Source organism: Centruroides vittatus, unplaced genomic scaffold (assembly GCF_030686945.1).
Source record: "Centruroides vittatus isolate TY-2023 unplaced genomic scaffold, ASM3068694v2 contig_918, whole genome shotgun sequence".
Taxonomy (NCBI): domain Eukaryota; kingdom Metazoa; phylum Arthropoda; class Arachnida; order Scorpiones; family Buthidae; genus Centruroides; species Centruroides vittatus.
Genome location: NW_027122605.1, coordinates 1460431 through 1532519, shown reverse-complemented (window position 1 = coordinate 1532519; position 72089 = coordinate 1460431). Strand labels below are relative to the sequence as shown.

Below are 72089 nucleotides of genomic sequence, written 5' to 3'. Positions count from 1 at the left end.
ATCTGTTCTTCTAGTTAAAATACTGTATAAGTGTAAATTACATTATATTACAATACAATTTTTTAAAGAACCATTAAATAGTAAAGGGTAAAATTACTTACAATTAATATTCTATATGTATATAGATATACATATCACAATAATTTTTCACAAAGTACAGCACATTATTCGAGTTTTCACAAATGCAACATATGGTTTTATGTATATTTATGGAAAACAGGGATGTGAAAGTGGAAAACTTTATGTTATTTCTCTATGAAACATGTAAGTCTTTGTTTGTAAAAAAATTTTTTATACAATATATAAGTAATGTCGGGTTCCTAATTGTACTGTTGTTTTTTAACAGCACTGAGGCGGTTTTGTAAATTTACAACCCGAAATGCATTTATATAGCACCCGTTCAATTTGTGCAATAAAGTCTTAATTTTCTAATATATAAATAACAATCATTGTATTATTTCCTTCATTAAACTAGTTACGAACGATAATTATTAAATTAATGATATTTTACGTGTATTTTTTTCTAATGTTTCGATAAAGAATTCATAAAATTTTTATGTAGATGAAGAAATATTTTGTTATATCAAATAAAATAATACGTAACACAGTATTTAGTACATCTACAAAAATTGCGAATTATCTAACTAAATTGCTCAATATCTTCTTTCAAAAGTAATAAAATCAAAGTATACTCTCAAATAAAATTATAAATAATATAATCATTGATAGCCTTTCAGTTAAAAACGAACAAAATTAATTAAATAAATAATTGTGGAAGGATGCAGAATCGAATCCAGGCGAGTATCTTTCCGGAATTTTTTTTGGACGGGCTCACCCGAATATGTCAATCCCCATTGTGTCCTTGCAGAATTCGTATTGGATATGGTAAAAAAGCTCTTGGTTCCCATAGGACAAAAAGTACAAAAGAAAAAAGCTGGCAACAGATTTTTAATATATATAAAAAAATTAATTAATATGTTGAAATATTTAAAGTCGAAACTAGTTTCAGAAAAGTGTTTAATAAATTTATTTACAAAATATAATTCGCGTCACGTATATATATAGGCCTATATATATATATACGTGACGCAAATTATATAAAGATGCAAAACAAGTTTATATAAACTTATTTTGCATCCTACCTGGAAGCAAACCTACCTGGAAGGACCTCAATTCAAATTCTGATGGAAACCCAAGGAATTATATAATGATGCAAAACAAGTTTATATAAACTTATTTTGCATCATTATATAATTCCTTGGGTTTCCATCAGAATTTGAATTGAGGTCCTTCCAGGTAGGCTGTTAGGCTGGTAGGCCGTTTATCGCCTCACTATCCGGCCTTCGAAGATGCAAAATAAGTTTATATAAACTTATTTTGCATCTTTAAACAACGAAAACGCCCTTGAAATATTTAAGGAAAAATTTTAAAATAATTGCAGATGATTAAATGAGAAAAAAGATGGAAGATTTAAAAAATAATATTACAATGATAATTTGTAAGAAATCAACAGATAATGATGATCTACAGACTCTTGTGTATGAGTGTTATTGAGACTGCACATCACAATGCAAGGTTATTATTTCTTGTTTAAATTCCAACTTGTCAGTTACGCAACAGAAATATTTTTTGATGTTACTTTTTCTATCCAATAATCAGTCTTTTAATTTACAACTAATATTGAAAACCTCGTATAAAAAAGGTTTTCGTACAAAAATATATTACTACTTTCTACGATTATGGCTTTATAATAAATGTAAGTATTGCATATATTTTATCTAAATTTTAAATTTTACTTCGTTCTTACATTGTACATAAATACCAGGGATAGCTTTGCCCCCCGAGTGTCTTCGTAGATTCAACCCGCATTTCCCGGCTGCACGTAACGCTCTCCGCGCTTTATATATAATTTAAAATAATTTTTTTCTGCCCAGTTTAATACAGTTTTATTACTAGTATACTACTTCGTCCACTTGTTTAAAAATTTCGAGACATCTCATTGATTCTCGGCGACGCCGTTTCTATTTTATTTAATTTATTTTCTCTTTACGTGAAGGAAAAAGTATTTTATATCAAGTAGATTTACAACTATTTTCTGCTAATTCATTTGACATCTTTCAATTTATTATATTATTTTTTAAGGCGAAGTCAGCCTACAATTCGAAATAGCATAATACTGTGAAGCTTAGACAATATATACATCTGTTAAACGTAAGATATAAATTTTTATTTATAATGAGAGTTTAAAGTTTAACATATATTCCTTACAAGATGTATAGGAATGCTTTATAAATCAGTAGAAAAATAAATATAAATCAGAGTATTTAGGAAAAAATTTTTCGAGTTTAATATTTAATTCATTCCTTTATTGTTTTTCACTTTGTTGTCTGTTGCTTTCCATCGAAATTTTATATTTTAATCTGTTTTCTTTATTTTAAGCATATATTAAATATTAAATAATTATAATAAGCATATATAATTATTTTTTTTTTTTGTTTTTCTTTGCGAATGCTTAGATTCCAGGCAACATTTGGGGTGTCATCTGGTATTTCATTGGAAAACATTTTATATTTTTAAGTATTATAAAATGGGGAAAAACTTAATTTTGAGGGTAAGAATAAGTTTTATGAAAAATTGTAAATGCTAAAATCGTCATTTAGTCAGACACTGCTCGAGATATCACACGAAACCCCTTTATCTCCTCACTCCTTCATCTTTAATTATGAAAATTTAATCCCCCTAATAAACAAGACTTCCTGCAAAATTTCAGAAATTTTCGACAGAAAGCACAGGAGTTATTAAGCTTCAAACAGGGTGAACAAAATCATGCACATTAACACGTAGTTTAGAATCATGTTTTACTTGACGCTTTTATAATAATTCAAGAAAATGAATTCAGGTATTAGATAATTGGGCTGCAATTAGAAAAAAAATTGTAGACCTATAAATTCCCACTGTCGTCCGTCCGTCCGTCCGTCGTTAATCTCGAGAACGGAGTTAGATACATAAAAATGAAGACAAAAAGGGGCAGGAGATCCTAATTAACTATATATGAACCGATACAAACTGGTGGAAGCGTAAATCACGTTATTTCAATTCAAAACTTTTTCCCAGAAAGGTGTTAGATAGATAACCGGCACGACTCCATTGCTAATGGAAAAGTATGATTTGCAAGAGCAAGACACTACTAATTTGAGGTGGAGAGCATATATTTTAAATTAAATAAATTAAAAATATGATTAAAAATTGCATTGTGACGATATCACAATAAATAATTGCTCGTTTGTTCTTTAGTTCTTCGTTGAATGGAGTTATAATTTTCAGATGAATTCGAAAAACATTCAGATATCCAGAAAAGTGTTTTATGATTATATAAATATTGATTTACATCAACATGTCTATTCATAATCTAAAATCAATATTATTTCATAGTATTCAAAAATTAAATTTTTTCTATAATTCTAAAAATATTTTCGTATTTTAGAATTATAAACAACTACAGTATTTAAAAGCAACATCGTGACAATACCGGGTTGCAATTTTCAATAATATTTTTAATTTATTTCATTTAAAATATGTGCTCTCCATCTCAAATTAGTAGTGGCTCGCTCCTGTACATCATACTTTTTTTTAACAATATTCTCGAGATTAAAGAAAGATAGTAGGAATTTATAGGTCTACAATTTATTTTTCAAATTGCAGCTTTAAAAGCGTTAGTGATAAATGACAATATCCTAATAAAAATCCTAAATGATGATTTTGAGCAAATAAATTCTTTGATGGAACAGGTTATATAATTTGTCACTTTTCGTCTCAGCTTATCAAAGTTTTGTGGGTAAAGTTTTCTAGGATATGAATAATTAGAACATCACGTAAAGTGTATATTACAGGCCTTAGTGCATTTTACGTTATTATGCGTGCTAATCCGATTAGACGTACCAATTGATAAGATCGCAATACAGCGAATTGTGCTGTATATTATTATAATATTTAACGTTGCATATCTTAACTCATAATGTGTAAATAGGCTAATGATGAAATATTCAGTTTATGATTAAAGTGCATACGTTAGATCCCAGTCGAGATAGTGTAGACGATAACTGTTTGTGCAGGTAAATGTAAATGAAAAACAGCAGACTGACTCCCACGGGGAGCAGGGCCGGATTTTAGGCGATTGGAGCGATTGGTACCAATCGGGTCCCGCGCTTGAAGGGGCCCCGCATCACGTCAAAATTTATATATTTAAAAATAGTACATGTTACAAAAATAAATATCTAGGTATATTATTATTAAAAATAAAACAACATATTTCAATATGTAAATTAACAGTTAATTAATTTTGTTATTTAAAGTTTGAGGGGCCCCGCAAAAAAAAAAAAAAAAAAAAAAAAAAAAAAAATTCAATCGGGCCTCGCACCTATTGGATCCGGCGCTGACGGGGAGAATGATTATTTAGATTGACTTGGAGAGTCAAGTTTTTGATTCGTAATTGGAAGGATTCGTTTGATCAGTCCCGTTCATCGATTCAAGGACAGAACGAAATAAAAATCGTCGGACATTGAGTATTGCAGAGTTATGGTCAATACTGTCAGAGAGAACCGGTTTAGTGGCGGGTGTGGGACTCGAAAGGTTATCCAGGAAAACGTGAGGAAATCAGCAATTTATTTGAAGTCGCCTTCGGACGATTCGTCAATTTCCTTCGAACCCACAACAAAAGTCTCCCAATCACCAAACGCCGGACGTCCCTTCGTTGAGAAGTATAAATTGTAATTCTCTTTGACAACGTTCTTAATTACTTAGTTGTATCGAGACGAATCGAATCTTTATGAGATTGTTGTAGCGTATCATTTTGTGCCATTTTACGTCGCTTAATAAAAAGGTTTGTCGATGTCACCGTTCGTCCGGAACCACGTGACGCATATCTTCCTCCAAGGAGCGTCGTAAATTAAAGTGAGCTCGGTCTATAAGCCACCGCTCGGGCCAAGGTCAGTAGTCACTTGATGCCATCAGAGAAACAAAAGCGGTCAGATCTCACGTATTTTGCTTACAAAGTGAAAGGTAATGTAAATCTAAACAAGTAATTTAGTATACAATAATTATTTGATTGATGTGACTAATGCAAAAAATGATTTATCGCTTTGATCAAATTAGATTTTAATCTTCATGCTTTTAGTCTACATGCCGCGTGTTTGAAATAACAAGGAGTGAATAATTAATAAAGTACAGCAATTTCTTTTGTTTTAACATTATTTGTTACTAAATGTTTTAATTATAATTTACAGTTATTTTATCGATATAAAGATTGTTATGATTTGTAACAAAGAATATGGAGAGTGTTGCAAAGCGACCAAACCTCGACGTTTTAGTCGCTTTGCCTAATTTACAGCATCTCTTCATTATGAAATAAACATTTCGTATAATTTAAAAAGAAATAATGGCAAATATCAACGATATAATTTCTTTCTAAATAGGTTTAAAATTTTGTTTGGTTTTTCGTGTGAGACTCGTACAGATATTACCGTATTTTACGGAATATAAGACGCAACTTTCACCCTTTCCCACCTAAAATGTATAACGTAATACACTTTAATAAGAATTTCTCGCGGACAGGCGTATCTATGCACTTCAATTCATAAATTTTATTGCATTATGGCCGCTTTTAACATGAATAATGCGTATTTCAGGCATTTTAACGTGCACGTCCCAGAAAATCTATATAATTCGCGAGGAAATCTCGTACATATTGTATATCTGGAATTTTTATCTGCGTGTTTATGCGCTTATATTGCGATTTTTAAACACATATAAATCCGACCCTAAATTAATAGTTACTTTAAAATCAATGATTTTTATAAATATTTTTTTTTATGTCATTCGATGAATCAATAAGTAGGCTATTATATATGCAGATTGTTCGTTTCGTAATGTTAACAGACACATTTCCTGACATTTTTTATATTATAATTCAAGGTAAACTTCAATTTATTTTTAAATAATTAATATTATACTTACACAACAAAAATGGTGAATTCATAATTACAATTTTAAAAATAATTATATAATTATTAAAATTAAAATATTTTAAAAGAAAGAAAAACAATTAAGTTTTCATTAGCTTAGCGTAACTAATACTGTGCCTAATACAGAATAATAAGTTACGATTAAATCTATATAAATAAAAATAAAATGTTCGTTTGTTCCTAATCTCAAATCTCCGAAAGTTCTTCACCGATTGTTTTGAAATTTTGACACAACGTTGCTTTCGAATACTTGCGTGTTTTTATATAATATAGCTGTCGAAATTCCCCACTCCCCGCGGGGAGAGGGACAAAATTAAAGCTTACCGTGAAGAACTCGGCTTTTATTACACTATTTTAGATGCGGTTTTTTCCGTTTTTGATTGCATTTTAATAGAGTAGTCAAGACAATGTGCACTAAGGAGGGATTTTTCGAAATTCCCCCGCGGGGGAAGTGTTATACATTTATAATAGATAAATTTTGAGCCACAGCAACTTGTGGTTGGGTCTGCTAGTATAAAATGAATTTAAATAAAAATATTTAAAAAAAATTAATCTATAAAATATAATTTTATATTAAATAATATAAAATAATACAAGTATAAAAAGGTAATTATTTTCTTAATTTTTGAATTTCATAAAGGAAATAATTATAATCTAATTCATAAAGCAGATACTAGCTCAGCCAATAATTAGTCTAATTCACAAAATAACACCTTTTACTTATAGCTGAGATAATTTTATTGAAAAAACTAACGTTTTCGGCTTACTCAATAAGCCATCTTCAGGTTTTAACTTTCGAAAAAAGGAACATTATCGTTCCATTAAAAGAATACAATTGTTTGAAAAAATTCAAATCATTAGTAACGGACAAAAAATAAAAACAAAAAGAAAGAACATGGTAATATAAATAAATAAATATACAATAAAATCGTTATAGTGGGAATAAGAAGTAAAAAATGAAAAATAAAAAATGAAAATAAAAGTGATTCCACTGGTGATACTTTTTTAAAAAGAATGGCAGATTATCGAGAAATGATGCCAAAACAAGCTAAGACAAGCCTATTTATACTTTATGGAAATAATTATATTTTACGATGCAAAATAACGTAGACTGTGTTTTTTATTATAACAATAATAACAAATTTACTTAATTAAAATTCGTTTACTGTTTATGAACTCGCTTAGAAATTAATTATCTTAAATAATTTCAAAAGTATCAGAAATTCATATTTATATTTACAGGGTTTTTGACTTAAAGATAAAACAATAACCAAATGAAAGTGCATTTATAAAAAAAGTTTGCTATGTTTGGACGAGTCAAACCAAACTTACAGCCGAAAAAAAAAATGTCTAGACTCAAAGGATTTAATTATGAAACATTTATTTATGTTCTATTGTAATTGCAATTATGTGTATTGCAAATTATTTTTTATTATATTTTATTGTAATAAATGTAGTCTATTTTATAAACTATTTTTAAGAAATACATCGTTTTAATTAAAAGATATTTTATTTAAGGTGTAAAAGTTGTTCGTAAAAATTAACGAAATGTTTTTTTCCTTAATATGTATCTATAAGTAGCAGTTGCTAATAATATACAATACTTTTATTTCTTGTTATCGTTTCAACGGCTTATTCCCCGAAAGCCAGACAGTTCTTTATCCTTGACTTATTCATTCAACTTGAAATGTTTCAACTTGAACTACAAAAGATATAAATGTGTCATGAACCTAAATGAACAAAGAAACCTGAATATAGAATAGATAGAGGATGTTGTCTCCGTACGAACGATTTCACTCAGAAATTTGAATGCTGCTCATGTGAACGTCTAAATCACGCAGATTACAGCCAATCAATAACAAGTAAATCATCAGATGGTGTGACATCATTTTGTGTCTTTCCAATTTAAAGATTCATCAAATTTATAATTTTCTCGGTTCTCATCTGAAATCTCAGAAAACTGAATTTAAGAAAATAATAATAATAAATACTACACCGTATTAAAGGTTTTTATTAAGTTCACAACTTTAATTAGTACTTAAATAATTCAATGTCGTTGCGCAGTACTGCCACCAATGTTGATGGAATACTAAACACTTTTCTTCTTAACAAGCATTACATACCCGAATTATGCAATCCAAAAAAAGAAAGAAAATCCCATAAAGATAAGATTTTCGCTAAATGATTGCGTTGTTGTCATCCATCTTTCATTTCTTCTTTCTGTCGGATGGCGTATGAATGAAACAGTGGATATCAGCGATGTGATTCACTGTCCCGTGATTATATGCCGGCTCGGCGTGGTGAAATTGCCCATATATCATATAAACACCCGGCTTTAAAAGCGTTTAATACAACCGTCATTGTTCTAACAATAACTAATTCCAATTATAAAATATGATAATGACTAAGATAAGAAGAAAAACCGAGTATTTTCTACAGAAAAATTTCGATTACAATATTAATAAATATATATATATGAATAATTTAAATAGTTTATCATTTATATATTTTAGATCCTATGGATAAGTTACACCCACAGAAATAATTATTATAATGTTTAGTAGTACTAATTCCATCGAACTTGATTCATTCGAATTATTGGCTAAATCGAATCAATTATTGTTCCTCTTAAAATTCGAATTTAAATTACTGCAAAAATATAGTTAATTTTAAGTTTTTAAAGTATAAATTTGGATAAAATTCGGAGCTAGTGAATGTGGTATTTCGGGAAAAAACGTCGAAAAGAGAAATAAAACTAAGTTAATTTTCTGTTGGCTATTAACATAGTCATCCAAACAAGAAGAAAATTATAATACTAAAAATACAACTATATTGTTTATGGAATAGATTGGGTGCGTTTCGAGATTTCCCGAAATGTACGTGTTATGTAAATTACTGGAATGTGGTGAAATTGGCGCCTTTCACAATGTTAATTAACGATATTTGCTTCTAGATCAGTAATTCTCAAACTCTTTATGCCAAATCTTCCAAAATCTAATTTAAAACGTTTCACGGCCCCTGAATTTATATTTGTAAGTAATTTATTGTATAATCTTTTATTCATATAAAGTATTTTAGAATTAATTAGCATTTATAGTTTTAACAAACAGTTTATAAGAAAGATGTTTATAGTCTCATACCTGTACATATTTTATTAACACAAATATGTGAATCGAATCTACGAACACAAATACTTTAATATCTATTGATGATCGAAATGACCGATAGACTACTTTCGTATGATTAATGGCTAATAAAAGTTAGTAAAATATTGTTTATTAATGCTTCTTCATTTTATGTATTATAAAGTATTATTTGGACTGCAATTTTCAAATTGTAGACATTCCCACTGCCGTCTGTCTGTTTGTCTGTCCTTCATTAATCTCGAGAACGGAGTTAGGTAGATGAAAATCGAGACCAGATACGGAAAGTTATTTTTAAATTAAAAAATATGATTAAAAATTGCAACCCGGCATTGTGACGATATCATAATAAGTAATTGCTCGTTGCTTTTAGAATCGAATACATTAACTTCATAGATTTTAAGTGAAATGCCATGAAAACAAAATTAATGCCATTCAAGTAACAGTAATGAGTTTCGTAAATTCAATACGGATAAAGTAATAGGTGTAGAAATTCTAAGAAGCAGCAAAATGTGAGTTAGGGCTGTTCACACTATGACCGACTGGGCCGACCGGTCCGACTCCTAGTCGTATTGCCATGGCAACAGCAGTCGGTCGACCGACTGGTCGTTCCAGTCGGACAGATTTAAAAAGTTAAATATTTGTAGTCGCGTCGGAGCAGTCGGTGAGCTACAGCCAATGAGAGCTTCGAAGCTATAACCAATCAGAGTTTAGATTTATCCGAAGTTAGAAAATGGCGGTAGGTAAAGTTTCTCGGAAGCTTTAATAAACGAAGTCAGAAAATATCCATGGCTTTATGATATTCGGCGAGCCGATTATAAAGGCGACATTGAAAAAAATAATTGGTTAGAGTAAAGCGAAAGGTATCCAGCTAAAAAATAGTCTTAAACTTCATATTAACGAATAGACGTAGACATATCTAAATGTAATTTGATACGCTGAATCGATTGGTATTAAAAAAATATTACTTATGATCAACCGTTTAAAAGTTACGAACGATTTTTTATTTCCGTCTATTTGCTTCGTTTAAGAACAACTTTATTAAGAAATACGCAGGCACTTATCGATATTAACAAAACGAATTACTTTAATTCACCATAATACATTTCATTTACAAGAGAAAGCGACATTAAAAATGCTAAAATGGTGTCGTTAGCCCGCGAACACACGACAACCTTTCAAAGACTGCCATGTTTTCTGTTTAAATTGAAAAACTTACCACGATTGGCTAGTGTTCTGATCTGTAAGACGCGTTCCGATTGGTCCTTACGAGTCGGCCACCGACATAATCGTACTCAGTGTGAATTCTTTTACTACTAGTCGGTCCGATTATAGGCTCGGTCGGGTCGGACCGGTCGGACCAGTCGGTAACAGTGTGAAACAGCCCTTAAACATCAAAACTCTGTGATTGTTACAGAATATATGATGCTCTACCAAGTGTGTAATGATGTTGATATTATTATTATTTCTTATATAAACTTTTGCAATAATTAGCTTATTTAAAATAAAGAATAGATATTAAAATTGCAGTCAAATCGATTTATTGTTCAATAAAATAGTATCTTCAATGAAAAGTTACACAATAGAAAAAACATGTTTAAATATTCATATTTAAACGTATTTGTTTAAATATGAATATTTATACATGTTTTTCCTGTTGTGTAACGTAGTAAAATATTAAAACATCAAGAGACTGCATTCAATCAAGATAATTCTAATCACAATCAATCATTCAATCATTATCATTGTTAACAGGTTGTTTTTTTTATTCAATAAGTATATTCAACTCAATTTTTATAATTCTCATCAATCACAATCTTTTTACAATTCATTGTCTTTCTTCCAAGTTATCTAACAACTTTATTAAACTTTAAGCATATCTAACATAAGCTGTAATAGGCATAAGCACGCCATTTTTATAAAAACTAGTTCTATGTAATGATTTTTTTTAATAATAAGTAAATTAAAGAGAGGTCAAATTAACATTAAAAAGTTTTATATACTTTGATAATGATTTATTTATATCAAATGTAAATTATATGCATTTCAATGAAAGAAAAAATAAAAATAAAGTAGAGCAAGTTGAAATATGACGATAAACGTTTATATATAAAATGTAACAATCATTCAAAAAGATATTAAGACAAATTAATTACAGTAACATTATATAAATCAGTTCGGCTCATATACAGATACAGCTAGCGATATAATCCCTTTCATATTAAAAAGTAAAATGAAACGTCATTGTGAAGAAAAGAGAAAACAGTTATCACTTGCCTCAGGAAAATAAGAACTTCCATTTTAGATAAGTCAGTTGTTTCAAAAGTATTAAGAATATTAAAGCATAATAACGGAAAAGCCAATGAGGTTCTTAGTTATTTATTTTTTATTGCATTTTAATTTCACTTACTGATTTAACAACTTTTGACTTTTAATTATTGTATAATGAGTAATACAATTTTAAACATTTAACTTTAGATTACATATAAACATGTAACTTTATTTGTGATATATAATTCAAAGATTCTATTTAATTAATAAATTGTTTTACAGTTTTTTTTTTTTTTTGCAAAACTGTGCGTTAATTCATTTATGAGACCTAAAATATATAAATATGGAATTGTAACATTCCCAAAAATATTTTTCATCACATAAATAGTGAAAATTCTTGAGTTGGCTAAACACAAAAATGTTTAACAGATAAATATTTATGAAAATTTAGTACTTGTAAGTCGTATAACAACATAAAAATTTCAAGAAGGTTTTTTTTATTTTGTAAAATACATATATTATATATTAAAATAACATTTTAGTTCATTTATTTTTTAGAATTTCTTTTGAATGTAGAGGTTGGAAAACTTTAGTAGATATGCTTGGTAACAGACGTCTCAATGTCATTTATTCGCACCATATCAACTTGTTATACATATACAGTTGAATTTGTTTAGCTCGAAAATGTGTTTATTTCGATGGATTGATATCAATTACAAATTTAATGCTCTGCGAATACATTTTGATAGCATAAGCTATAGTTGAGAAACATTTCTTGCAACTTGAAAAACATAGTTGCAATTAATGCTGATTGGCTACCAGTTTGGCTTGCGTTTTATTAGTTGAAGAAAGTCAGGCAACAGAAACTATTGACAAAATATTACTGTTAAGGTATGTGCAAAATGTTTTATTTATTATACCTAATACAGGTATGTATTAAACTGGCTGTTGCATTAATAAAATATCACAATTTCTATCAAACTTATTACTGTTTACTGTGTAGGAACCTCTTATCCTGAAACATGTCTATCTCGAAATTTTTTCTCGTTTCCGTGAGATTCGAGATATAAAAGTTTAATTGTATATACATTACATTTTTTCATATTTTTAGTCAAATTGAATTATATAAAATAAGATAAAAATTATTTACATTAGATTAGATTAGACTAGATTAGAAGTATCAGATTACAAGTACTGATATAATAATTACTTTAATATAAATTATAAATGAAATTTTATGCCATTTTATTTAATTTATATCTGATAGTTTAATTCATATTTATCTTTCAGAACAGTTTTTTAAGGATGTAAAATTTAAAAATATGACGATGGCTGATTTAAAAAATGAACGAGAAATTTTTGGCTTCGCTTCAAGGCCAAAACAAAAAATAAAATTTGTATGTTTTAAAACTAACAATTAAATAAGAACTATTCTTATCAGTCAACATGGCTTGCGCTTGTGTACATCTCTGGTTATCTTCTGCTTACGGAAAACTTGGTCGACAGATCGCTCGACATCCTATTTTATTTATTATAGTGCCATTCCTATTGACTGGTTTAATTTCTTTGGCCATGTTGAAATTATATATCCTCAAGGATTTAGAATTTCTAATAACTCCTATAAATGGTAGATCTAAAAGTGAAAGAGAAGCCGTCGAATCTATTTTCCCTCCTGATGCAGAAGAAGTGGATATATTGAGGTTAACCCGATTTCCTAGATATGGATGGGTGATAATGAAAGCTAAAGATGGAGGCTCCATGCTACGTGAATCCATCATGAATGATATCTTTCTTCTTGACGAGAAGATAAGAAATATTACTGTACAATATGAAAATCGTTCTTTAAGATATTCGGATATTTGCCAAAGATCTTATGAAGGAGAATGTTTTTTTAATCCTGCTTTGAATCTTCGTGGTAAAATATCAGAACTGAAAAAAGGAACGTTTAATATCAGGTGAGTTTTACAAAATTAAAATTTAATATTAGGCAATTTCTGCATTTTCTGAAGTATTTAATAATTTTAAGGTATCCAATCCATGTGGATGATCTTACTTTTTATGCTACTGTATATGCATATAATTTGGGCGGTGTGACCGTGGATGAAGCAGGTTACGTAAAATATGTCAAGGCTCTCAGATTGTTTTATAATTTAGAAAGTTATACTCCAGAGAAGATGAAAATAGCTAAAAAATGGGAAAGTGTGTTTTTAGATAAAATATCCGGAGATGATTTTGGGAATATTTGGGTCTATAAACTTATAAGCGAGTCATGGAATGAAGAAACTAGTAGAGTGACAGAAGCTGTATTACCCATGCTAATATTAGCAACTTTAATCATGCTGATTTTTGGTGCTGTTTCTTGCATGACTTTAGATTGGAAAACTAGTAAACCGATAATTGGAATTTGTGGAGCTCTGTCATCTGGATTAGGAATCTTGTTCGCTTTTTCTTTTTTACAATTGTGTGGTGCAACTTGTGCTGACCTTACTGTAGGAGTTCCCTTTCTGATTTTAGGTACGTAATCCATATGTAGAAAATTTAATTATATAATATTTTAATAGAAATTTTGTCGTTGTATTAGGTGTAGGAATGGATGATGCTTTCGTACTTTTAGCAGCATGGAGAACAACAGATCCAAAGAAGTGTGTAGAGAAAAGGATGGAAGAAACTTATTCCGAAGCTGCTATTTCTGTAACAATAACTTCCTTAACAAACTTTTTAGCCAGCTGCATAGGATTATCCACACCCTACAAAGTGATACGTATTTATTGTCTTCATATGGCCCTAGCAGTATTATTTGTTTATGTGATACAAATCACATTTTATGGTGGATGTCTTTCTATCAGTGGCTATATGGAAAATAACAGTTTTCGTGAGGTATTATGTTATCATCTCAGTTTCCAGAAAAAAGGTAGAGTTTATTTTATTTTATTTGTAATGTTGGTTAATAAAATTAGTAATAATTAACATTGCAATTTATTTTTCAGAATACCAGAAAAATTCCATATATTCAACAGGGTTTCAAAATACCCATCAGATGAATGTTTTAATTAATACAGTTTTTGAAAAACTAGGCAAGGTACTCACTTACAATGCTACAAAACTATCACTATTGATCGTTTACATATTATATATAACCATGTCTATTTATTATGCAACTTATTTACATGCAACATTCAAGTATGATTCATCCCTACCTTATTACTCTTATGCCGCGTCGTTTTTAGATGCTCAATATAAATATTTCAGGGAATATCCATTAAGTGTTCAAGTGGTCATAAATAAAACACTTGATTATTCAGATCCTCAGGTGCAAATGGATGTCAATCATATCCTGAACAAAATAGCAAATGTCCCTAATATGGCAGGAATATCTCTAATAGATTCATGGCTCCATCAGTATTTACGATTTGCCAAGGAACCTATATCGAGATTTACTTTAGGTGGATATAATTTGAGTCATTCGGGAGATTTTATACAAGGTTTCAAAATTTTTGTGAAACTCAGATCTGCAAAACGGTATAAAGGAGATGTTATATTTAATGAAAATGGTACACGTATAGTAGCGTCCAGGTTTATCTTGCAATGCACAAATTTGTCCAATTCTTTCGTGGAGAACCAGCTGATAAATAATTTATGGAGGACAGCCGATTCTGCTAAATATCCCGTATATATTCACAATATGTACTTCTTTTTATATGACATAAATAGCGAATTGTATTCAACTACAATACAGTGTTTATATATATCAGCTGTGGTGATTGTGGTCGTGTATCTTATCTTTGTACCAAACATCGTATGTGCTTTCTGTATATCTATTACCATTATCTCAGTGGAAATTGGTCTGCTAGGTTTTATGGCAATTTGGAACGTGCCATTGAATATCGTATCCATGGTATGTTTAGTATTGTCTGTAGGATTCTGTGTCGATTATTCTGCTCACGTCTGTTATGTTTATGTAAATAATTCCGAGAAAGATAGAAATGTCAAATTACAAAACGCACTTAGAAATGTTGGCTTTTCGGTTTTTCAAGGATGTATATCAACAGTCCTTGGTGTGATAGTTCTATCACGTGCTCCATCCGACGTATTCACTATTTTTTTTAAAATAATATTTTTAGTTATGATATTCTCATTCATCCACGGCGTCATTTTCTTACCTTTGGTATTGAATATGTGGGATAAACTTTTTGATTTTTTTAAATTAGACAAAAAGAATTTATATAACAATAGCAATAATATTACAAATAATAACAATAATGTAATCTTTACTAGTGTGCCGCAAATTATTAATAATACTGATTAATGGACTTTTTAAAAGTTATTTTTAAATTATTTTGTTACGTTTTTAAATGTTTATTATCTATAAGGAATGTTTTATTTTATATACACGATTGTTTAATAAAAAATTTGTAAAATGTTGTTTGTCTGCGTAATATCTTATTTAATAATTTCAGAGAAAAGTTAAAATTATTTTTTTACAGATAAAAATTTATGATGAATATATGAAAACGCTTCATTATGTTAAAGTAAAGATGATGCCACAGCAAAGTATTATCTTCTGTTCAAAGTCTCACAACCAGGATTATCTTTAGGGATAATTAAAAACCAAACCACAATTAAACATAAACTAAACTGCTAAAAATTTAATATCGCATATAATATCGATAGCTTTAAAATCTGCAGTCGTCACAAAATACTACATTTTCCTCTTTATAATGAAAATTTCCTTTCTTGACGGAATTTAACTGTTGGGTTTCCAGGAGTGCAGAATCCGGTCAACCTTTCTGACTGTTGTTTACGATTTCTTGATAATTGGATTTGAGGGAATTACGCTCGTCTGCACGAATTAATCGGATATAAACCTGATTGTTTATATGCTATTGATGAGGAAATATTTAGGAAAAAGATCTGATTATTGAAGATATTTCTTTTCTTTTTATTAAATTTAAACTTTTTAATCTAATGTTAATTTAAAAAGTTCATTTTTTAAAATTGAAATTAAGCATTATAAATAGGATAAACCAATTAATTGAACGGTTCAGTACATAAAACAAATTTGGAGTAGGTTTAATAGTTTCACAAATAATTATTATTTAGGTTTTGAAATTTATTAAAAATTAAAATTTATTAAAAAATGTTATTTATCAAGTGTAATATAAATTATGATGCACGCTAGGTAAGCTAGTTTTAAACTACAAAAACTACAAAAAAAAAAAAATGCTCTTAAATTAATAAGCAGAAAAATATAGTTACTAAAAATATTGTATAACTTGAAAACTTTGACATTTCAAAAAATTAAATTATTGAATACCGATATGTTTAGGTTAATTGTTTAACTAGAAGTTCAAAATGTAGGTCAGATTATACCAATTATACAGATAACATTTTCCAATTAAAAAAGGTGTTGAAGTTAAAACTAAATTTATTAAACTTTAAGTTTATCAATTTAAATTTGATTTTTTAAAAGTTGAATAGATTATAAAGTTTTTATAAATTTAAAAAAAAAAAAACAGTATTAGTTTGAAGCGCTTTTTAGTTTAAAATGTTAAAATAAATAATGCTTTAGTACATTAAAATTTATGACTTCATTATATGGAACGTATAGGACAATGACAAAATTTTATATTTTATTTTTAAATTACTTAATTACTATGAATTTGATAATAAATATTATAGTATATATGATTAATTATTCTCTATACATGAGAAATAGTCATAAACAATTTGTATGAGCAGATTTGGCTTGCATTTTATTGAAAAAAAAAACAATTTTTGGCAAATAAGACACACTGAAATTCAAATTCATCTAGATTTTTCCAATGATATTTTTAATTTATATGCTATATTATTATTCAATTCAATAGTTAAGTTCGAGTGTAGCTGTTTTTTAAATTTACTTGAATAAGTAAATCTAAAAAATTTAGATATACACTACCTAAATAATATCATAAACATAATACAGTAATTTTATGGAATAATTCGTCTATATATAACCTTCATCACTATAGACATCGCGCGACTTTTTCGTGTCGCAATAAAATTGAGGCAGAGAAGTAGAAAGAAAGATGCGATACTTGCGCCTGCTAGGCACTGAAGAGGCAATCCTTACATTTACTGGACACGGACAGGCGATCCTTGCACTTGCCATACGGAAAAAGCGATCCTTATAACTGATGGTGGCGGAAAGGCGATCCTTGCACTGGCCGGGCACAAATTAACGGTCATTGCATCTGGCAGCGCGGAGGAGGAGAGATCCTTACACTTCCGATCTTACATTGCTTTGTTATTGAATCCGAGAGCCGATTCAAGAACAAAGCAATTGACGTCTTTTGATTTTGGTGCCCATTTTCTTTTAAGCTCGCGCAATGCTTTTTTGTCCCCTAAATTCCGCTAGGCGCACACAATCGTGTCAGAGAGCATGGATACTGTTACTTTGACCTCACCGTATCTCAGAAACGAAGTCATTGATCCCCATTTTTATTACATTTTTGAAATCCTCAGTGCAATTAATGGAAAATTGCAAAGTTTAATCAAAATCGACCGATAACATTTTGAAAAAGAACACAATTCTAAAATCCACATAGAAGACGCTCCGTCTCAAACATTTTTTCCAATTACCGAAATAGTAAATATTGCCATAAATTTAAATAATATTATTAATTAATATATTGTATTTTACGCGTTTCTGTGATATGATTACCGTTTCTAGTTGTTTTTCCAAATATAATAAGTATAAACAGTGGCATCTACTAATCTAGAGGGCTCGTAGTCAGAGGATAAGACGATCAAGCAATAATCTCGACCATCGCCAAACAAAAGCAAGAGATGACTACTTCCACAAACCCACTAAAAACAAGCAAACAAAAAATAACTAAACAATTATAAATAATAATATAACTTTTTTATATTATATAACAGACATTCTTAAAAGTTATAGAACATTTTTATCTAGAGATTTTATATCTGTGTTATTAAAAATAGCTCTAAACAGGAAGGACGAATTGGCATATTTAATCCGAGAATAGAAGTAGAATACGTTTAAAAACTTAAAAAAATAAAATTCTGTCGAATTAAATTCTTTAAAAAAAATTAAAGAAACTAACCCTTACTCTAGCGACATTGTCGGAATTAGAAAGAGAGAAATTGCTTAATAAAAAAAGTTTAAAAGGAGAAATTTTGTTGAATTATAATAAAAATGTGTATTTAAAAAAGTAAATTATATATAAGATTAAAAAACACTATAACACTAGCTCAAAGTGAAAATTGTGTGTGGCGCCATCTGTTATGAGATGTTATTAGAAAATACTAAAAAACGTTAATTAATATTGGAATTTTACTCATTCGAATTAGTAATTTTATTTAAATCTGAAGTCTTAAAGGTAATTATAGTAACCATTAGAGATGAAGAGAAAGAATGCCGGAAAAGTCCAGCAAGAAATATCTTTTACTAATATTCAATCCTTTGTTCACAATGCTTTATCTGTTTGGGCTTCGGCCTCAGTAGCCTTATTGAATAAAATATATTTTAGACAATTCGGCTTTAACTCTTAATAAACTTTCTCGCCTACATTTTACAAATTCAGTCGACATAGCCCGTTCCCCTTTAGGTTTACCCCTCTTCTGCAAACGTATACAATATTTTGATCAAATATATACTTATAAATATTTAAATGGCTTACTCCCTTCACACTATATCCATATTCACATCCCATCCGTTACCACAAGACAAAACTCCTGCATTTACACACCATTTTGCCATTTAAATGTCACTATTCGATCATTTCTATATCGTCACCATAAAGTAAGGGAAGGAGGGGCAGGATGAGGACGTTAAGGTTTGAAAAGTCATAAGATGGCAACCACTTTAATGACAGCAATAATTTTTTTATTCTCAGCAACTACAACATTTGGTAATATATAATACAAAATTTAATTTTTGAAAAACGTTTTTAAAAACAAGAAAATTTAATATTTTAAAATTATATGTAAATGCACCATCTTGCCCCACCCATGGGTAAGATAGGGATATTATTTTTATACACAAGAAGGACAAATTAAAATGGTTAAACTGTCGTTTTCTTCGAAATTGGCACAAGAACAGTGTGCCCATTTATCGCAACGGCTACATTTATTGCTATTTTCCGAATAAATAAATATAAAAGTTTGAACTTACTCGTATTTACTTCACCAGACGATATGTCACTTCGCGCATGCTCAGTTTCGCTATTTTGTAAGCAGACGATATTTTTTCGTGGAAAAAATTTTTATTTCGATTGTTATCTCACATTTTATTTCTTGTTAAAATAGTATTTAAATTTTAAAAATGTTTTCATAAATAAAATAAAACGTAAAAACATAAATAATAAAGTAATACAGTATATACTGTATAAATTTATTACAGTTAGATATGATTTAAAAATGGAATATTTCATTTTCTATAAAAAGATAATTTTTACAATTATTATTTTATATATTCGAAAAGATGATATAGAATTATCAATGACAACGAATTTAAAACTAGTTCACTGCACTATATTGCAGTGCCTCTAGCCGGCAGCAGAATTCGTGGCCAATCTTGGGCAAGATGGTGTACCCCATCTTGCCCCCACCATCTTGCCCCAACATGCACTTTGCATACTGACTGCAAACACTGGTCAACTTTATTTCAAAACTAAACAATTTCAGTCTTAAAGGTTACTTCGAATACCATAATATCTTCATCTAAAAGTAAATGTAAAAGTTCACAATAATACTTATTTTGTAGAAACTTGTAGCGGGTGTAAAATTAGATGAAGTATTGCTTAAACATGGAAAACTGTCTTACTTCCAAACAAAGAGAGCGATTCGGATGTTCTCTCTTCCCGTGATCCCATTTGAGATTGACATTTAGTTCCCCAAATAACAGCTAGATGAAAGCGCGTTAACTACGAATAAACAGACGTCCCCTCGTCTTACCCCGTGGCCCCATCTTGCACTAACTACCCCTACTCGAAAATCTCGAGGACAAGTACTATCTAAATCACCATAAATTTAAAGCAATTTATAAAAAAATATTTTATTATAATTAATGTGTTTCTATCACAAATATCAATGGAAAGAGTCTCTAGATGTCAGAGAACGACAGAGGAAAGTTTTAAGGTCAGTGCAGATGGCCTGACTCGGTTGCAGGTGACTTAATCTTCAACCTCTCGCAGCTTCCCTGTATAGGAGAGAAAGGAAGGGGCAGCTTTCAAGGAATAAAGGACTATTGTCTCGGGTTTTGCACTCGAGTGAAACTCGAGTTAAGACTTTATCTGAAGTCGTTGAAGTCCATCGGAGGTTGGCAAGGGCTAATCTTCATCATAAGAATTGATCTCCAATGGAGAAAAAAGGAAAAGAACTTTTAGCTTCTGCATTAGCTAAATGCTTATATTATATATAAATGATCATTTGAAAGTCAACGGAAATGTTAATCTAGGGAGAACTTATTAACTCTTATCTTGACCGCAGGCAGAAATTATAAAAATTTTTAAAGAATGGGTTCCCAATGTTGTGGGCCTTTAGTTACTGCTCGATTTTCCTTATGTTGAGGGCCTACAAAAATGAATTATATTATAAGTAACAAAAAATATGAAAATACATTATATCAATATTTTGAAGTTATTTTCATAGGAATTTCAAAGTATTTATATATTTATATTTCTTATAAAGTTATGGTAGTACTTAAATGGTCTGCCCAAAGAATTGTAGTAACTATCATTGGCGTAAACCAGAGAGGGTCCTAGCCCCGTGGGCCCCTACCCGGTTTACGCCAGGTTTAATGAAAAAATAGAACGATAAAAATGTTAAACATAGGAAAAATAATTTAATTGTGGAGCTAACTACCAATTTATATAGTGGATTATAACAAACACAAATAAATTAGTAAGTGTGAAATCGAGGTTGTGAGGCTCCGCTCACTGATCTAGGATGGCTATAAAATATGAGAACTCACTGTGAGGAGATGGAAATATATCCAAACTCCTGACACCCAAATGTGAGATCCAGGGGTGGTGGGATCCCTGCTCATTACTCAGGATGATTTATAAGTAAATAAAATTAAAAGGCTGAGTGAACACTAAGGTTCACTCACCTATAGTCAGGTCCTGACACCAGTTAGAATAATTATTATGTATCGCGTTCTAACTCGCGATAAGATGAATGTCTTATTTCCTATGTAATCCGAGTGGTAAGGAGGGGATGTTGATTTGGAAATGGAAGTAGGCCTAATCCAATTATATATATCTATATTTATTTACACCATAAAACATAATAAATAGTAATACGTTCTATATATCGCATCTATAAGTAAGGAACAGATATATAATAGTTTCATAAAATCTCCGATAAGAAACAAAATATACTCATCTACATAAACGATTCTCAAATCGAACTATTCCTAACGAGAGAACTTACATTACTGATTATAGTTACCTGGGGAGGTAGTGAGAAAACCTTGGAAGCAACATCTTGCTTCGTTCTTCTTTAATGGGATCGAAACATCGAAAAATACAAGGCGGGAACATACTCAGGGGACTTAACTATTCTCCGTGGCTAATAGCACACTGAACTATGACTAAAAGCAAGTAAAAAGGCGACCTCAAATTTTTTTATAACAAATTTGTGAACCAATGGGATTTGTTCCCAATTCGTTCATTTTCTAAACTTTCAGTTTAGAAGGAACTCCAACTTCATCTGATTCACAGGAAGAAGAGGAGAGATGTTAAATATTTATAAAATTTCGCCTTTTTTTCAAGTGAATAAAATATTATTTAAACTAACTGAATTTTATAATTCTTTTTAAACTTTAACATGTTCCCCAAACTCCCGATTCTCACATAAGTATTAAAAGCAAAAATTTATTAAAAATGCGTAACAATTCATGTTAAAGTTTAACTTGAGCACTTCCTTTACGACGGATCTAGTTACGCTACTGGTTACTGTAATACCTGTTTATTTTTCCAGGCAAGAAATACCTAAGAAAAAGTGCATGTAACCTAGTTAGGAATTACTTGTCAAAACTCGGCGCCGTGTAAGTGCTTCATGACTCCTAATACCGGTTCAAAATCCCGACAATAAAAACACCAACAGGTCAAAATCCTGACACAATCAAAAGCCCGACAAATCAAATCTATTCAGATGGAAATTTGACATACTATAAAATTAATAGCTATCAAATTTGCTCACGCAAACACCCGTTTGTGTAATGAGCCGGTGACAGACCGTTGTCAAAAAACTTTCCTTAATTAGTGGTATTTTATTTTATCTTTTGTTGAAATTATAACCATTTTAAATTACAAAAAAACATTGTTTTTTGATAATTCTCACAAATTTTCTTTACTTTTTCTGAATTTTTCTTTTGTTCTATTTTATTTACTAGTTGTAACAATCAAAATTGACGGGAAAGAGATAAAACAAGCCCATTTTAAGGCTGGGTTATGAGCATGGAAGTAATTTATTTTCTTAAATACAAGCGAATCGGAAATTATTATAAAAATAACGATAAATCAATTAACCATTAAATTTTCACCGACTTAATGTTATTGTTCTAAAAAAAATTTGAATTTGAACACGGTTAACGTAGAAATGCACTGTTTTATTAGTAAAAATTGGGACCATAGATATACAAATGTACGAACATAGAATATTATATTAGTAAATAATACATTAATATATAATATTTTATAATCAATTATTGTAAAGCAAACTGTTTGACAAAAACAGATTAAATTATTAAATCGATCATTAAACATTTGTTGAGTTAAATACTCATTTAATAATTTAGTCTGTTTATATATATATATATTATATCGCGATCTCTGCAAAAATTTATTTTCAATCCACTTATTTTAAATTTATGTATTGAAGGCTAATACAGGTGAAGTAGAGGTGGAGTGATTTCGCATGACTCCTCTATAGATAACTAAACGTTTAATTAGCTTTTCGTCGAATAAATGGTGGGTAATTAATAACGTAGATCATCAGCATATCTAATAGTAATGATAAAAATGTGTATGCTTGTAATAATATGTATGTAAGCATATGTAATACTGTAGTAGTGTACTATACTGTACACGAAATTAATGGAAATAACGAGAATAGAAACATACTGTCGCCCTTTTACAATCAGTAATGGTGCTAGGATTTTCACTCTGGGAGGGCGAAGGTGGGATGAAGCATTGTTTTAGAATAACGGGAGTTATCTGTACATTTCATAATCAAACACTGATTTTTAAAATTTAGCGATCGATTTTCGTTAAGAGAGTCCTATAAGCAGTAATAATTTTAACGAGCGTGTATAATTACTTTGCGAACAATCAATTCACACATACCATTAATGGTCAGTATAGGTAGACTTGAATCAATTATTTTAGGACGGGCGAATGGATGGGCAAGAATATTTTAGGATGGGCGCTCTCCATGTTTATAATTTAGAGGTGTAAATTATGTTTTTGTTTTTATGATAAAATATTCAAATTACTTTTAATTAGGGTTCGTTAAGAAAACTTCTACTCGAGGCCGTCGCCTAGTTGGCGCCACATATTGCCTTGATAAAATCAAAGTAAGCAATAAATAGAAAATTGCTTAACCTCTTCCTCACTGATTTTTTTTTCTTTTTACTTTTAGCATATTTGTAATCAAATGAACTTATTTATACAATACTGGTTTTAAATAGCTTAAAATGTTCTGGTAGAAAATTCTAGAATAATTTTAAATTTAAAAAATCCAGCAACAAGTTGCGTAACTTTTTCGGCTGTTATGAGATTTTATTTAAAGATTTACTTTTATATACTTAATTATAACGAATAAAATGTGTGTGGCACCATCTGTTATCAAATTTTGTTATAAAAATTTTCTATATTTTTAATTATTATAACATGATATAACGCTTGATTTTGAGGTCAGAGATGAGTTTTATAGAAAAAAAAAAAAAAAAAACTGTAAATGCTAAGAATAAGAGAAATCTTCATTAAGTCTGACCCCACTCCAGATAAGACACGTAACCATCCTCTATCTCTCCACTTCCGTGATCTCACCACAAAAATTTAATAGCATCAATGTCTCTTATATACAAGCTACCATGCCAAAATTGATAAAAGAAAAGGTGAAAATTCGACTTTAATTTTTAAAATTAAAATTATTATTATTTTTATTTATTTATTTTTTTGAGCCATACCTGTGATACTAGTCACAGTATATCTTAATCGGAAATTCAGAGCTTTACTAATGGTAAAGTCTCGCCATCTGTTGAATAATAACAGAATCATTTATTATTATTATTTTATTTTATTGTCTGCTCGACGACCCGAAATCTTTAACAATTTAACAAAACCAATGAAATTTTTTCATTTAAGTTTATTAAATTTCTTTAAAAATTTAATAACCTAAAATGAAAAAATAGATTAACAATATTTATTTTATTATAACTTTCAAAAATGATTTTTTTTTTACAAATACAAAAGAACGTAATTCTTTCTTATTTTCTGTTATTTAAGTACGTTTCAATACATGTAGAATATATAAGTGATAAATACGGACAGAAACGGAATAGAAGAATACATAAAATTTTAGAAAAGAAAACGGAGAGATAAAATTTTTTCTTTTAATTTCTTAAAAGATAAATAATTCTTATTTTATTAATTAAGGAATGTTTATTAATAAGGAATTTCGATGATTCTGACACAGCAAAACAAATGAAACTGAAAAGAACTAAATGTGCGAATATAATTCAAAACGTATTAACTGCTACTATAATGAAAAATTTAAAAAAACAATTACAAAATCAAAAAAATTTCAGCACATTTAGACGAAAGTACAGACGTTTCTAATCAATAATTATTACATTATTTTGTTAAATATATTTCTAATAGTTAAATGAAAACAAATTTGTTAGATATTTTCATTATTGATGCTGATAGTGGTACAACTAAAAATTTAGGTTTCTTCATTTAAAAACAGCTTGGTAAAATTTCAAATAAAGAAAAGACAAATAGTAGGCTGGAATGATAGAAGACAAAGAATTTTTCAAAACGTATTCGTTAAGCAATAATATTAATGTAATTGCAAAATCATTATATATTTAGTGAAATGAAGAATCTATATGTTAAAGCTTATCTATCATTTAAACTTTTCAACGCTTAATGAATTTAATGCGTCATTTCAATCTGAGAAACCATTAATATCTCATCTTTGTACAGAAAGTATTCGTTTTATAAAAGTGTTAGCTTATAAAACTAGAAATGTTATCAGTAGTGATGATATTGAAAATATAAACGTGTATCGTTTACACATCTACTGCCAATTGAAAAAATGAATGTTGGCATGAACGTAAAACGATAATTAATAATTTAATTTTAAAAAATAGATCAATTTTTTGCATTGTCTCAAATTTTAACAAAAAGCTGTGAGGCCATTAATAAAAGACTTTTAATAAAAAGTAGATTTTTTAAATAAAGATAATATATTTGATGGTAATAAACTTGTAAGTTAAAAATTATTATAAACAGATATAAAAATAGATTAAACATTATTTCAAGTATGAGGACGCCCCTGAAAATACATGTGATTACTGAATTTAAGTAGCTCTAATAAAAAATTTTAACTGAAATTTAATTATTTCAAAATATTGTACAAGCGATACAAAATGTCCTAATGATTCCGCATGGAAATTTAGACTTTTGTCGGATATTACAATCAAAAAACGAAATCGACTCACTTGTCAGAAAATTTAACAGAAATATGCACTCTTTTAAAACAGAGAGAAATATTCTTCTTCAGAAGCGATTAGATCGTTTTAATTTCATTTATTTGATCAATACTTTTGAATTCATTATGTTTTATGCAGAGAACTGAAAATATACTCAAAAATGCTGTTAGATAAAACATTTACTGTTCTTTTAAATAATAATTCCTTTCATTTGCTTTAAAATAAACTATTTTTGACAATTTTAGATTTTTTTTATTTGTCAAATTAAGTAATGACATTGTAGCGACTTTTCTAATTTTGGTGGCGAAATAGACGACTTTTATTTAAATGTCTAGTCCCAACGAACTAGAATACCTTGGAGTTATGTGTTCCCTTACAATCAACTTTGGCTTTACTTTTATGTTATACTTTCTTAATTTTTTTTTTATTTTATTAACGTTATATTCTTCCTAATTTATTTATTTAATTAGTGGAATTTTAAATGCGTTTTTAGAATAGGTTAAATGTAAAAATTCGTAACAGAATGCTCTATTTTTGAAACGATTCTTTAAAATTTAGTTCAGAACCTGAAGACGGCCTTTATTAATTGGTTAAAAGGGTTTGTTAAAAAATTTTCTCTCAGAGAACTTCAGGTGTTGTAATCAGATTATACACTGTCCTTTAAAGTACAATACTCTAATATTCTTTATTCAAATTTGTGAATATTAAAAAAAGTAGGCTAATAATCTTAAATTGATTTGTTTAAATATTCTTATTTTTTTCTTACAATTGAGTTAGCGATTGAAGGTCAGAGAAGACCATATGCTCAGTGTTGTATAACAAGGGCGTTACTCAATCTCCTAACAGTCAGTATATAATTAATAATATTGTCGACAAAATGTCAAACGTTAGACTAATATTAATTTTGAAAATATTTTTTTAAACCACTGTGATTAATCATTACTTAATGTGAAAACATGAGCGATTATACATATATTGCCCCAGGGAACCGAAGATCTGAGACACGTTTATTTAAAACTTATTCAGAATCAATACTCTATTTAAATATTAAAATTTAGATATTTAAATTAACTGTTCGCTCTATAATTTATGGACTTCTTAATATCAAATAATTTTTAATATAATTTTTTTTTTGTAATTATTTCATACATCAGTAAAATTAATGGTTGACTAATAAAACATGTTATTTCCTCGTTATCTAACTCTTAAATTGAATGGGTGGAACCTGAACTTGTTTATTAACTTTCAAGGAAATACAAGTAGGAAAGATAAACGTGAAATTTAAAAAAAAAATAACACGTTATATTGTAGTCAAGGTTATGAAAATATATTATTAGGTGGAATAAAGTATTGAACCTCGTAGCGTTTCTTATTATATAATATTCTGAATTTTAAAAAATTTTTATTTAAAAAAAGTAAAGATTTTTAGATATAATGCGTATAATATTTAAGATAATATTTTCATACAAAGTTTTTTTTATAGAACGTTGTATTATTAAGGACTGTTAATTACAGAAAATTCAATTAACAGAGCTTTTTATTATTATTATTAAAAATTAAATCAAATTAATATGGTAATTTATCATAAGTCTCGGTAGAGGCAAGTCGTCAAGTAAGTGCGAGAACGCACGGCTTTTAAAGTCTATACGTTTAAAATCAAATAAATTTTGGAATAATTAGTAATGAAATAAATCTGTAATGCAAAAATGACATTGGCATATGGCTGTATATAATGAAAATTTTTGACACCACTGTTACAGCTTTTGACGTCGGACGGATTACTTGACGTCCCTCATATCACGACTTTTCATAGCCGAATAATTATAAATGTAAAACGTAGTCATTAAATGAATGTATCATACTTTATTGTACTAAAATGTGTTTCGTATATGTATAAGATAAAATGCTAATAATTTGAAAACGATTGATCTATGCATGCTTGACGGCAGTTTCTGTACCAGGTATGTTTTTGAAGATATTATTTAATAATAGAAAAATATTTCAATTTAATTACAAAATATTTCCCATGAAATTAATTAGAAAATATTCAAAAATAAATAAAGAAAGAAATAAGTCTATTTATAACAAAAATAAATGTTTGACACTATAAGGAAAATAAGTAATTATTTCCCAAAAAATAAAATTATAACAGAAACTGAGAATTAAATATTTTCACCTGGAAAATTTTATTTTTGCAAAAGTTATCAAATTAAAAATCTGCAAAGGATTCTTACTCTTTCCTCCTTTAATACGGAAGTTTTAATAATGAACTGTATCTTTATAAATCATATAAGACAAAAACGATTTTATCGAATTAATTAAATTTAAATTACAGATTAATTTGATAATAAAGCTATAAACCAAGTAAATTTAAAATAAATTAATTGGATTTTATATGATAATTATTATAAAAATTACAAAATTGAGAAATTACAAAATTTACATATTTAATTAATATTATCAAAGATACAAGAAAATGGTTTGAGATTTCTTATATTAAGATAACAAGAGAAAAGCAGGATTTTTATAAAAGACTTAAACAATGAAATGTTGACTAAAAGATATTAAAATTTAATAAAATTTTGTACATTTTATCAGTAAAATGTGTAAAAATGGTTTATATTTATGCTCTTTACTTTCCAACATAAGATTTTCTATAAATTCAGTATAACTAGTGTTAGCGACAAGCATTAATGTTTAAACTGGATATTAAACGATTTCCCCAAGTTATAATTATCTTGGCAAAATCCTCTATCAAAAGATTTACAAGTTAAGAAACACGTTTGCTAAAGGAAACGTATAAAATTAATAAAAAAAATATTATAATAATTTATGAACCGGCAATTCTAGATTAAAAATCTATTTTTAGAAATATACGCAGTTTATTCTCGGTAAATTTCAGATTGTAAATTATTTAAAACGATTATTGTATTCTTGATTGTGACATTTTGAATACACTGTAATTTGTTTTTTCTTTTTTTTTACATTGAAAATCTTTACAAGTCACGTAAGAGATTTTATTCTTTTGTGTTCCTATATAAATAACAGTTTATTGCTGCTGTTCTATAATGCAATTTCACGCTTTATTATATAAATTATAGTCTGAATACTTAGTATCATTATTCAAAATAAAATATAATGGTGACAAATAAGTAATGAATGCAGAAGATTATGACACGTGAAAATAAAACTTATTTCCTCATCAAATTCTATTTTTTTTTTCCTTTCACTTAATATTTTGTAAACGTATTTAAAGCATGATTAATTAATTACTAGAATGTATCAAATTCGTTTAATTAAAAAAAACAAAACAAAAAATCAACTGCCCTCATAATCTTTATGCAAATTAATAAATTTAAATTTTAAATTTAAAAAGTATTCTTTGATACAAATAATATAATAATAATTTAAATTATACACAGTTAATTTAACACGACCTAAAATATTTATAATAAAATTGTTTAATAAATTAAGTCGTTTCTATCTAAATCATAGAAACGATTTTATTTTAAATTAATGACATTTCTATACGAAAATGTACGATACTTTTTCTTTTTAAAGTTTAAACCGTATGATTTTAAACATATAATCTTTATTTCAAATTTTTTATTAGTACTAATTAGTATGAATTCTATTTTTGTTCCATATAATTAATACTAATGACGTCATGAGCATTAAAACATGTTCCACGTGGGATTGAAATCAATATCATGGCATTGTATACGTGGTTTCTCTACATATTAGATACGTAACTTGATAATATAAAACTTTGATTTAGCGTCATCATTCGCTTCTGAAATTGGCACCAAATCGTGTGGCACTAAACTGAAGTATCTCATACAATAAGAATTATTTATAGTAATGAGATTTTCATACGAGTTTAACTTTGAGAATTTAGAAGTCGCACGATATGACAATGACAATATTGTTTGTAACACAGAAACGTGACATTAGAAATTCACAGATAAGAAATATCTGTTTGCATACGGAAACGCAACACGTGTGTGATTTGTAGGGGGGATTCAATCCGGGAAGACTTTTACTAGGAAACTGGCTCCTATTTAGGTGATACAAAAGTGAAGAAAACCCGTAAAACTCCACGTGGCCAGACCGTTGGCCAGGCGTGAACCCACGACCAATGTTCAGTGATCTTATCTACTCGGCCACTGGTGAGCCCACAGATAATAAAAGTAAATTTAATATTTTTGTGAAAGATCCGTTAACAGGTTTTCATTGGCGCTGTTAGGCTCAAAGACCGAAATCGCTCATTGAGCGAAAAAAAGACAAAGACGAATTTCACTTCGCTTCACGAATTTCACTTCGTGAAGCGAAATTCGTGTCGTAGCTTTCATGATATTTAACCACGACGCGTTCTATTTAGGCTAGGTTACTCGGACAGGTTGAAATTGGTTCGAATGGTTTAGTTAGGGTACTTGATGTTGATAGGAGACGTGCAGCTCCCAGAAATGTTTTAGCTGTTGTTATGAGCATTAATCCATCAGTTAAAAAACAAGGGTCTTCTCCATCGACTTTATGCTCGTAATGAATTTACAATTTCTGAGAGTAACTTTATTAACATTCAGGACGTTTCTTCAACTTCAACACTTTGCTCAGCATCCACGTTAACATCTGAAAGTAAGCAAGGGTTTATAATGTGTCACTATAAAAGATACTGCATTGATAAAAAGTGCAAATGTCGCTTAAAGAACGTAAAATGTAACTTGAAATATCATGGTAATAGTTCTTGTAAAAATAAATAATTCTGCAACATTCTTGATTCTCGTAAAAAAGAGTGATTTATTAATAAAAGTTCCTGATAAAGTAATTATTTTTAGTAAATTAATTGTTAGAAAACGTTGACATATCGAGCTCCGCAACAGATTTTCACAAATGATTACATGTTGTTGAAAAGTAACCAACCTAAGTAACCTAACCTAACCTAACCAGAACGCATCGTGGTCAAATATGAAAACCACGACACGAATTTCGTTTTGTGGTCGTGTTTTTCGCTCAATGAGCGATTTCAGCTTTGAGCCTTACAGCACTATTAAGGACGGCGAAGTTTTACTATTTTGATGGGTATTTTTATATAAAGAACAGATATGAAATATTAATTAACATAACAAATGATCGTAATTAAAGCACCCTTCCCTATTCAATGCTGTCTAGAGATTTTGCTATTCAAATGCAACCAGATTTGGTTGAAATGTCTTCCGTATGTCTTCAGGACATACGGAAGACATTTCAATAAAATAATAAAAAATTAGTATCACTTGTAACGCTTTGGATCTTAATCCCAGTGATTTTTGATTGTGGTTTTTGGTTAGGCCTATCAAATTTGCAACATTATTGTAAATTTGGTAGCCTTGCATGTGAGGATTACAAAGAATCAATCACGGTTGGCCGTTCAACACGTTGTCATCAGTCTCCAGGTTTTACACCTTCAGAATGGGGACCACATTGAGTAGTAATCACCTGCTTCGCTAAGGTCTCTGTATAACATGGGTGTCTTATACAAATAAAATGTTCGTTTCTTGCAGCGTCAAAAGTGGCGAGTTTAGGTACTAATTTTTTTTTTACACAAAACTGTCTTCCGCGTGTCTTAAATGCCACCATACCAGATTCGGTTGCATTTGTACTGCTAAATATCCTAGGCAGCGTTGTATAGGAGAACTTTAATTACAATCATCCAACACATAACACTCAGCATAAATCATTACTTATAACTTACACACCAACTAATTAATGAGTATAAAATCAATAGAAATTATTTTAATAACATCGAAAAATTGTAATTTAAAATAAAATCAACAAATATAGTCATGCAAAATTTAAAAATATTAAGAATAATTTTTAAAACGCTATAAATATTATTTTAAATTAAAATAGTAATAAATAATTGGACATGTTTTGAAATTAATATTCACACTACACAATATTTTTTCTTCTTTCAGTTTATTTTTATTCCAGAAATACAGCAATAATTTTAATATTACTAGTTTGATAATGCCAATGGGTTTCTTACAAAATTTTCTAAATAAAACATTGTATAAAGAGAAAAATTATGCAATTGTAAACTTTAATTTAAAGTTATATTTATATTGTCGAATATAATACTGTTTTATTATTCACAGAACAATTTGAATTCCATTGAGGATAACGACTTACTAAGGTAACTTTTAATATAAAGTCCTTCTACACGTGTAGAACGATATGATAATGAACGACCCTAAACACATAATTTCAAAGGAAAGTGGTGCTTAAGAACAGGAAGGTAAAGTTAAAGAATTATAATTATGTTATCAACGGTACACTTCAATTTTAGTTATCTTTAATGTGGATAAAAACGTTGCTGTTTATGATGCAATAAACAGCTTCTAGTTGAAAAGAATACATTGATCCATTTTGATTATTAAATATTTGGTATACATGTTCATAATGCTGAAAATGATAGGCAGACAGGAATTACTTAAACACACAAGCAATGGTACTTTACTATCTTTATCTTATGCTTAATAGAATGTAAACAACAGTGCTTTTGAATATAAATTCTATAATTTACATGCAAATTTTTAATCATTAACGTTATATATAAATATATAGATTTATAGTTTATTTGGAAGAAAACAACCATGCCAATAAAAGAAAAAAAGAAAATTGAGTTAAATTTGAGAGGATTTTAAAAAATTTAATTATAAAATTAAGCTTAAATATACTTTTGGAGCATTTATATTTGATTAATTTCATAAACAATAATTAAAAACAGTTAACATACACAAATTTAGTTATAAAAAGGGACGATAGAATTTATAAACAAAATTTTACTGATATATTTCTTAATTTTTTATTCTTTTCGTATTATATGTTCCTTTATTGATTTATGTTATCGGAATTTACGGTTAATGTTACCTATGGTTCCAAGATGGCGGGTCGTCTGATCTCGTCTCTGAAACGGTGGGTACGCACGTTCTAACCTAACCTAACCTATTCTAATAATTTTGTTGGTAATAATTATGGTAATTTCTTAGAATAGGTTAGGTTAGGTTAGAACGTGCGTCCCCACTGTTTCCCTTCTTCTATTTGCTGGAATTAGAGACGAGCCTCCATCTTGGAACCATAGGCAACATTAACCGAATTTACTTATTATTTGCCTTTAATAATTTCTTCTAAACTATTTATCTCTAAATTTAAAAGAAACTTCTTAAATCGTAATCTAATGAATTTGAAAAGAACATCTCTAATAATCTATTGTGATAATTTGTGCAAGTCATTATATAACAAAGCAATTGATCATAGCGCATATATCTAATTTTAAACACGAGATTTTCTTTATTTTGAATGGATAATATTGGTGTAAAAGTCAGGTGTAAAATAAAGTTTATCGTTATATTTGTGTTAGAATTAAGTGAAACAGGAATCTATTATTACATCCTTTTAAAACACTTCCCTGTGCTACATTCATGCGAATCAACATCCCAGAATATCTAAAGAGGCCTGCCTGATGAAGGAAAGTGTTATTAATCAAGGAAACTTTATTCTACTCACTTTATTTCTGCTCAGATTGGCATGGATTATTTTCAAATTTAGAAATTGTATGTTTACTCGTAAGTATGTTCGCTTAACTTAAATTAAATATAAAATTTTACGCATATTATTTAAATAAATAAATTTATCTATTTAATTTTAATTTCAATTTATAATCAATTGCGATATATTTTAATTGCAATTAATAATTTTCAAACTCAATGTTAATTGTAAATTGCCTGAAGTAAATTATAATTAACATGTGAAATGAACGAAACGATTAATTAAAATTAAAAAAACAAATTAATTGTTTTAATATCAATTAAAATTAACAACTTTTTATGTTTATTTTGAGTTATGAAGTGAAATCTCTTTAAAAATCTAGAGAATTTAGTTACTTTAGACAAATTATTGCTTGAATAAATAAATAAATAATACATTAATAAACTGTTACTATTTCTGATTAGAATCTTTTATAACATAATTTTTTTAAATAAAAAAGTGCATTAGATATTTTTTAAAGATGTTATATTGATTACAAAAAAGATCAGTTGTAATACTTATTTATCTTGATACAATATAACATTTGTAACTCGATTACATTTGCTAAATTATTAAAAAGAGAAGTCTTTTATCGAATGAGATGTAATCTATTAGAAAATCGAAGAAAATTATATAGAGGACAACAATTTTTGTGTATAAAAATCGTACATGCTGCATTTATTCTCCTTCAACATTCCGAAGAGTAATGACCTGTATTTGAAATCATTATTTAGGAGGAAAAAAAAAGGTAAATTTTCTTTGTTTTTCCTAAAAGGAAAGAATAAATTTTATAACAAAGAAAAACGTCTCTAAATATACTTAAATTACTTATCGCGTTAACTGATATTTCTAATCTTTAAATAAATCATTTTAACGCCTTGATTTATGTCAAGATACTGGAAAAAAATTGATTACATTTTGATTGATAATAGAAAAATTGATTAATATTTTATTGTAAGATATGACTAATTTTCTATATTTTTATTTTCCTTTAAATAATAATCAATTCATAATCATGAGCTATGCCACAATGAATTGTTGATGTTATTTGAGTTAGTAGAACGACATCTCGAATTATCATTACTATTATTATATTTCTATGAAAAATCTATGTTTTATAGGTTAACTAATACATTTTCCTATAACTTTATAGGTATAATAATTATTTTATATCCAATAAAGTAAGATATTTATTGTTTGGTCACTATTTTTTCATTCAATTTCTACAAGCCAATCATCTTTCACATCATTTAAATTGGAATAAGGAAATTTTGATTGTACGAAGTTAAAAAAAAAAAAAAAAAAAAAAAAAAAAACACGCTACTACATTTTCTCCATCAAATTGATAATCAACTTTGTTACAAATACGAAGAATTTGTCATTTTAGGAGCACACTTCGAAGAAGATAGCAAATTGTCCTGTTATTTCTTCATAACAATAAACAGGTAAGTATACATTGACTTAGATAAATAGGTTAGGTCTTACTTGATGAATGCATATACGTATATATAAGAAAAATGAAGGATAATGAAGTTTATTCTAATTTTTTATATAGATTAGAGACTCATTTATGACTTCCTCTTCGATTGTGAATGAGTTCGTGAAGTAAATTTAACACACGAATAGTTAAAGATAGAACTTTGTAGTCTAATGACAAACTTAACCACGACCGTTCTTAAGAATTCCTAACGTTATGTTTTTTAATGTATTTTAAATTATGGATATTATATTTTTTCAGAATAATTATTATAAAATAGTTTAAGATAGTAGCAAATTGAATGCTAATTTTTATAACTGTAATAGAATTTCACATTTTTTGCAGGTATGTGTTAAAGTTATATTTATTTGTTATCTTTATCAAATTTTCAATAATTTTTCTTATATATATATATATTTAATAATTTAAAATATTTATGTAACCTATTTTCGGTTGAAGTAATAAGATTTGTTTGGGATGTAATTTAGATAACCATTTATTAATTTAGAACACTTAATATTTGAATATTTAATGAAAGTTAATGATATGCAATTAAGAAAATTTAAAAAATAAGTAGGGAAGTTTATATAAACCAAATAAAATATATTTTATATAATGCTGATTATTTGAGGAGTTGATTGACAGGTAGGAGTCTTGTTGTTAGTTTGCATACGTTTATTCAGTTATAAAAACAAGTATAAGATATATATTTTTAGGGAAAAATTCGTTAGGATTGCCTTCGTTAATATTATATTACCGAATTTTCGTACGTTTTTATTTATTTTTGAAAAGTCATATTTATTGATGACTTTTTATAAATATTTTACATTAATTTAGGCAATTTTTTAATTTATAAGTTTTATGTATTTGTTAAATTAGTAGAATTAAATGCATATTTGATCCTGTTCATTTCATTATGTAAATCTACTAATTACACGTTAAATTTAAATTTAAAAATATTTAATACACGAATTAAACATAAAATAAGCGATATTTAACGCTAATATTATACGGAATTAAATGTTAAATTAAAATTATTAGTTTATTAAAGAAATTAACTTAATATTTTATGAATAGCTCATGAAGTGCGACTGTGTACATCGGATTCTATCGACGGGTTTTCGTCATTTGGGACATTTTATTGGATTGCACCCAGTATGGTTTATTGTAATACCGATATTATTAACAACATTCCTTGGATTAGGATTTATTCGTATGAAAATTGTGACAGATATAGAATATCTATACAGTCCTATAAATGGTAGAGCAACTCAGGAGAGAGATGCTGTTGAATCTTTGTTTCCTCCCGATCTCACTAAAGATTATGACTTTTTGAGAGACACCAGATTAAGAAAGTGCGGAAATGTGATCTGCACCGCTAAAAATGGGGGAACTATGCTAAAATCGAGTATCTTCGACGATATTATTGCATTAGATAAAGAAATAAGCAACATAAGCATAGTTTGGAATAATACAATTTATACATATTCCGACTTATGTTGTAAATCCCATGGAAAGTGTTATGTAAATGGAATTTTAGCTCTTAGAGATATAGTAGATCGAGTCAGAGAAAACAAAGTTAAACTAAGGTAAGATTTATATATGAAAACTGTACTTTTACTTCTTATTTTAGATACATTTACTATGTTTTATGCCTGATATTGAAATTATATGATATTAATTTTGTAGCTTGGAGGAATAAGGACCAATGTACTTGATATTGCCCCTTATTTTTCCAAATCACAGAATTATATTAAAATATAAAAATGTACTTTACATATTACATATATACCTGTATTTCCATGTTTTGATATAATCAATATCATAGCACTTACGTAGCATTAATTAATATTATAGTGAAATGTAATTTAATATTAAAATGCGTATATTATATTCAAGTATGCTTATATACATGTGAATTATTCTAAACATCTTGCACGTATCGAGTGATTTACAATTTTCTGTAATCTATAATTTTATCTAACATTAATTAACTTTGTGATATTAAAGTACGTATAACACACTAAATAAAATATTAAATATGTTTTTTGAACAGAGCATTCTTAAATGACAAGAATTTGGCATACACCGTAACTGACTATGGAGCAAACTTAGGAGGAATAACAATGAAACAAGATGACTTTCTGGAAGATATTAAAGCTATCAGATTATTTTATCTATTGGATGACAGCACCGAACATAAGAAAATGCTAGCAGAATTATGGGAAAATGAATTTATTGAAGTAGTTTCAAAGTTACATTACAAAACTATCGAAGTTTATCGATTTACAAGGAGTTCCTTCAACAGCGAATCCAGTCGAGTCACAGAAATGTCATTTCCTCTTTTACTCGTATGCGTACCCGCTATGGTAATATTTGCCGTTGTGAATTGCATGACCATAGATTGGATCACCAGCAAACCATGGATTGGAGTTGCAGGATGCTTAAATTCTGGTTTTGCAATCGTTGCATCATTCGGTTTCTTAATATGGTGCGGATTAGAATATCTTGATCTGAATATATCTATCACATTTTTAATTATAGGTAAGTCTTAAGATTAAAAAAAGTGATAAAATATACAAAACAATTAATTATTAAATTCGTTAAAAATAAAGGTGTAGGACTAGATGACTCCTTTGTTATCCTCGCTGCATGGAGGAGAACAGATCCAAAGAAGAGTGTACCGGCAAGACTCGCTGAAACATATTCCGAAGCTGCCATATCCATCACAATCACATCAGTAACAAACATAATCTCATTTTGTGCTGGGATGTTAACACCGTACAGGATTGTAAATATCTTCTCCATTTATATGGCTGTTAGTGTGCTTTTTGATTTCCTTTTCCAAATCACTTTCTTCGGCGGATGCATGGCAATCAGCGGATATCGTGAAAGTAGAAAACTTCATGCTGTATTTTGCATGGCTATAAAACCCGATATGAGATCTAGTAAGTAGGCTATTCTACTCTCAATTCGTTAATAAAAATTTAATATATTTATTTATTTATAATAATAATTTAAAATATCCAATTGCATATAGCTGTTCAAAAGATTTATATTTATTTTAATTTTTTACGCAGGAAGCTACATATATCGTTTACTTACTTATGGAATCATACATGAGAGCAATAAAAACTGTGAAGAGAATTCTGGAAATTTGCTGATGTTATTTTACAGAGATATATTAGGCAAATTTCTTTGCTTGAAGTGGATAAAAGTTTTAATACTTGCATTTTTCTTCATTTATATATGTGGAGCCGTATACTCTTTCAGATGGATACAAGAAGGACTGAGATATCAAGATGTATTACCTCATAACTCATTTGGAATGAAATATTCAATACAACATTATAAATACTTTACGCAATACCCTCAGCGGATTCAAGTAATCATCAACAGTACTTTAGATTATTCCGATCCAAAAGTGCAACAAGAATTGAAAGAATTCATCCATAAGTTTGAAGAGATTCCGTTAGTGGTAGGAGGATTATTTACAGAATTCTGGTTAAAATATTATTTAAAATTTCTTAAAGATGAACGCTATTGGTTTTCTCATGCCGGTTACAATATGAGCGATCCTGATGATTTTATCGATTGTCTTCGTGACGTTTTCCTAAAATTTCCATGGGCTCAAAATTTAAAAAAAGACATATTGTTTAGTAAGGATGGTAAGAAGATTACCGCATCGCGATTTCTTCTAGGAAGTCAAAATGTAGTAGATACCAATGCAGAAAAGGAATTGCTACAAAGTTTATGGAAAGTTACAGATTCTTTCAAGTACAAATCTTACGTTCATCAATTTTGGTTTATAATATTTAATCAACATATCGACATCAAAGATACGACCATACAGACTCTCTGCATTGCTGCAGTTTTGGTGACTTTAGTTTTTACGTTGTTCTTACCAAACATACCTTGCGTGTTGTGCATCGCATTTACTATTGTTTCCATAGAAATTGGACTGGTTGGTTACATGTCAGCTTGGAACATACACATCGACGATATATCTATGATAGTTCTTATCATGTCTACGGGATTTTGTGTAGATTATGCATCACATATATCATATGCATATGTAAGTTGTGCAAGTGAGGATGTTAACATAAAACTAAGAAGTGCTCTTTATGCTGCTGGTCATCCGATTGTACAGGGTTGTATCTCGAGTATATTAGGGACTTTAGTATTTTATTTCGGCGCTTCTAATGTTTTCATTGTATTTTTAAAAATTGTTTTTCTAGTGATGTCCTTTGCACTTTTTCACGGTTTGTTTTTCTTACCAGTTATATTGAGTATTTGGGATAGTGTCTACTATAAAATAAAACGTAACAATGATAACAACAATGAAAGTATTATTTGCAAAAATTTTATTTTTGTTAAGAGAAATAGAAAACGGAAGGAAGAGAATTTTGATAAATTTGACACAATTTTAGAAAGTAATTAAATATACTTTGTTTTATAATTAGTTATTTTAAAAATGTTTTTACAGAAGGTATGAGGCTTATTAATATAAGAATCACTATCAACAATAAGGGGTTATCATAAAAAGTTAACGTATCTTTGTATCTAAATCACATATTATGGAGTATTATGTAAAATTTAATAAATAATTTACAATAAAGAAATTTGTTTTAGAACATTTTACATTTATCTTGTATTAAAATTTATTGTAATTTAACAATAAGTTTCGGTTAAAATTTTATTAATGCATTAAATTACATGTCATCTTTATTAAAAAAAGCTTTATAACGCAGAATGCATTGTCTCAATTTAAATATTAAAGTATTTTTTCCTAAATATACAAAAAAGTAGATCAATTATACATTTGACCAGTTAAATATATAGAGCTGAATGTTATGTACTGTACGTTTAAAATACTTTATATATAGAAATGATAAGACGATTGTACGATACGTAAATATCTAATAATTGAGGTTGGACATTTATCTTTCCTACTAGTGAAAGCTCCTTCCATATTTGAATTTAGTGAGTTCACGACATCAGTCATAAAGCTATTTTCCGTATAACTTGTACAGTTCACAAAAACGTGTTTAAAAGGAAACCTCACGGCTATTGTGCTAAATATTCTTTTTTGGTAATTATTAACCAGTGCAAACATTAACTTCGAATACTTAAATCCTTCATAAATATCCTTACTTACATATAAATAATACAAAGGCAAGATTTAAAATAGTCTATTGCACAGTCTACATAAAATATATATATGTTATTTTTAGATTTTGAGGCTATAGTTGGCAGTTATTATCAATGAAAAAGTTATGAAATAAATAACAATTTAAGTAATATAACATACATTTTATAATAATATAATTTTTAACGGAAATGATATAAATTAATGATAATTATTGAGGAATATATAGGCCATTAATAATTGGCTATTAAGCTTAAACTAAATTTAGCTCCATTTTATTTGTATCTCATATAAAATGCATTTAAAAAAACTTTTATTCATCTTTTCTATCATTATATGGTTTAAAACTTATCAGTATCACATCGAAATTTATTTATCAGTATACCAATTAACCAACTGTTACATTGTGAAACACTTATAATATAATTTATATATACTTATAAATGTTGCACAATGTAACTTACAATTGGTTACAAAAATCCATAGCCTAGAGGTTTTAGAGTGAATTTAGAAGAAAAATAATTTTCCTACATAGCTTAAGGCTTTTTTTGAAATGATTTAAATTAGAATAACCAAAGAATTATTCCATTGAAATTATATATATTACATTAAATATTCAAATTGATATTTTAGTGTGCCGAAGTACGTAAGGATGATTATTAAATATATTAAGAATTTAGAGAATAATTATAAACATGAAAAATATTAAAATACACTTTATTATTAGAATAAATATTTTCATCATACACTTTTCTGTTATAAATATATATCATGGATATTTTCTTATACATTTTTAACATAAAAATTGCAATATCTGAATTTTTACATTTATTATAACATATAAAACACATTTAAAAAATTTAACATATATAAATCAGAAGATGTATGATTTTATTCGTGAAAGACATTAATTTTTAATTTTCAAGATACAATTATTTTACATTCATTTTAATTCAACAGATACGAGGACACGATATAGTAATACTGTACTTTCTAACTGAGATAATTCACTCGTACTCCTTTTTTATTTTAATAATTAAGAATTATGAATAAAATGTTCTTCAACAGAATGAAAAAATTTATGAAAATTGCTTTTAAGCTAACATTAGTTCAACACATTAAAACAGTGAATCTTGTAGCAAATACAATGATTACTGAGTTAATAATTACACTGTTCTACAAATCTTGACTCATATTGTGTTACAGTAACAGTACATATTTTCTTATAAATTTTGGCCTCCTGAATATGAATATGCGCTTCATTTGTTGATATTGGCTCTCGTTTTCGAGAAAACATTTTATTATTTCCAATAACGTAATTCTGTTATGTATTAGACTTATTAGAGGATGAGAATGATGGCTGTGCACTTTCAATGACATGTAACCAACTTCTCAAATGGTATCAGTTCCTTCGCCAGCTATGAATTTTCTCTAACATTTTCTAAAAATATAAAAAAATACAGCAACATACTTGTTGAAACACATTCCATACTCTTCCCCATCTGGACTTAATTAGATCTAGATTGTTTAAAATTTGTCACATAGGAATGAAAATAGTGGTTCCTCTTTGTCCCCTGCTTGGCAAAATTTTTAATAAGACTCGACTTACTAAGCCACGGTGAAGAAGTATATTACATGGATCCATGAATGGCTGGATGATAACGTTTTTTGCACCAGATGGGTATGAGATACGGCCAATTTTTCATGTGGTGAAAATACCTGACACAGATATCCCACTCGTATGGATTGGTTTTAATAGGATAAGGAAATGCAACACATGGTGATGCCTCCCGGGAGGACTTTCAATAGAAAACTAGTCCCTATTTATGTGTTAGAAACACGAAGGAAATTTAGAAAACATCATATGGGAAGACACGAATCTACGACCAACTGTCTGTGATTAGAGATGTTATCCATTTCGCCATTGGTAAGCATCCATTCACATAGGAAGCAAAAGAACTTTGCACATGGAATCAGGGACAAAATCTCAATTGGATATATAGGAATTCTACATCCTAGACCTTCATCAATGTTGCCATATATACTCAACCGGAGTTGCTCACTCCAATATGACACCACTTCTGTTAAGACAAAACGAGAACCAATCAAACGTTTTAAATGTCATTTTCGTGTTCATCATTTCCAAATTAGTAAAGATTAAGAGTTTTCATTTCTGTAACTAAACGTGTTATCTAAGGAACTTGATTTATTTTATTTGTAAAAGAAACTTGTTTCGTTAGCCGGAAATTTGAGTTTATTCTGTTTTCCTCATTAACAATTTTACTTTAAGGAAAATATCATTTGTGACCTTTAAATAAAGAACGTGATCTCATGGCCTATCACGTTTTTTGACTATTTAAATACTCGTAAATTGCATAGAAGCAATATTATTTTAAAAATATTTTGATATATATATTTGATTTTTTGCCATCCCACGTTTATTCATTCAATTCTGAATACAAATATTTACAGCAAAAGCTTAATAGCGCAAATTTAATATTAGTAATACTTGATCAGAAATAAAAATATGATGATAATATTAAATCTTAAATAAAATCGATATGCATTGAGTACAAAAAAATCATTGATTTAAAACATGATTTAATCATATCGTTTTTTAAATCATTTCTTAATGATAAAAAAAATATATCTTGTAGGAACTAACTTCAAAGTAATCAATTATATGATAAAACGAATCTGATAACGTATATTAATGTATTTTTTTTTCTTTATCACATGTTTCCACATCAAATATTTTTGATTAAATACAATTTTTGTAGGAAAAAAAACAAATTAATGTATTTATAAATAGATTTAAGATATTTTTATGGAAAGTATTAAGATATTTCAAATTGTTTTATATACAAAATTTAATCAGTTATGAAATATTTCAAACCAAATCCAATAAAAACTAATGACAAAGAAATACGAAAATATTTTTAAATAAAATACAGTTAATAGTATATATCAATTACACATACCGGAAAAATTTTTGTTTTATGTAAATTTGTTATAATAACGTTAACAAATTACAATCACTGAATTAGAATGAAATAAAATATTTATCTTGAATTTAATAAAACATTGTTTTTCATATTAATATAAACTTAATAACAGTAAATTTTTGTTTTGTCGAATTTATTATTCATATTTACTTGAAATATTTTAATTTTTTTTTAAGTTTATCATTCTTAAGATGAATAAACGATATAAATAAATGTGTTAATAGGACCATGTACTGTATTTATGGATTTAGATGTTCTCCCCGTAATTGTAACTTATCCTATTATAAATTTGAATAAATAAATAAATAAATAGAAGTGCGTGTCTTAAATTCGAGAAAAGAAAATTAGCCTATTTTGCAGGAGTTTCTTCTATAAATGAGATTTAAATTTATTATTTAAGTACTTCAAATTTATTTTACTTTATAAATATATAACATAATAATAAATATAATAATTTTATAATATATTTTAGTTATAGTTGTGATATAGACTGATAGGTACTGTACAGTACACTGTATATGAATTAACCTATATAGGGTCTAATAGTGTTGTTAATATGACCAAAATAAATATAAACACCCTTAATAAAAATTTTACATAAATATTAACAATGCACTATGATATGACTATAATAAAACTTCCATTAATACTGAATATTCAATATATTATTATTATTACTAGAAAGAGCTTAGCGTATTTCCTTCAACTTTTTCTTTTCTTTTTTTTTAAAAAAATCAAATAAATTTTTTTAAAATTAGAAAATAATAATATTAATTTCTAGCAAATGTTATAAATCGATAAAAATATTTAATTTTTATCTTAAAGTTCAAATTAATAAAGTATTGATTTGTAATTTCTTGTATAAGATAATACTTTGCTTATGTAATTAAAAATATACAAATAAATAAAAACATAATATGTAATTATTTACGTTTATAACGTATTAAAGCTATTAGGAGGAAATTATTTTAATTATTATTCAATTATAAAGACACTTTTATATTATTCTTCTATATTTTACCGTACTGAAAGTTTACCATGTGTATCTGTCATAACAGTGTCATCATCCTTATCCCATATTCGTGAGTGCAGTTACCCATTATCTATCCAAATAGACACGTGGAAATAATATAAAGAGGAAAATTACATTTTAAATAACACGAATCAATTGTTCAGCAACTAAATTTATTCGATTCTCAAGATATGGATGAGATACAATCTCACTTTTCGGATGCGGAAGAAAAGATAATTAAAAATATATTTTTATAGTGAAACTATGTACAAATAGCAAAAACAATATAAAAAGTAATAATATCTTAATAAATTTTAAAATTAATTTTTAAATACAAACTTATATAACGGAAGGAAGAGTTAAACTTTGTTATTAAAAATAATATCTCCTATATTAAATATTTTAAATTAGAATTATTTTATTGCAAATATTGATTACCTTTACATTTTTGCTTTTAAGACTGCATTTTATTTCTATTTTATTGCATTTATTCCTTATTTTGTAAGAAAAATAATAAATTTATGGAAATAAAATTCATGTAGACGTCTGTAATTTTAGCGACCAATTTTTTTATATGTTCGTCTGTCACGCTCTATATCTAAATATTTCGTTTATCAAACAGAATTAGATTAAAAGGTTATTTTATTACTAAATTTGAGGTCAATAGAACTATCTACACGTTTATTCACTAATTGGAAAAAAACATTATTTAAAGGCAGAGACCACATTCTGCATTTAATTAAGAGTTCACGTCGACCTAAACAATAGAAATATTGGAGGAAACTATTACCTAAATTAATAACAAAAATATATAAAAAAATAAATAAATAACGTGACAGCTACACGATAATTACGAAAACACACGTAATATTTACTCCAAAAATAAATCAATAAAAAATGAAGGTTAACAGACAAAAAACTGAAAAAATAGTAGAATAAGTAAATCGAAATATCATAATTTAAAACTTTTATCATATTTAAACGCTGGTTGTTTAATTTAAATATATTTAAAACAAAAATTTGTTAATAACTAGCGAATAACCTAGGGTTTTAATAATTGTATTGGATTGCTATGACAAGGCAACGCAACACTTGGGTGATCTACCAAGAGGTTGTCTCACGGAAGGACTTTCTATGCGTAAGTGGTTCCTATTATAAATACATGAAGAAAACCCGGAAACTGCAGACGGGCAGCCTATTGATCGGATACAAACCCACCAGCAGTGTTCAGTGGTTATATTCATTTGACCACAGCGGACCACTGGTGTATTAAAGAACTTAAGACGTTAGTTTTAATGACGCTACAAATGATAAGCATGTTACTAGCAAAAATGATGATTATTTTTGATAACGACATCAATGGCATCATTGGTTTAGACAGACATCAAATAATTTATTATTAAAAACTGCTGTTACCCATAGTGGGATTGATACAAAAGAATTTTAATTTAAAATTATGCATGAAAATTTTTCATTTAAATGTTCGAAAACTTCAATTTCTAATTGTTAATTTTTTAATGCTTAAAATAATTTAAAAAAACAGACAGCAGTAACAAAAGAAATGCAAAATTTATTTCATTAGCAACGAAATAAAAAACGAAAAACAACAATGAATTTAACAAAAACAAACAAATCTTATTCAACTAAATAAAAAAACAATACTTTTAAAAATTCAGTTGAGATATAATTAAAATTATTGTGAAAAAATTGAAAAAAAGAGTTTAAATATAATCTTTGTTCTATTTCCTTAATAAGGAAATAGAACAAAGATTTGGAGTTTTCTTCATTATTAATGAAGCAAAATTCCAAATTTGAAACAACGAGTAAGGAAGAACTCGAAAAAAAGGTTTCTTAATTTATCAAATAAATAAAATAATTGTTCAGTTAAAAAACCGCTTTATAATTAAGATAAATATTCCATTATATGTAGCATAATTTCATTTAATAAATTTCCTTTAGTTATTACTTATTGTTTATAATTTAAATACATTTATTCGGATGAGTAAATTGGTCATTCACGTTTCGAAGTCTAGTAATTAAGATGGAAAAATTGAGATATACGATCATTTAAAGCCAATTTTCAAATATTTAATAGTTACAAATGATCTTTTGACATCTCTTTAGAGCATTTGATTAATTAATTAACGCAAGGTAAGTTATTAGTAGCCTACGTCAAGACTATATGGCAGGCCATTTAATAATAACTGCTTTCAAAAGGTCAATAATAAACATTATTTCATTTTTCTCTCGATTAAGATAAAGCACAAATCTACATAAACTATTTTTTTTTTATAAATTCAAATACTAATAAAAGAGCTCCTTGCAGCCTAATACACATGTATTTGAAAGAGCTTATATACCACTCTTCCTGTTTACAATCCCACCCAAAGACGTCAAAGACCAGCTCCATTCGATTTTTTACTCCTCTGGAGTAAAGCTACTAGAAAAAGAGTTGAAGGGCGTCTCACACCCCTAAAGTCGGCAAATTCAGCTGAATAATCGGAAAAGTCACGCCACCAAAAAATACATAATATATAATTTTTTTTAAAAATTAATAGAAATACAGAGGTATAAAGAAGTGGCATGTGCGATGAGGAGAATGGGGTGGAGAGCAGTCCTTCTTGACAGGTTCTTTGTATAAACTATCTGTATTAGCCGTAGGCAGCAGTCGACAAAATCAGCCTCCACCTTCCACTCTCCAATGATTAATGTCTAAATACGACCCTACTTCCAGATAACCTTTAGAAAAGAAACTGGTGGACTCTGCGACTACTGGTTTGTCCTTTTCGCAGTTCATCGCCTTCTCGCTGGACCACCATAGATCGCATTTTGGCACTTATTTAAATAAAAAAATAAGAAAGAAAAGAAGTAGAAATAAGCGTATTATTTAAGGAAGTCTACACAGTTGCAATAAAATTTATAATTAGTTATTTAAAAATATCTTTGCAATGATTCTTTATAATATTTTTTAATTATATTTTTAATTAATATATATTATAATAACATAGTTTATAATAATATTGTATTACATTATATAATAATAGTAATAATAATAATAATAACATAGTTTATTATTTACGTAATATCAATAATATTGTATTATATAATATAATACAATATAATAATAATAATATCAAATATATTAATGAATCTTTTGAATATAATTTTTGCGTAACTCATAAAATATTCATAATTTTAAAGCTATAGTATAATAAATGTTAATTAAAAATTAGGATTAATTTTATATTATCTGTCTAACAAATTAAAGTAGTTTACAAAAAGTAATAAACAATAACAAAAACTTTTAAGTATACAGAAATAATAAATTGTTTATGATTTATTATTTCCGTGTATTTGCGTATTACTATTATGTTGTTACTTGCGTATTACTAATTTTTTACGTAATGTCAATAGTACAATTATTATTATCAGTACTGTATTTCATATATTATAAAAATTCTTCCAATAATATCTTAAATATCATATTATTGTGTTGCAACGTTACTCCATTTTTTATTAATATTATCAAAATTAATTCGTGAAATAAACACCATATTACTAAAAATAACAACAATACATATATATGCTTTGTTTTCTCCTTTTTTTAAGTGATTGGATTTTTAAATAGGTAATATTATCGTTACACTTATAAAATTCTTTTTATTTTCTAGGTACTTAAGAATTTTAAGGAAGAATAGAATTGACTGTTAAAAGAAATATATTTCCAATAATTGTCAATGAAATTTATTAAATTTCCACTTGCTTTTTTATACAATTTCATTTCGGTTTCTAACACAACTCTCCATTAACACTAGAAGCCTATTCATAAGAACTTAAACTTAAGTTGAGGAAAGATGATTTTCAAGTTCAAGAGGAAGATAAATTTGGTGTTATAATAGATATTTTTCTGAAAGTAATATATATCAAATATGAGAAAATCATTTTTCATTTACTTTTGTGTATAACTTAAGATTTTAAATACCGTATTTTACGGACTATACAAGACGCACTTTTTTCTTCGAAAAATTGCCTCCAAAATTCAGGTCAGTAACGTCTTATAGGTATTTTTTTTTTTTTTTTAAATTGCTTAAAAATTAAGGGGCGTTTTATAGTCCGTAGCGTATTATAGTCCGTAAAATACGGTAATAATAAAATAAATTATAATTTAATTTTTACATTATAATGTGAAAATTCAAACGATTCGAATAGTTCAAAATAAAATTTAAATTAAGGAATAAATGAAAAAAAAATAAAGTATACGTTCAACATTTCTGCCACTTAAATATTTTATAAAATCGTATAAATGATATTTTATTAATTAAATTTATAAATGGGAATATAGTTTTAAGTATGTGTTTAAATTTAGCAATGTTACACGTGTCGAGATCGTGCTTAACAAGAATGTTTCGAAACTATTTTCACTGAACTAGCAGCATATATTAAAAAAAAAAAAACTAATAACAAAATTTTCATTTTTGTATGAGGTGAGATACTTTATTTTAATACTGTAAAACAAAATTTATTTTTATACAATACTTTATCATATTTTGGAAATTTATAAACATTTATTTCAGACTATTTTAATATTTTTTCAATTATTAAATATTTATTTTCATTTAACAGTTCTGAATTTAAGAAATATATATATTTTTTAATAGAAAATTGATATTTCTATTGTATATCCTTTAAGCTATATATCAGTGCTTACTTTTAGATAATGTATAAATTACTATTGTCCACATTAGGTTGGTCTGTATCTCTTTAAAACAACGACATATCTATTGTTTCATCTACTGGAACAGCGATGTAAATCTAAAAATTTATAAAATTAGATTCTAGAACTTTTAAAAATGTTATTTTGTTTCTTTTTAAGGTATCACAAACAGGATATGTCGTGAGTTACATTAATCTTTAGATTAATATAAATTAATATGAATTAATCTGATACAGATTATCTCACAGAACATTTCGTAGGAAAATTTTACGAAATGATAATAAAATTTTAGTATAATTTAATTTAATTTTTAAAATTATTCTATTTTATAAAACTGATTAAAATAATTAATGTAAGATTTGAATTGTAAACTATTTTTTTTAATATAAAGAAGTAATTGTGAATTTTATTAGAAATAACGGTATTTAAAAATTATAAAATATAAATAAATAAATAATTTAGTTAGTTAAATTCATCTTATTCGATAAAATAATCAGAAAAAATACTGCATATTTAGTACGTGAATAAATAAATAAATATAAAATATACAATAATATATATGTATATTATTGTTATCAAATAAGATGAGCTTAGCTAACTAAATTATTTATTTATTTATTTTTAATTAAATCGTTGATATAAATCAAATATGAGGAAGCATTAACTAGATATTATCCAGAAATGTGAAAAGATAAACAAAAAAATTATTTAAATTAATTTTGATTTATGATTTTCGTTCTATTAGATAGAAGGTACTTGTAGGCCTACATAGAGATAAACTTTATGTTCGATAAAATCGCAAATCATTTGGTTTATTGATTTTTCCTTTAGAACAATAATTATCTTATAAATATTTTAATAGAAACTATACGTTCTCGGTCATGTCACTATATTATTGAAACCTATATTTCCTTATTTCTGAATTTGAAATATTTATTTTTTTTCCTTATTGTTCTTTTAAAATTCTTCATCCACATCACAGTTTCTTGACATTTAGCTATATAATTAATTTTATTATTATTAAACAAAGAAAGCCAGAAATTCGTTAATAGAGAATGATAGAAACTATATACAGTTTTAAACATTTTTTTGTTTTTATTAACAAAGAAATTTATAATCAAATTATCTGCATTTTAAAAATATTGATTAAGATCTAAAGATGTTTAACATTATTTTTAACGTGATAGAATATAGTTTAACAGGATGTTATTGTCGAATATTTATTCTTAATTGAAGCTCCCTACAAGCTTTAAAAATGAAAATATTATTTTAAAATTTTATTCTAAATAAGTAAATATAAATTTGTCAAACTTTTTTTTATCATATAATAGTGGCTTGTTGATCATAATCTTTATAACTGTAAACTCTGTATATCAAACAAGGAGTTACTATTATGTGATAACGGTATTATAATTTTTGTTTTATAAATAAATAAGCGCGAAGAAGATATAATTATTTGAATAAAATCAAATAACCCGAGGGCATAACACAGTCGGGATAATGTACTTGATTTAGTACAATAAAATTGTACTTTTATTGTGCTAAATCAAAAATTATTCTATTTTTCCTTCTGTTTATGACTGTTTCTTAGAACTTCTTACACAAGTTACTTCTTCTATGATTTAGAACATCAAAGTGTTATGAATAAATCTTTTATTTACTTTTATAAAATTCTACTGTTTTCTAAAACAATAGTACATTCTACTAAAATCGTATTCTTTCATAGCTCATTTTTTATTTTATTCGCATTAATGACTTATCTCCTACTTCCATTCAATTTTTAGATAAAAATTGTAGAAAAATATTAAAATTTATGTTATTTATAGTTAATACAGACAATAATATTTATTCATTACTATTATATTATACATAATTTTCTTAAACAAGAAAATGAATATTAGATGTAGGCAAGATAATGAATTTTAAAACTCTCTGTTATACGGAGCGGCATATCTGATAGGGAAAAAGTTCTATTGCATGATTCTTTTCCAATGCAGTTCTCATTTAGAAATCACTCGAATATTTCTAAGAAATTCAGATACATTTACACATTAAACTTTCGTATCCTGCAAGAAAAAGTTCAAACTTCTTGAAGAGATCCGAGAAGAAAAATTAACCTCCACAAGAAATTTCGTTTAGAAAATAATTTAAGATCAAAATTACAAGTTTAACAATTAGAAACAAATGGATATAGATTAGTTCCCATTTAAGTAAAATTTACACTAATTTTTACAAATTTTTAAATTTATAAATAACTTTTTGAGTTATTTTATCAGTTTTTAAATTTATCGTTTATATTGAAAAATTTGCCAGACAAACGTAACAAATAAAAGAAACTGTAATAGCTGAACATTTAAAGAGAAAAACCAACATTTTTTATTATAAACATAATATGTGTAGAGTTTCTAGCTATTTTTTTATTATCAAAATATCAATAAATAAATTTCTTATAAACTTTGTTTAGATTTAGAAAAAAACTCGCAACCGTATTATACAGTCGACTCTGCTTAAGAGAGCAACTCTTACCCATCCTCCATTTTCTCTCCTATGTTTTATATTAGCGGAACTTCAACTAACTGGATAGTAGATCAGTCCGCATAAAGGAGCAATAATTTAAGGTTTATATGGTACATCACACCCATGGCTTTTACGTTATGGTATATTATATATGGAGATTTGATGAACCTTTCATTGGTCAGTTTTCTAATACACGGACAGTCAAAAGATTTCTTACAAAAGCACAATGAACAGGTTTTATTGACAAACGTATGGAAAGCAATTACATATTAAAAATATATCATAACATGTGAATAAACAGTACAGATCACATGTATAGTACTGTACGTACTCATCTCGAGTGAACGAGGCAAGAAGTAATTAGCGACCAGATTTTGGAGGTCACACGACTTTACTTTAAGGCGGTACTGTAATTATATGTGTTTATGTTATGGACAAAGTTATTAATACGGCCATTATAAATAATGACCAACAAAATTGGGCATTGTAATAAATTTAAGTAATTTATAAAATTGACTGGTCATTATGAACACTGCTATCATCTAGTTGGGCAAAGTGATAGTAATACGTTGAGGAGTGATCATCCAAAATACGCTAGCCAATCAGCACTCGTATGTGAGTTGCACCTGCGTATTGCGTTTAGTACCGAATTTGGCGGCGGTAGCAACTGTTTGTGCTCTCAGCGGATTCTTCTTGGAGGGGAGCCGCCGGCAGGCCGCCGATTGTTTAACGTCACTAGTTATTTATTCATGGTAGTTTTTGAACACACGTATCAATAACCGGTAGGTATCAATATCCAGTAACGTTAAACAATCGGCGGCCTGCCGGCGGCTCCCCTCCGGGAGGAATCCGTCGGGAGCACAAACAGTTGCGACCACTGTCATGATCACCATCATGGTGCACATAGGTAAAATTTTACCATTTAATTAATATAGTTAATCGTACTTAGTTTTAAAAGATTACATGTTCTTTTTAAAATACTTTGAAATAATTCACAAAATTAAATATTTCTAAATGAAATAAGTGAAGTTTTTTTTACTCCACTTATTTCATTTAATCAAATTAATTAATGTCGCACAATTTAAAATTCGGTACTAAACACGATACGCACTCAACGCGATACAATCGGCAATTCAGAGTGCCGATTGGCTAGCGTATGTCGGATGATTACTCCTCAACGTATTATTATCACTTTGCCGGACTAGGTGGTAGCAGTATTCATAATGACCGGGCATTATGAATAATACCTGATTAATCACTTTGTCCATAACATTTATACTGTGTGTTCTATTAGAGAGCTTTCAGAAATTTTCACGCAAGAATGTTCACATCATTTCAGCTGAGCTCCTACTGCATTTCTAGAAAGTAAAAGTACAGACTGGTAAATATATAGAATTTACTGATTATTCGATAGAGCAATAAATTGATTATGATGTTTTGTACAGTACAGGAGCGAATCCAAGAGAGGTTACAGGGGTATAAGTCATCTTTACTAACAACAAAATTAACATGTATTTGTTCAAACTTCAAAATGTTGTTTTTAAAAACATTTTTGATAGCAAATGTGGTTTATCGGACCATTCGCATTACAATCGTCATGCTCATATTAAAAAAAGAACTTATTAATTATTCAAATATTTTAAATTTTTGAACTAGTTCCGTTTAGATTCTGGAGCCGCTAAAAATGAAAACTAATATGACGCAAGTGCAGTAAAATTATGTGATAATGAATTTTAATGCTTTCAAATGTGTTGTAAGTTACATAAGACATGAAAAAGTGAGGAAAATCGAATACCGTTAACAATTCTCTGGGTGATCTTACTATTTCGGATAAGGGAACAATCCTGAGAGTGCTCTCTTAAGTGGGCTCACTGTATAATGCGTTTACGAGTTTTTAAAATCTGAACAAAGTTTATAAAAAAATTTATGTTTTGATTAAAACCTTGGATGTTTATAAAATTAATGTACTGTACTCTACAGTATTGATATCCACATGAAAAAAACAAACTGTGTCAGACGCTATATTATTTTCATAACAATTAATTTCTTGTTAATCATTCATTTATAGTCTCATCTATTTAATAACGAAATATTTTCGTTTTAATTCATGGCATATCTTGTAATTTGTTTATATGAAAGTCAGTTTTGCATATACAGTGCAACATATCTAGTGTGAATTTACATGATAATTGCCCTTTTGCTTACTTGTTGTTAAAAGTGCAATTACTTGTTTAATTGTATCAAGTAGAAATGAGAAATATACTTAATTCTGAAAATGTAAACTATTTTATTGGATTTAAATACGATAACGTACAGCACGTAAAAGTTCGTTAGTCCGACATCTTGTGCCAATGTAATTCAGTAAACTATTCACAGTCTATATTGTCACATGCTGAGATTACTGTACAAAGCACACGTATTTAGTGTTCAGAACGTATGTGATTGACATATTTTCTTTTCCACAGGCCAATGCCAGGACAGCGCATCTAAAAAAAAAAAAAAAAAAAAAAAAAAAAACAGGTTTCTCACCTTTCGGAGCACCTGTAACTTTTGTGAATCATGTACTGTACACAGTACATGTCTGAAAAATAAATATTACATTACCCTGAATTCTGTTTTAACACGGTATATACGATCCGAAAATCCGTATTAAAAAATACTGACCGTAAGGAAAAAATACATGATCGGTTCAAGATTTTAAAAACCAGTAAAAATACTACGATAAACCAATTAATATAAAATAAGGCCGGTTTTACAAGCCTTCTGGCTTAGAAATGAAAAATTGTGACTCATTTATAAACAAAACAAAAATTTATATTATTTGCAGAAATTTTATTTTAATTTTACTCTTCTAATTAAGCACCAAAATACCTATAGCTTTAAACTCCAAAGACTATTCTGAACTGAAAGAACTGGGAAAAAACATAATCACACAGAAAAATCAAATTAATTGCTTTTTTATTGCGTCGATCTCGGATTATAGCCGGAATGAGAGGCTAATTGTTGCTACACACGTTAAAATACGTTATAAAAAAAAACCAAACCATAAAATTACTTGATAAACAGGATTCTTAATTTCTTAGATTTTTTAAGGATACATTTTCTAAAGAAGAAACTATAAATACATGTTTTCTTAGAATTAAAATAAAATATAAATTTTTATAAGGCTAATTTATTGGAATTTGTTAGATCGAAACAATTCACGTAAGAAGAAATTGAATTTTTTTCATACTTTGTTCAATCAAAATCTTGTAAAAGAAAGAAATTAGTGTATAAACAGAATTGGGTGTAAATTATTATGTACAATACATGAATTATTGTGAATGTCGATTTTATGCAATAACGTACTCATAACTGTTTTTTCAGGTTTCTCAATCTAATTTTAACAGTGTAGACATGTATTGTATTACCTTATGACTGATTAGAGCGTGCGTAAATAAATCGAAATCAAATAGCAGCATGTGCTGTTACAAAATGTACAGTAATGTCAAATCGCATATAACTTATCGAATTTTACGAAAATACGAAAACATTCGATGATCCGTAAATGGTAGATTAACGAACATTTACTGTATTATAAAATGTATAAAGTTACCGGAATTCGTAAATTTATATTTTAAATCAAATAATTAGAAGTGTTAGAAATGTCTACAACTAATTACCATTTCTAAATATAAGAATATTTTAATTTATTATTATTATTAGTATTTTATCAGAATTTCATATACGGATTTTATATGCTGTTTGGACGACTGTTAGAAATTTATGTACTGTGTCTGTTTCACAAATAACGTTTGAAATGATATGTTATACGTAGGCGGTTTTTTTCAACCTCCGATGGTCCATAAAACAAAGATAAATGTAAATAACAAACTGAATTTATTACAAAAATTAGGTACAAACGTGGTTACTTTTCGACATAATCACCGTGATGATTAGAAGATTGACGTATCTGTAAACGAGCTTTGTATTCCCCAGTGACTTGAGATGGTCCTTAACGTTGTTTTTAACATCGTCATTACTCTCGGACCTCTGCCCTCCTAGCCACGTTTTCAGTTCAGGAAAGAGGTGGAAGTCGCTCGGCGCTAAATCGGGCTATACGCTGGGTGTTTAAAAAGTTCCAAGCTGGATGGAAGTCTAAAATGTGGGAGTCGTCCCTGAAGTGATAACGTGGCTAGGAGGACAGAGATCCGAGACTAATGACGATCTTCAAAACAACGTTAAGGCCCATTTCAAGTCACTGGGGAATACAAAGCTCGTTTACAGATACGACAATCTTCCAATCATCACGGTGATTATGTCGAAAAGTAACCATGTTTGTACCTTACTTTTGTAATAAATTCATTTAATTATTTACATTTGTCTTTGTTTTATGGACCATCGGAGGTTAAAAAACCGCCTGTGTATAACATATAATTTCAAACGTTATTTGTGAAACAGACATAGTTAAGGCTTATGATCCTCCCTTAAACTATTAAAATTGAATTTAAATATATACATATATTTTTCATTTTTGTATCCTTCCGTCTTTTGGTCACTAAAAGGGCGCAATCTTTCTGTGACCAAAGAGTTAGTCACCTTTCTCGGACCCATCGTGGGTTCGGACGGATAATGTCCGGACGACCACTCATGAAATATTCTTATGGTTTTCTCCAAATTCGATCTTGGATCCTCTAGAATAGAAGGCTGATGCTCCTTACCGCATTCGTCCGGCAATGAATTTGTATTGTAAGAAAGTTATCAACACCACAATAGAGTTATTTAAAAATAACTAAGCAAAAAGTTCGTTGACACGTGTCAAACGATATGAAAATACCAACAGGAAATTTTTAGAGAACTCGTGACTATAAAATTAAATTTCAGAATGATTTTTACTATTTTCCGGTTTCGTTTAACTAATCAACACGTGCCAGTTTTTTAAAAAAATTTACAGACATCTCCTTTGTAACGGGCTTGACCGTGTCAACGAACCTTTTCATTTGTAGTTATTCAATTGCAATTTTGTCACGCGAAAGATCTTTCCACGCACAAATACGTTTGTCATGGCATTAACTTGTTTAATAACCGAAGTCACTCATGAAGACACATTTCAAATTCATATTCGTGACATTATCTTCCAAAGGCTGAGAAGCACATTTTTTCTAAGTCAAGAAAATCCTGTTTTAATGGACATTTTGAGGAAACTTTCTCTTTGAAAATGTAGTTATTTATGCAAATATTAAGCTTTCATATTAAAACATTCCTTCGAATTCTTAAGTCTTTTGCTATGTAAATATTATAACTTATTTAAAACTTATATTAAATGTTAAAACTTATTATTAAAAAAAACAGAAGGCTTTTAAAAATCAATTATAATATTAACAAAAAAGTATTTTTTTAATAAAATTGTTGTTGATTTTAATATTTTAATTTTAGTCATAAGATTAAAAATGTTCTTTCTGAAACTAAAATTTTGTGATTAATTTTCCTTCCTGCTATTATTATTTTCATAAACTAAAAAGGATTTTACATGCATTAAAATTGCATTAACCAATACAATGTAACTATTGTTTTATATAACAAAGAAAAAGCTTAAAAAATATGTTAACCTATAAAATATTTAAACGAAGATAAACAGATAAAAAATTAAAACGTTTTATAAACTTTTATGTAGGACATTTAAAGAATAATGCATATTTATTTACAGAATATAAAATCCAAGGAATGTATTATATTTATTTTACAATAAAAAATATAATAAGAATAAATTTAACATTTCAAATACTTCATACAAATTTTAAATAATGTATAATAGATAATGTATCAATATAATACACAAAATTAAAAATAAATAAATATACTAAAAACTATTTGATTTTATATATTCCCATTTTAACTAATTTTAGCATGGACTATAACTGGAGCAAACAAAAATTAAATAAGATTAAAATAATTTTTTCACCTATTTTATAGATTATCAATAAACACTAAAACAATTCGGAAATAAAGAAATTTTTATTTACTATTTGCATGGATTTAAAAGTTATTAAACAAAATATAGAATAAAGGAACCATAAACATAATTTTTAAATTCATATTTAAAGGGATAATTAGTAAATATTATTATTCTTAAATTAATTTTGTTAATACAACAATAATTTTAAATAACCTTTTATGAAATATTTAGAGTAAAATAAACAGAAATAAATATTTTTATATCAATTCATAAATTTTAAACTAACGATTTTATTAATTAATTCTTTTGAAAGAAAACATTGCAACAGATTCAATTTATGTTGATTACAGAGTATGTTTTTAAACAGTTTACTAATAACCCATTTTTTGTTTCGTTTTTCGATTAAGTACGATAAATGCCTCTAGTTTCTAAAATTTGTCACAATATTAGTTTAAAAATTTTTACAATTATATATTAAATTATATTTTAATTGATCACTAATTTTTCATACTATTCTAGTGATATTATTAAAGAAATAAAATAAATAAATAATGTCCCGAACGAGATACTAATTCGGGCTTTCTAGTTACACTTTTACTTGGCCATATGACCCATGCAGTTAAGGCGTAAGTTTATCGTTCTCGGGTCCGGGTTCGAATCCAGACGGTCAAATAATCCTAGGAGTTTTTCCTGGATGGACTGTTCCGGATATATAATGTGGCCCGACAAGTCTAGCAACTCTCGTTATGGTATGATTTAGAAGGCTTTTTTGTTTTTATTTATCCCCGGTGGGAATAAATAAAAAAAGTCAAACTGCTATTCAATTTAAATAATTATTTTGTAAAGATTCCGAATTATCTAACTCATTTGAGAATGATTGCAGATCGGAAAGTTGCTATCAGATTCTTTTGTTACTTTCAATGCCAAAAACAGTTGTTTAAATTGAAATGCTGTTCTTAACAGTGTTTGACATCTGTGTTGATAGATGAATTTGTCATTAGATAGACACAGCAATCGATAATACATTATGAACCGATATATTTATCAATGCAAAATTTTATATGCTATTACTAAGTACTTAAGTATTAACATTAATACTTGATAATTTATATAATCTACATATATATGAGAGTTCATTTATATCTTAAATAATCTTTTATATATGTTACTGCTAATTTTAATACGCTATATCATAAAATTAGTTCTTTATAGATATAAATAACCATAACCAAATATAATTTTGAAAAATGGGGGAAAAATTAAGTTCATAAAATTCTCCATGTTTATATTTTTAATTACGGTTGAGTTAAGGAAAATATTTCAAAGAAAAATTAATTTATTTAATACTTTGGTTTATTTAAAAAATAACATATTTTGTTATTAAGTTTTGAACAAAGTTGACAGCTCACTGGTCCTATCTTAGTTTGCGTGAGAAAAAGATCATGGTGCAGAAATTGTATTCATTTCATGTTTACGGAAATATTAAAGATACAGTATATCGCGTGAATGAATCTGTACAAACAAAAATTCGAAATGCATAGAAGTCCAACTGAAGTTTATTTTAATATACGCTAGTAGTGATAATATATTATTTATATTTAAAAGTCCTGATTGAATCGTGCATTAATGTCAAACTAATGTATGACTTAAAAGTTAAATATATAAGTAAGTTACTTGTAATTTTTTATTATGCTGTTCGTTATATTTTTATAAATAGTAAAAATAGTTGAAAAAGCTTTTGATTTTGTTGCATTATTGCATGGATTAAAAATTTTATACATATTTATAGAAATTTCATATTAAAATTTACTCAAACTGTATTATTTTTTAAAATTGTTTCTGAATGTGACTAAGTTGCATGCGAACATTCATGCATCGTTTGAAATAAGGGTAGTTTTCTTCCGGTTTTTCTGTAAAAGCAAATATTTTCTTTTTAGGATCATGAAGTGCAATTACGTACATCGAGGTTTGTCTTCGTCATTCTCCAAACTCGGATATCATATCGGTTGTCATCCTCTCTGGTTCATCTTTATTCCTCTGATCTTCACTGGAAATATCATCAATGGGGTTTATAAGCATAAAATTTGTAACAGACATAGAGTATCTATATACACCGATAAATAGCAGAGCATTAGCAGAAAGAGCGGTCATTGAATCTTTGTTCTCTTATAATTTAACCGTTAATTATGATTTCACCCGAGATACGAGACTTAGAAAAGTTGGTTTTCTTGTTTTCACAGCTAAAGATGAAGGTTCGATGTTGAGAGAAGAGATAATGGATGATATCATTTCGGCAGACAATTTAGTGAGTAACATAACTATATTTGTGAACAATGTAACTGTTTCTTATTTCGATTTATGTTGTAAAAATGATGGAAAATGCTATCAAAATGGAATATTACGTTTAAAAGGAAAATTAAATGATATTAGAAACAACAAAATGAAAGTAAAGTAAGTATTATTATTTTATTTTAATACAATTTTCAGATATATACTACAAGGGCCATAGAAATGGAAAAGGCCTGAATCCTTCTTTGACAGCAAGGTATTGATTTCTTCTGATGGAAGCATAATTTGTTTTCAAATCACTATCCAAAACGCGCGAATTAAAGTTTGAAATTTTGGTTCAATCATTTATATAGTTTAATATTATTTTTTCCTCTTTTCAACAGTGCTTTTATAAACAATGATAATTTTGCAATATATACCGAACCTCACGCATTCAACTTGGGAAAAATAACGTTTGATGAAGATGGCTATTTGAAAGACGTAAAGGCTATTCGCTTGTTTTATTTATTAGACGATAGTACAGTAGAAAAGCTGCACAAGGCCGAATTATGGGAGAGGACATTTTTAGATGTTGTATCTAATTTGCATTATGCACACGTAGATTTATCTTATTTCACTAGATCTTCTTTCGATACAGAATCCAATCGATTAACAGAGATGAGCGGTCCATTATTAATCATTATCATACCTATAATGGGCTTCTTTGCTGTGATATCGACTATGACAAAAGATTGGGTAACGAGCAAACCAATAGTTGGAATTTCTGGATGTCTTAATTCTTCTTTTGCGGTTATCACTGCTTTTGGGATATTGTTATGGTGCGGAAGAGAATATGTAGACATCAATATAGGTATACCATTCTTAATGCTAGGTAAGTATATTTATTCATTATGTATATTTAATACAGTAATATCTAAAATTTAAAAATATTCTTGTAGGTATTGGTTTGGATGATTCGTTCGTGCTTCTTGCAGCTTGGAGACGTACAGATCCGAAATTACATGTATCAATTCGAATGAAGGAGACTTATTCCGATGCAGCGGTCTCCATTACAATTACCTCTCTTACAAATTTTGTTTCTTTCTGTATTGGTATGACTACACCTTACAGGATTGTCAATATATTTTGCAACTACATGGCCATAAGCGTTCTCTTTGATTTCATTTACCAAATTACATTTTTTGGAGCATGTATGGCTTTGACCGGTTATAGAGAAAGCAAAAATCTGCATGCCGCATTTTGTTTTCCTGTCAACACGGAATTCCCAAAAGGCGAGCAAATTTTTTATGTTTATTTAGAATGTAAAAATTAAATTAATAATTAAAATGCTACAGAATTTTATCTGGTAATAATCTATTATTTTCGCAGAATAATTTGACTTTATCTGTGTCTTATAGATAATTACCTTTATCATCTTCTTACATATGGAATTGCAAAGAAAGAAAGAAAACCCGAAGATAACTATGGAAATTCTATAATGCTTGTGTACAGGGATGTTCTAGGAAATTTCTTATGCCAATCTTGGGCAAAAAAATTGATTATGCTTGCAACTTTCATTTACCTACTCGGTGCAATATATGGTTTACAATTTACTAAAGAAGGATTAAAATCACAGGACATCTTCCGTTATAACTCTTTTGGAGTAAAATATACTGAATGTCATTATAAATACTTTACTCAATATCCTCACAGGATACATGTCGTCATAAACAGTACATTGGATTACTCGAATCCAAAAGTGCAGAGGCAAGTAATGGAATTTGTTGAGAAATTTCAGAATTTATCTTCCATTGAAAGTGATAATTTTACAGAATTTTGGTTAAAACATTACCTAAAATTCATTCGGAATAAAATATCTTGGTTTTCTCTGTCTGGGTATAATACTAGCAATTCTGATGATTTTGTAGAAGGTCTCCGCAAAGTTTTCTTAAAATTACCATGGGCTAAACATTTAAAACAAGATATTATATTCAATGAAGATGGAAAAAAGATTATAGCATCCAGATTTTTCATACAAAGCGTTAATGTCAGTACCACAAATGAAGAAAAACAATTATTAATAGATTTGTGGAAAATAGTTGATTCTTCAAACTTCAATGCCTATGTTTACCAGTTTTGGTTCACTATTATAAATCAATATATAGGAAGCACTCCGACAACCATACAGACTCTGTGTATAGCCGCAATATTGGTTACTATAGTGTTCTTTGTTTTCATACCCGACATTATATGTGCAATATGTGTGGCGCTCACCATAATTTCTATCGAAATTGGAGTAATTGGATACATGTCTCTGTGGAACGTTGCCATTGATAGCATTTCCATGATCGTCTTAGTCATGTCTACAGGATTTTGTGTAGATTACGCGTCGCACGTATCTTACGCGTATATAAATTTTCGCAGCGAAAGCACTAACGAAAAATTAAAAAATGCATTATATACAGTGGGTCATCCAGTTGTTCAAGGATGCGTATCCACAATGTTAGGTGTTTCAATATTTTATTTTGGAGCTTGTCACATTTTTATAATATTTCTTAAAATTATATTTCTTGTTATGTTGTTTGCTTTAATTCACGGCATTTTCATACTTCCAGTTGTGCTCAGTATTTTTGATGATTTATTTAAATTAATAAAATATAGAAAAAAAGAAACAGAGCTTTAGTAATACAGCAATAAGAATTTATAAAAATAATTTATAACTAATGAATTTAAGCAAAAGTAAATATCATAATATTTTAAAAATATTTTGTACTTGTATACAATATACTGTAATATATATTGCTTTTGACATACTTAAAGAGATTAAAAATATTAAAAGAAGAAAAACTGAAGAAATAATTTTGAAATTAATGACGTAAAGTTAAATTATTGATGTAAACAACTTTAATAACTAATTTTAAAATTTATGTACAGTATATTTAATTTAAAATTTGAAAAAAATTGTTATTTTGTTTCTTAATGGTAAAATGTTATATATTGTATTTATTGTAATCATCGGTTTCTAATCAAAGCCAGATAAGACATATGGAACCCCTATGCATACAAAACTCATTGGTCTCTTGTATGAAATGTATAATCATTTTTCAAGTACGTAAGTCTGATAAAAAAAACACTCTTATTATTATTAATACATAATGATAAAACAAAGCTAATTATTTTAAAGTTTATGACAAAAATCTGCCCGTTTTATCTTTGGACTTTATGCAGTTCCATTTTCTGCATGTTAGTTAATCTGGCCCTGGTTTTATTTATTTATTATTGAAAACTATAAAATTTGACAATTTAATAATCAATATCACGTCACTTCTATAAAATCACGTAATTTTAATATTGTGCATATAATTACTAAAGAATGTTTTGAATATATAATTATTAATGAATAAAAATTTATTTTAAAAAAAATTAACGGTATTACTTTATAACTTTTAAATATTAACAGTAAATTTTTAATAAAATAATTTGTTAAATAATTTTAATAAACAATTTAAATATAAGCCTATTTTTAATTCAAAGAAAGTATACAGACGATACTGTTGTTATTCGAAAGCGATATAATATAAATTTTTAGTTAATTAATAAATTAAGATACATTGCTTTAAATTGTGACTTTTTTAAGTAATGTAAAAACTCTAAAGTACAGTCTCTTCTTCACGTAAAGGTTACGTTCCAAAAAACACATCGTTAGTCGAAAACAAAAATAAATACTGTATGAAATGTATACAGTATATTTGTATATTGTAAAGTAAAATGTACAGATAAAAGGAAAAGAAAGAATAAATGAAACAAAAGAAAATGTACAGAAGTATATCAAGCTAATGTTACACACAGTAACAGTAATCTTTCAAATATCGTAGTGTCTACCAGAAAATATGCAATAAAATTTTATTATAAAACCTTTAAAAATTAAAGGAGATGGTGAAATTTGAGTTGCTTTATGAAGGAGATGATATGCCGATAGAATCGAATTGTTGAGTTCCGTCTATAGGCAATTTTTATTTAATCAAAGAAGACACAGTGTATCCAAAATATTTTTGAAACCCGCTTTATTTCATATCACGTGTTCCAGAACACACTGTGACGACCAGATCTTTCCTTCGAGGCTACTAGACCGTCAGGTAAAAATCGTTCCTTTAAAAACACATAAAAAAAACATCCAATTAAAATGATAAAATTAAAAATCGGACTGGCGGGTCTTACAGACATCTTCAGGTTCTGTCCTATCCAATAAGGGACTTCCACACCTTTACATTCACGTGAGGAGCGCTGTTTAAAGTAGATTTCGGCGATAGCCCTCTGGTGACGAATTAACGTATAAATTTTTAATTGTTGAGTTCCGTCTTTAGGCAATTTTTACCTGACGGTCTAGTAGCCTCGAAGGAAAGGTTTGGTCGTCACAGTGTGTTCTGGAACACGTGATATGAAATAAAGCGGGTTTCAAAAATATTTTGACAGATGTGTCTTCTTTGATTATATAGAACCGAATTGCTTCTTCTTCAGGGACCAATATCTTCTTCTGAACCACGTTTTCAGACTAGAAATGCTACAAAACGTGAGCTGCTTGAATTCAAATTTTAACAATTTCCGTGGTTTCGCTTTACTCGCATTGGCCAACATATGTGCAAAATATCCTAAGTCAAAGAGTGTCTGTAATCGCGATCAACGAAATGATTATTTTATTTATCAGTCTTAAATTATTTGAAAAAATCTACAAATACATCCAATTAAAAAACCATTGTCTATCGGCAAGCACTTTCAACATTTTATAAACAGGCAAAGAAGAGATCGTAGTTTTGGAACATTAGAATAAACAGAACATAGAACATTAGAACACGGAGAGATATTAATTCTAAAAACGAACAACAACAGTTGTATTGAAGGAAACGCGAATATACTTTACAAGGCGATACGAGTATAATAAAATAAATATTATTTATTTATTTGAAAACCCCATACATAAAATTAATTTTTAGGAGGGGGGTAATATACTTGGGTGACATACTTGATTACTTTAGTTAATAAGTTGTATTTACACTAGATAGTCTCAACTGAGTCGTTGTTAGAGAATAGTCCATGTATTCTGTCGGCTGGTTCTTTACAAATAACATTTTTAGTGCATGTTGGTAAACGTAAGTAATCGAATTCCTCCCAATCAAACATATTGTGATTCAGGTTCCCTTTATACAGTAAGGACACGCAACTGATGAACTTAAATCTATACACATATTTTTCCATACTAGACGAAACTTATTTAGTTGAGTCTGAATAATCGTCTTTTTAATTATGAACGGCAGTTGCAGATAATAAATGTAAAAAACACCGACAATTGTCTAATATTTCCGGGTACCATGTATGATACTTAGCCTTGAAAACCATACCACTATCTTCTCTGAGAAAAGATTGTCGAACTCGTATAAGATTGTGTTTGTATATTTTAAAACATCTGAAGATGAGTCTTGATCTTTTATTACAAAAAATAAATAAGTACATTCACATAAATAAAGTGTAACATTTATAAGTTGAAAACAAAGATTGAAATCTCTAAGATATCAATAATGAATAATTTCATATTATTTATAAACAATTAAAAATTGCGCTTAGATACTAGCTGTTATAAATTAAAAATGGCTATAACGAAAGATGAAACTGAGTTAGAAAAAAAGCAATTGATTTTGCCTGGTAATATTTAAATATAAATTATTTGATTGACATTCTACACCAGTTTAATAATTTGTCTTTTTTTTTAAATTTTGTAGTATTCGAAGAATATCAAAAGGCTCGCTTAAAGTTTGCTCAATCAATATCTGATCTTGCAGCAAACCCAAGTGATTATGCTGCCCTAAAAGCTGCAGGTAGAATAAGTAATAGAGTGTTAAGATGAACTTTCTATTAATATATTAATTTTAATTAATCTACATTAGGAGCAATTCCCTTGCTTTGTACATTATTCATGGATATTATGCCTTCCATACAACGAACAGCAATTGTAGCAATGGGAAGATTAGCATCCTATAATATAGATATTGCTGAAGAAATTATCAGAAGAAATATTTTGCCTTTGTTAGTTGAAAAACTTAAGAAAGAAAGCGTAAATATACATTTACCATTCAAACATTTTAAAAATATTTAAGCTCGTTTATAATTTATTTTTAACGTAAATCATAGAATCGTATCACTGAGATTCCGAATTCGGAACAACTATATAAGCGTGCTGCTTCTTATCTTCTTCGATCAATAGCAAAACATGATGTTAATCTAGCTAAAATAATAGTTAAAACGAATGCTTTAGAAGCTCTTCAAATCTGTATTAAGGATCCTGATCCACTTGTGAAAGAATCCGCTATTCTAACTCTGACCAATATTGCTAAGCATTCTGAAGGTATGTCCTAATTAAAATAGAGTAGAAGTTCGTTAATCCGGCATCCTCTGATAAGTAGCCTGTGATCTGAACTTGTACGATAATAATCCGGCATGCTAGTATTACACAAATCGGAATTTGTTTGGACACGTGATGAACACGATTAGACGCAATTTTCCACAATTCTGTAATGTGGCCAAAATTCTGCAATTCGCGGTTTTGCAGGTTTATAAAATCTAATCTTAATATAATGAGGGAATTTATTGTATTTTCTTCAGGCTGATTAAAAAGCCTGTTTAAAAAAATCGTAATGATATAGCACTGGTATAAAGTGTATAGTAATCTCCGCATCGTTCAGATCGCATATAACTTACCGAATTTTACGAAATACAAAAACGTCTCGTAGTTCGGCATAACTGTGGTTTCATAGGTCCCGAATTAAAAAATTTCTATCGTATTATACAAATTATCGTTAATATTCAGTGGCGCGTTATCCTATGGATAAAAAGGGCAATTGCCTTTATACTAGGTTTGGGGCCCACCAACAAGGGCCCCAAACCAATCTTATATAAGAAAAACTATTTCCTTTAAAAAATTTTCTCAAACAAAAATGTCTGAAGTCAACACTACGTAGGCGCCCTATGAAGCTATAACGCGCCACCGTTAATATTATAAGTTTTCAAAAATAAACTAATAAAATATTGCATTTTTATAGAATTGGCTATTGAAATAGCTTCTGAAAAATATGAAATAATACCAATGCTAATACAGTCGATCCATGATTATGATTTGCCAGTTCTAAGAGCAGTAGCTTCAGTTATTTTTGAAATAAGCAAACATTCATTTCAGTTAGCTTTGATATTACAAAGAAATGAAATTATTCCTGCTCTTGAAAAATTAATAGAACAAGACGATCCAAAATTAATGGTTCGTTTGCTTTCTCCATTAACTTTTGCATTCTAAAGCTAATGTTTTTTTTTTTTTTCTTTTAGAATATTCTATTGCCTATTTTAACTCAATTAAGCCGTTATGAAGACAATTTCGCAATGAAATTAGCTACAGAAATACATTCCATTGAAACTGCAATTAAAGAATTAAGTAACGAAGATATCAGCTGTCGTAAGAATTGCTGTGTCTATTTGTTAGAATGTGTCAAACATTCAGATGATGTAAAATACAATAATTAAAAAATTATTTTTTTATTTTAAAATTTAACATTTCCGTATTAAATATGTATATTTTCTTTATAAGTTGGCTCAGAAAGTGATCGATGAAGGAGGCATATCTAAAATGATAGAATATATAAAGAAACATGAACAAGAATATAGAATTCCAGGTATAACGTTTCTGTGCAATTTAGCAATAAGAAATGAAGCTATGGCTGGCCTAATCATCACGGAGAAGGTATTTTATACAAATGTTAATTTATATGAAACTTCTCATAACAATTGTTGAATTTTTCGTCCTTAGGCAATTTTTACTTAATCAATCAAAGAAGACAGTCTGTGTCTTCTTTGATTGATTAAGTTCTCATAATAACTTACGTATGTGTGTGTATATAGGCTTTAGAAGTATTATGTTTGGTATTAGAATCAGATCCACTCGAAGAATTGAAAGAAATTGTTGTCAAAACGCTTGGTTATCTTGGTAGTTATAATACAAAATTTACTAGAGAAATAACAAAAACTGATGCAATTTTTTTGATTGCCTCTCTTGCTGCAAATCCAGTCTTATATCCTGAAATAAAATCAACAGTAAGAAATCAATTTCTAATATACATGGAAAAATTTTAGACTATTTTCAAAATATTTACTTTTTACAGTGCAATAAATCATTGAAAAGAATGCTGAAGTATTGTATGCATCTTCGAACTTTAGAGAAAATTATGGATATTGTACAAGATGATATATTAGAATTGGTGTTATTACAGTTCGCTAAGGTCTATTTCTATATTTTTCATTTAATTATTATTATTATTACAGTTTCTAGAGGAAATTCAACTAATTCAACTTACTATAAAAAATATAACAATATACAGTTTTCTCACTCTGCTGCCATTCAGTAGGAGTAGGCAAGAAATGAAGTACGATACTCAGTCTCAAATTAATTTTGAAATATTACGAGAATCCGGTCGGATCGAAACCGAATTTCTCACAATTTATAATTAAATAACTCTAAATTATATTAAAAAAGAGAAAATTGTATCGTTAATTTTTAAGATCATATTATTCGTATTTACAACTGATTGATAAAACTTGAGTGAAAACATTTTTTAGTATCAAAATATTTAATTTTTCATAACCTTAAAATGTACTGTGATAATTAGATATGGACGAATATTATCCGCGAATACTCAAATACTAGAAGGTTTACGAGATTCGTAATCTCCAATATTACGTTGATAAAAAATAAATTCGAATACTACGAGTACCTTCAATATAGAATCATACGTATAATTTGGAGGATCAAGAAATACCCAAAGGAAGCTAATTCAAAAAATTTTAGATACAGCTTAGGCGACCACCTGCATTCGACTGGCACCTGTCAAAACGGGCAAAAATTTCTGGCACGGAATAGTTTATACATGGAGTCTTCGTATACGTTACCCGTATTAAACGACCACCTGTCTAAAAAACCACTTTTTGAAGGGACCGTAGGTGGTCGCCATAGACAGGTTTTACTGTATTTGAATAATTAATAAGTATCTTTTATTAACACGTACATAATTTCGGTTATTTTAAGTGATATTTTTCCATCTGTAATATGTATATTTACAGATAGATTATGAATAATATTTAGAAAACATTGATATTAGAGTAGAGAGTCGTTTATCCGAACACCGGTTATCCGAATGCTTTCCAGTCGGACTGTGTCGTGCTGCATCGAACTTTTTTTGATACTAGATTTACTTCTAAAGTATAATTTTTATGTTTTTATATTTTTCAATATATTTATTTTGTTTGTACAAAATAAAGATATAATTTTTAACGATACAATAGCCTCGATTATTATTATAAAAATTTTCGTTAGGCTTAAAATCGACGAAAATTCAACACGAAGCGACACGCAACGGAGAAAAATTTCAACATCGGACAGGTTATATATTTTTTCGTACATGATCGGTTATCCGAAAAATCAGTTATTCGAACAACCCCAGTCCCCAATTGCTTCGGATAAACGACTCTACTCTATTTTAGTAATGCTCCTTCAACTACATAAATAATTTCTTGTTTCCTGAAAGGTTAACTACTGTATAATGTTTCTAATAAGTAAAACTATTAAACATGTAATTTGTATATATAATGGTAATTAATTTAATTCAATTAATTCCGTAGTGTTTAATTTAAAATATTCAAAACATAATATTTTTGAATACATTTCATTCTTATTAGATACTAAGAGTAGACGGTAAATTACGAAGACGATTTATCATTTCTGGCACTTTTAAAAAAGTAGAAGAAATGAAATTTCCACCCGGTTCGAAAGCTCGAAATGCTATTAAATCAATCAATTTATGCTTCCCACCGGATTTGATCAGGTTTATAAAATTAGATTACTACAATTTCTACAAAACTAGAATTCTAGAAAACTACAATTTCTTGTGTTTTATCAAATATTGCATTAATTGATATTTAACAGATATTATGCAACTGACTATTTGGATGAATTGTTATTGAAAGTAGAGAATTTCGAACCATCAACCCCACCGCCATCAGAGCAATCACTTGAAATTTCTTTCTCGCAAAAAGAAAATATGTCAATTAATGAACATGAGTCAATTAATGAATATGACTAACTACGAATTTAAAAAAAAACTAAATAAAAAAACTTTTAAAGTTTATTTTGAAAAATCGGAAAATTTAAATACATTTATAAATTCAAAATGTTTTAAAATGCTGTATAATAATGATTTATATTTCAAAATTCTCAGAAATAAAAAAATATTTTAAATTTAAGGACTAAATTTTGAAAAATGAAATTATATTAATATGGTTTCATATAAATCTTAAATAATAAAAAATCCAATAACGACTTGCATAACTTTCTCGGCTGTTATGAGTTTTTATTTAAAAAAATAACTTTTACATTATTAAGCAAAATAAATAAAATGTGTGTGTGACGCCATCTGTTTTCAGATTTTTTATAAAACTTTTTATAGTATTAATTACTATAAAATGACAAAAAGCTTAATTTTGAGCGTAGGAATGGGTTTTATGAAAAACTATAAATGTTAGTAACGAATAAAATTATTAAGTCTTACCCCTCTCGACCCATATAACAAACGACCCTTCTCTATCTCCCCAGTCCCAAAACCTTTAGACACCAAAATTTAATAGCATCAATGTCCCTTATATACAAGCCACCATGCCAAATTTCGTTTCTTAATGTTCGTTACCCCACCATGAGATATTAAGCCGCATGTATTCATGGAATTTTTTGTCGTTTTTTTAATTTACTTTTTTGGATTCGGATCTCAAAACGTGGAGATTTGGAAAAAAACTCGGAGGATCAAATATGACACGATTTCATTATTTTCTCTTGTCATGTATATGTTTAGGCTCAAAGATCGAAAACGCTCATTGAGCGAAAGAACAGCCACAACACGTTGTGGCTAATTCAAAACGACCACAAAGCGAAATTCGCGTCGTGGCTCTCATGATATTTGACCACTACACGTTGTGGTGATTAAAAAAGCCATAACGCGTTCTGAACGTTAGCTGATGCAACCGCGATACGATGGACAGGTTGAAATTGGCTCGAATGTTTTAGTTAGGATTCCTGATATTGATCGGGGACGTGCAGCTCCCACAAATGTTTTAGCTGTTGTTATGAGCATTAATCCATCAGGACTCTATCGGTTAGGAAACAAGGAAGGTCTTTTTGATCGACTTTACGCTCGTAATAAATTTACAATTTCTGACAGTAACTTTATTAATATTCAGGACGTACCCTCAACTTCATTAACACTTTGCTCAGCATCCATGTTAACATCTGGGAGTGAGCAAGGGTTTATAATATTTCGCTGTAAAGGATACTATATTGATAAAAAACGTAAATGTCGCTCAAAGAACATAAAATGTAACTCGAAATGTCACGGTAATAGTTGTTTTAAAAATAAATAACTCTGCAACATCCTTGATTCTCATTAAAAAACTGATTTAATAAAACTTCCTGACAAAGGAATTATTTTTAGCAAATTAGTTGTTTGAAAATGTTGACATCTCGAGCACCGTAACAGATTTTCAGGATAAATAAATGTTGAAAAGTAACCAAGTTATATTTCTGTATATGGTGAATAATTTTGTTATCGATTTTTATAAGATAATCGAAGATAAATAAATCATAACGATAAAGAAAGTTTTATTTTCTTATCATCACCTCGTTATTAGTTGACATCCAGAACTTGTGGTGGCTTTTAACCATAACAAATCTGTCGCACAGTTGTTTTTAACTTTAGCAGCTGATTTTTACGTCATCGTGTAGAGTACAGCTTACCCAGCACACAGTGAAAATATGACAATCGGTCATATTATAAAATTCCACATTCACTTTTTGTCAATAAGTATTGAAAGTAAAACAATTATTTCCAATATTACTTCAACCACACAAATAATATAGCTGTAATTAGAAGTATCATAAAAATTAAATAATATTTTTATCGTTAATTATTATTATTTACATTCACATGATTGTGTTTCATAGACGATTCCTAAAAATAACAACACAATTTTGATCTTAACAAGAATTCATGTAGCGTTAACCGATTTACATAGTTTTTAATGTATATTTATGTTTTAAATAATTAAGAATAAAAGCAATAAGGTATATTTATAATGCTGTACAAGAGCGTGAAATACAATTATCTCAGTATAAAGAAAAAATATCAATAATTTCCTAGTTTCTATTT

The 72089-nt window shown here is 28.0% G+C and overlaps 4 protein-coding genes across 4 annotated transcripts; all 4 read left to right on the top strand.

Moving 5' to 3' along the window:
* Positions 1 to 12728: 12728 nt before the first annotated feature.
* Positions 12729 to 15856, top strand: LOC136984380 (patched domain-containing protein 3-like). The gene is made up of 4 exons (XM_067281349.1): positions 12729 to 13389; positions 13461 to 13948; positions 14016 to 14345; positions 14422 to 15856. The coding sequence occupies exons 1-4, from the start codon at positions 12881 to 12883 to the stop codon at positions 15738 to 15740; spliced, it is 2646 nt and encodes an 881-aa protein (XP_067137450.1). The 5' UTR covers positions 12729 to 12880; the 3' UTR covers positions 15741 to 15856.
* Positions 15857 to 36285: 20429 nt separating this feature from the next.
* LOC136984410 (patched domain-containing protein 3-like) lies at positions 36286 to 48069 on the top strand. The gene is made up of 5 exons (XM_067281378.1): positions 36286 to 36794; positions 37262 to 37749; positions 37821 to 38153; positions 38286 to 39280; positions 48043 to 48069. The coding sequence occupies exons 1-5, from the start codon at positions 36286 to 36288 to the stop codon at positions 48067 to 48069; spliced, it is 2352 nt and encodes a 783-aa protein (XP_067137479.1).
* A 748-nt stretch (positions 48070 to 48817) lies between these two features.
* On the top strand, positions 48818 to 62488 carry LOC136984408 (patched domain-containing protein 3-like). The gene is made up of 5 exons (XM_067281377.1): positions 48818 to 48855; positions 59475 to 59988; positions 60210 to 60697; positions 60765 to 61097; positions 61224 to 62488. The coding sequence occupies exons 2-5, from the start codon at positions 59600 to 59602 to the stop codon at positions 62486 to 62488; spliced, it is 2475 nt and encodes an 824-aa protein (XP_067137478.1). The 5' UTR covers positions 48818 to 48855; positions 59475 to 59599.
* A 2885-nt stretch (positions 62489 to 65373) lies between these two features.
* On the top strand, positions 65374 to 70132 carry LOC136984386 (sperm-associated antigen 6-like). The gene is made up of 11 exons (XM_067281355.1): positions 65374 to 65502; positions 65580 to 65675; positions 65745 to 65911; positions 65989 to 66202; positions 66897 to 67108; positions 67174 to 67350; positions 67433 to 67585; positions 67744 to 67935; positions 68004 to 68120; positions 69574 to 69719; positions 69821 to 70132. The coding sequence occupies exons 1-11, from the start codon at positions 65448 to 65450 to the stop codon at positions 69975 to 69977; spliced, it is 1686 nt and encodes a 561-aa protein (XP_067137456.1). The 5' UTR covers positions 65374 to 65447; the 3' UTR covers positions 69978 to 70132.
* Positions 70133 to 72089: the final 1957 nt, after the last annotated feature.

Bases quoted from the DNA above. Each gene is read 5' to 3' on its own strand.
- LOC136984386 (XM_067281355.1), top strand. From the start codon at position 65,448: ATGGCTATAACGAAAGATGAAACTGAGTTAGAAAAAAAGCAATTGATT. The intron at 66,203-66,896 runs GTATGTCCTAAT...GCATTTTTATAG, and splicing joins TATTGCTAAGCATTCTGAAG to AATTGGCTATTGAAATAGCT. The intron at 67,586-67,743 runs GTATTTTATACA...GTGTGTATATAG, and splicing joins GCCTAATCATCACGGAGAAG to GCTTTAGAAGTATTATGTTT.
- LOC136984410 (XM_067281378.1), top strand. From the start codon at position 36,286: ATGAAGTGCGACTGTGTACATCGGATTCTATCGACGGGTTTTCGTCAT. The intron at 36,795-37,261 runs GTAAGATTTATA...TTTTTTGAACAG, and splicing joins GAAAACAAAGTTAAACTAAG to AGCATTCTTAAATGACAAGA. The intron at 37,750-37,820 runs GTAAGTCTTAAG...TTAAAAATAAAG, and splicing joins TATCACATTTTTAATTATAG to GTGTAGGACTAGATGACTCC.
- LOC136984408 (XM_067281377.1), top strand. From the start codon at position 59,600: ATGGGGTTTATAAGCATAAAATTTGTAACAGACATAGAGTATCTATAT. The intron at 59,989-60,209 runs GTAAGTATTATT...TCTTTTCAACAG, and splicing joins AACAACAAAATGAAAGTAAA to TGCTTTTATAAACAATGATA. The intron at 61,098-61,223 runs GCGAGCAAATTT...TGTGTCTTATAG, and splicing joins CAACACGGAATTCCCAAAAG to ATAATTACCTTTATCATCTT.
- LOC136984380 (XM_067281349.1), top strand. From the start codon at position 12,881: ATGGCTTGCGCTTGTGTACATCTCTGGTTATCTTCTGCTTACGGAAAA. The intron at 13,390-13,460 runs GTGAGTTTTACA...AATAATTTTAAG, and splicing joins AAAGGAACGTTTAATATCAG to GTATCCAATCCATGTGGATG. The intron at 14,346-14,421 runs GTAGAGTTTATT...TTTATTTTTCAG, and splicing joins TCTCAGTTTCCAGAAAAAAG to AATACCAGAAAAATTCCATA.